This window comes from Cylas formicarius, unplaced genomic scaffold, assembly GCF_029955315.1.
Source record: "Cylas formicarius isolate icCylForm1 unplaced genomic scaffold, icCylForm1.1 PGA_scaffold_12__32_contigs__length_19106922, whole genome shotgun sequence".
Taxonomy (NCBI): Eukaryota; Metazoa; Arthropoda; class Insecta; order Coleoptera; family Brentidae; genus Cylas; species Cylas formicarius.
Genome location: NW_026844225.1, coordinates 120,160 through 192,248, shown reverse-complemented (window position 1 = coordinate 192,248; position 72,089 = coordinate 120,160). Strand labels below are relative to the sequence as shown.

The 72,089-nt window shown below is 33.8% G+C and overlaps 1 protein-coding gene across 2 annotated transcripts; it reads right to left on the bottom strand.

Annotated features, from left to right (window-relative positions):
- Positions 1-25,361: 25,361 nt before the first annotated feature.
- LOC132708830 (pyrethroid hydrolase Ces2e-like) lies at positions 25,362-57,021 on the bottom strand. 2 transcript variants are annotated; one of them, XM_060681444.1, is made up of 10 exons: positions 56,951-57,021; positions 53,363-53,497; positions 44,614-44,766; positions 39,676-40,006; positions 28,192-28,391; positions 27,982-28,147; positions 27,753-27,928; positions 26,807-26,933; positions 25,682-25,814; positions 25,362-25,592 (listed from the first exon to the last, which is right to left on the bottom strand). In XM_060681444.1, exons 1-10 carry the CDS (start codon positions 56,990-56,992, stop codon positions 25,406-25,408), a joined length of 1,650 nt encoding a protein of 549 aa, XP_060537427.1. In that variant the 5' UTR covers positions 56,993-57,021; the 3' UTR covers positions 25,362-25,405. The 2 variants fall into 2 exon arrangements, with proteins under 2 accessions (XP_060537427.1, XP_060537428.1); XM_060681445.1 differs by having other exon boundaries at positions 27,982-28,120.
- Between the last annotated feature and the right edge of the window lie 15,068 nt (positions 57,022-72,089).

Below are 72,089 nucleotides of genomic sequence, written 5' to 3'. Positions count from 1 at the left end.
TCACCAGATTCTTCTCATAGGTATGGGGGGATATAAACAATAATGCTGGAAAAATAGTACATCATGCAATGAGCGTGGTAGGAATGCAACAAGTGTGATAAACGACATTTTAGTCACGAGTTTCGAGGTAAAGAATAATTAAACATTCAAGAAACTCAGTACTTTAAAATTCAATTATTTAAATGTGTTTTATATGTTATGAACTACAATTTGTAATTATTTAGTTTTCATTTTATTATTTTCTTTGTTGTGTTTTTATTTTCTTATATAAACCTATACCTTATTTTATTCGATATAAGCGGAGCGAGTGCTTAATAAACGAGTTAGATAAAGAGTTTACAAAACATGTTCCAAAGTATACTTTTTCTACGACCGTCACAAAACAATCACAATTTAACACATTAAAAATAATAACATTATCGGATTACTAAATTTCGTACCACTCAAATAAAATATTTACTAGTTGCCATTAACCCTATTCGTTTATCATTTCGTACGGTTCTGTTATTGTTGTCTCTTTTTAATTGTGCATGTTAGACAGAGAGATATGTATTATTGGATGTGTCATATAAATAACACAATTTTAAAACGTTATGTTGTTTAACTTTTACAATTGATCATGAACTAGTGTATTTAAAGAAAAAGACTTAATAGTTGGAAGAAAAATCTTCCAAGGATAGAGCTTTTAAGAGGATTAAATTTTTAAGATCGTATAAGCAAGAAAAAGCATATAATATATTAATATAAAAAGTGTAAAAACCGCTAAAGTTCATTCGAAAGGTATGTAAAATTTCTGTGGGAAACTTAAATTATACATGTCACTTTACTTACCGAGTAGTCTGCTAGATTTTAATTGTAGTTAAACATTTTTTTGTGTATTAGTTTTTGCGTAAATTTTTCAAAACATCACTGACATGGCCATCAAAATTGAGAAACAACAAAAATTCAAACCATGCGGTAAAATCCCAGAAATGTCCGTGGTTCGAATCCGTGGGAAACGAAACTGACGTGTAAAGTTGCCCTTTCCGCACGCTAGATCGGTCCGTAATAAGTATTTTAGAAACTGGAGTAGAAAAACTATATTTTCGCCATTTTTACAAGAGTACTTTGTAGGAAATGCCAAAGCTTCTTTGCTCAATAAAACTTAATATTTATATATACGGAAACTATCGTTTTAATAAATAAAATAGAAATTGGAAATACATAATAATTATATTCAATATAATGTTTTTTAAGTGGTTCATCCCTACGGGTTGCATATACAACTGAATCCTTCACAAATTGCGGTTGGTGATTCACAACGAAGCTGACAATCTTGGTTTGTGCAGCGACCTAGAACAAATTGCAAACACTTAATAATTATAATCAATACAAAGATTTGTATGTGGTTCAGCCCTAGTTATGCGACTGTTATTAAGTTGACGCTGCTACTTTGCTCGAGCCATACAGAATTTTGTTGTATATCATTGGTCTCAGTAGGTAACCTGTAGTTTTTTTTCAATGTGCGCCATTATTGGGTCTGTTTGTGTCTATGGAAGGTGGAAATTAATATATTTGGTTTTTGATGAAGTACCTGAGCCAGAACATATTTTCTAACATATCATGAAACATAAGTCTGTCGTTAATATTAATGTTAATATGTGGGAGAAGACATAAAATAGAGATAAATAACTATACAGAAAACAAGTAAACAATTTTTGTAATAAAATAGGACACTTATGTTTAACGAAAATGTCAAGAATTCTACTTTTAATATTTTACTATTACCTTCAGGAGGATTTATTACCATTAGCAACGCAAAATATTTTTGCAAAGCTATGAAAAGTCATCGGCGGCAACAAAATTAAATTTTTTCGATTATCAAAAACAGCAAGCAACAGAAAACCCTAGAGGCAAATAAAGGCATATATAGGCTATATAGAGCTTATAAAGCTTATAACAGAACGCAAGAAATACTGCTGAATATTATTTACTCCTTGTTTAAAAGTAATGTGTTTACAGCTATAAAAAAATAAATACAATACACCATCTGCATGGAAAGAAAATGGGTATGGAGATAGGAGATAATACTTTATTACCATTTGCAGATGACCAAATATTAATTGCACGATTCGTAACCTACAACAGGAATATCAAAAATCGGAAGTTCCCCCGGAAAAAATCAAATATCTGCTTATTGCAGCCCTATGTCAGTTCTCCATTTTGCCGTACTTATTTATTCCAGAAACAGTTTTCTACACTGTTACTAAGCTTCGCAGCATTGAAGTAATCAAATAGGTAAATACTGATTAAGAAATTATTTTTTTAAGGGAAACATACTTAGATTTCAGAAAGTATAATTAGGTGTAAGGTTTTTAATGGTATTAATTAAATTGTGAAATATAAATTGTTAATTTATATGATCGTATTTTTCTTTTAATGTCACAAAATACTAAATATTAAAGGGCACGTGTTTTCTTTTGCCACCAGCGGATCGAGTGCTTAATAAACGAGTGCCTGAAACAAAACAACAAAGGAAAACTAGAAAGGTATGCATGATTTATTTTGTCTTTGTGTCTATTATCTTTTAGATTTATTTAAACTTTTCGAGAAGCTGAATATTCAAAATGGAAAATATAAATCATCATTATCAAAAGAAGCCCCAATCTGCCTGAAATGGTCCTGCTAATTGTCGATGACGCCTCGAGCCATGGAACTAGAGAAGAGCTGACAATTTACTATCTTATTTCTTCCACCAAATTGTACAGCACTTATGCAACCTATATTCCAAAATGCCATCAGACTGACGAAATTCTTTTTTTCTACTATGTCTACTGTCTACTATGCAATGCTTGAGAAAAAGGCTCCCAGAAAGTCTGTGGCTCACGTTGCAAAATCCAAAGCAGATATTGAATATGAATTGGGACGTTATTTGCTTTCTTCTGATGAAGAAATAACAGGTAAAAAATGTTTCTGTTCATTTTGATTTTTTTTTGCTAATTCGTCTAAATTTAACAGATGTTTCAGATATACTGAATGATGAACAACATGAGAGTGACGATGAAGATACAGAATTAAATCATACAATCCAGATTGTTAAGCACAATGCGGCAGTTAAAAATTTTAATGTGAACCAGAAAAAACTGTTTTTAATCATATTACTGTTGCAACAAGTGTTGCCATCTATTATTTGATACCCTTGATACACCTGTGCCACCTTTGGTATTTTTTGGTTTGGGGTTCGTGGCTAGTGCGAATAAAAATGTGTCGGATCAAATAACTTTATACATCTTATAGGCAGAAGAGGACAAAAAAGTTCCAGCTATGGAAGAGCTCAAGACATTCCTCTACATGAAAAAGAACTAGCATGAAAAAATGGAGCTTTAGCCAGTCTCGGGAAGAAGTAATACAAACTGTAGCTGGTTATGTAAAAGAAAACCACACAAATACGCAGTCTGAAGAGGAAGCTGATTTCTTAATTGTAAGCGTAGTCATAAATCTGTACCCCAGAGTGGAAAATATGCTAGAAGGAAATTTAGATTTACTGGAAAAAACTGTAACTGAACTCGGTTTGCAGGAACGTCCATCGCAAATATGGAACCTGGATGAAAGCAGTTTTTTCACGGATCTATCAAAAACAAAATTTGTGGGTCAATGGGGAGCCATATCAACAAGAACCAAGTAACTGCATCAAACACACTGAAGGTTTTAATGTAGTATGAAGGGGAAAATTTATTTAAGACAAAAAATACTCTCTTTTATTCGTTTGTTGTGTCTAAAATGAATTAATATCTGATGAGAAGACTATCCTAATAATGAACTGATATTTTCGTTAAAATTTTCTCTCTTAAATTATTTTTTCTGGTAAAGTCAACCATAAAACTAAGAAGCATGTAACTTTTAATGACGTATTATATGTTGAAACATCTAGTAATGTTTAAAGGGTGTACTTTAACTGCTGATGTTAATTCCTATTCAATATTTTATTTTCTAATTGTGAGTTGACAAATAAAAAATAGCATTTTATTTTTCACTTTTATTATTATTATGGGTTTGTCACTAATTAACATCAAAATGATACCTTTAATTGCAAAACTGTTGTTCGATCTTTGTTTGCGATTCTTAACAAGATTGCTTTCGAAAAATCATCTCTGGGCGTTCGTTGCGCGTAGCGCGAAGCAGCTTTTTATTATAAAAGGAAAGAGCTTCGCGGTTTCGTGTGGACCACTATGGAACTTTCGCAAAATCGAGGTAATATAATTGTGCATGTACCCTGTATAAAATGTCATTCACATCTCGTCGAACTTCAAAGTTACAAACATTGGTAAATATTAAAATTTGCACAGATACGAGCGTTGTCGAACGATATTTTTCAAATATCTTGCGCCCTGTATAATTGATGAAACCTGAAACTCTCTCTCTCGACACAGTTTACGATACTGTTCAAATAAAATTACCCTATCTTTAACGGTTTTTCAATTATCGCCAATAATTTACCAATAAAAATCTTTTAGATTTTTTGGCCATAAACGACACACCCTGTATATGAATCAAACAATGTTCGAAGTAGAGGTTATAGCCCTGGATCTTCCACGTTTCCTGGTCCAAGAATTTTTTGAAAATAGTAAATGGTTTTCGAGAAAATAAGTTTTTTCTGACACCATGCAGTGCGCCGTAATAATCAATGACGTCATCGCGTCTTGACAGCTACCGAAATAACGATTTCAATATGGATTATTTCAAATATCCCGTGCAGCGTATGTGAGATGTTATGCAGATAAAAGAACCATATTAGTATCATATTAATCTTCTCCCGATGTAAGAGTCTTTGTTTCCAACAAAAACTTTCTAACATTCTCTTCAACTGTGTAAAATTCAAATGACACTTCAAAATGTGTTTTACAACTATAGAGTACAGGGGAAAAAAGATGAGGGTCTATTTTTTGCCTAAATGAGACTAATAGTTATTTCTTATAATATATCAGCGATATAATATTATCCGACTATAAGAAATAGCTAGAAAGATGACAGTACAAAGCTAAACAGAATTTAAAATGTTTAGTAGAGGGCAAAAAAGATGATGGTAACAGAGGTTGTGCTCAAGAACGTAAGCAATGCATGTAGTTCAGTCGATTACCGACATATTTTTATTGACGTTGAGGTTTATTGGTGCAATTATTGATTATTCTGTTTTTAAAGTTTTGTGATATATTTCTTGTTGTTGAATAATGGCTGAACAAGGAAAAGAAAATCCTATGGACGAATGCAGGATGTAAATAAAAAGTTACCCTTAAGTAGTCTTCAAACTGGACAAGACAGCAAATGTTCAAAACTTAAATGTTTCCAAAATTTCACTGCAGCCGATCGTGTCTAAGATTAATTAACTATAAAGTTATGATGAAGAATCCCTTAATCTGAGTGGTTTAATAACGTGTAAACTACGTCATCGTCCCAGGAAATCTGAAAATGAAGCTGATTTTCATTTATTTTTGTATACTTATAAGGTGAGATTGTTAAAAAAACAATGAACTTTGTAAAATCCCAGTGTGCTATAAAGCTTTTTCAGTCGGACATGGGATAACTCCAAAAAGGCTACAAACTGTACAAAGCGGATTGGAAATCTAAGGATTCAGCGCCATTAGATATGTGAGGAAAGCACTCTTCCAGATCTAACCGACTTTTTAGAGAAATAACGTATTCTGTCATGGCTTGGCTAAAACAACAAAGCTTCATTTATATGCTGAGCTCAATATTAAGAAAATGTACTCTAGGTACAAAGAAAAATATCCTGATAAATTAGTTTAATATTGCTTTCGCGTACCCACCATGCGATACCTGTAGTACATGCGATGAAAAAAAAATAATCAAAGTGAAGATGATCACAATGCACAGCAGTTACACACAACTGTGAAGCTTGCAAGTTGAAAAAGAAGTACATTTAAAAAGAGCAGATACCTTTTATAAACGTAAAAAAGCTGCTAGATTTGGGGCTCAAAAAGACAAAAGCATGGCAGCTATTGTAATAGATTTTCAAAAAAATCTTCATCTGCCAAATATTACAACTAACGACACATGTTATCGTAGACAACTTTCATTCTACATGTTCAAAATACTGTCATACTGTTAAAAAGCTTACAATATTTTGTGATTCATGCTGTGGACAAAATAAAAATTTCGAGGTGTTTAGAAGGTTACATTATATTGTTCATTTTGTTAAAAGACAACACAATCAAAATGGTTTTTCCTGTTTGTGGACATTCGTATCTAGAATGCAATAGAACTATGGGTTTAGTGAAACAGAAGACGTACGTTGAACTGTTTCAAGAATAAAATGCAGTTTTAAGGGATCCCCGAAGACAACCAAGGCCTTTTAAAGCTATTTCTTGTGAAAATTAGTCCATTTTTAAGAGTTAGAACAAATTTCTAGCGGATGTCTATATGCCCAGGTGTTGTTTTCCTTCAAGACCGGTCATAAAAATTAACTATAACCGAAAATCACCCTCGTATGATGGTACATAGGGAAAGTTATAATGTACTCTTCGATTATTTTGATAATAATAATCCAAGAATTTCGTGCAAAAACTTCTTGTTTATTTCATAAAGGTCGCTCAAAAGTTCTGGGATTCGTTATAAGTTTTTTTGTGTGGATATTTAGATCATTAAGTGTTATCAAAGAGTCCTCGAACTATTTAAATTACTATATTCACAGGGTTCGAGAGAGTTTATTTTCCTGCTCGAATGGATGGATAAATTTTTTTGTTCTTTTGTTTGTTTGTACGAGTCCCAGTCTGCAACACTCTTAGTTTTTTTAAACCTTCTAAAAACCTTATTTTTTAGTGAAACTATTTTTTCTGTCGGGTATTGGGTATTTTAGAGAAGGAAAACAAAACTTCCTTCCTATTATCTGTGATCTGTGGTTGAAAGCTTAATATTAGAACAATTGCATCAACTTATTTATTAGATAAAAGAAACGCAGTATCTACAAAGCAATAGTAATTATCAAATTTAAAAACACAGTATCTGCGCGTTAGCAAAAAACAGTCTTTGAGTAGTTCGATATACTTCGATCTTAGCATGATGATTACTAATAAATGAGAACAATTTTTTCAATTTTGAAATAACTCCATGTTCACCACTATTTTTTTTTTAATACAAAGGGGAAAATTGGCATTTACATTTCTTGCACTCTGAAATAACACGTTTTGATATTTTTATTCCGGTTATCCATGCAAAACGTTGCAAGTAGACATTAACTTCTGCCATTCGGTTTTAAAATGTTTTAACCGCCCAGCAAATTTGCCTTCTTCCTGTAGAGGTGATCTACTTTCCGACTTTGATCTGGCCCCTGTGACCCTTCTGCTTTTCCTCTATCTTTCCTCCTTTCTTCCTGTACTTATAGAACGGGCGCTTGTAGTTTGAATTGTTGATGAAGTTCTGCACCCTCTGGCCAGATCTGACCTTTTCCAAATACGAAATACCAACTGAAATTCGTCTATTGGCAACGCTTGAGCCGCAGCCATGCAGTTTTCGTTTTGAGGAAGGTTGCACCTTTCTCTTTACCGAGACAGCATTGAGGACACTAGACACGAGTTGCCCTGCTTCCACCAAATTTTCCAGCATGTATACAGTTTAAATCATCTCTTCCTCAAGGCTGGCAACCTTCTTTGTTAACACTATACCCAGTGCGGACAAGGTAGATACGAGTTGTTTTTGTAAACCTGATAAAATTGATTGTTTCGTAATAAGTTCTGCGCCAATAGCTTTCTAGTTCAATTTAGCAGTATTTTGAATAGCATCCATATTACGCTCCGCCTCTGACATGCACAAAACATTTTCGGAACAATTACCAATTTATTTTACCCGTCGAACACGAGTGTTCAATTAAAAATTGCAATATTTAAATCCTCTTTGAAACGCGTTCTCATTGGGAGTGACCGGTTGTGACATTAGACTACGCGCCAGCTGGACGATAGCATAATCAAGCCATTAGAGAACGACAACGCTTTCATCTCCGTTGTTTTAATGTTAATTTTAGCTTTGATCCTACCGCTTGCTTTTGTTATTTATGTTACATTGTAGAGACCATAACCTCATCCATAATTTTTTTAAACTATCCCATCGTATCAAAATCAAAATTGTTCATAAATCTGATCTTTCTTTATTTCGAGAAAGAATTTATCACACCCATGAAGAAACAGACCAAATCTTGAAATTATTTCAATCTTGTCTCCATTCGATTTCGATAGCCTTTTAAATACGATTCATGACAAAGATGAAAATATATGTTTATCTTTCACCTAGAATCCCAATCCAAAATTTGAAAAACTAACCTCAACACAGTTTCCAAATCTTCTGGATTCCTATCTCGTCGATTGTACATTATTGGATTTCCTGTATTGCAGTCATTTTGTGGTGATTTTTGTGAAATACCTGCTTTAATTGATTTAGAAAAACTCTCTCTTTATATTTTTATTTTTTGCTCAAAATTTAACTCCAGTTAAATTAATCACAATTTTGGCTTGCTAATCGCATTAACACTACCATTTCTATGGTGTTCCTTTCCATTTGACAAAAATGATTCAATTATGCGATATAAATTATGATGAATGATCCTTAAACCTGATCTTCGTCTGGAAATTAACTCAATATCAATATCAATCAATATGCGGGCTATGCGGATATGTATAACTGATAACTGAAACATAGCCTTGTAATTATGGTCAATTATTATTATAAGAGGACCCCAATTTTTAGTTTTTTGGCGAATACCGGGCACACCCTGTACACTTTTGAAAATTATAAAGAATAATAGTTTGTGAATCCGAATCTTTTGCTTTTCTGGAAATATTGGGACAATCTTCAGCGGACAGTCAGCTGATGCCGATTTTTGAGTTTGGTTTCAACTTCATATTTTTTATAATTTTGTATTACGTATTAAATTATATATAAGTTTGCTATTATATCAAAAATTGACCTCTAGCGTTGAACATGCCACAAGTAACGTGAACAAGTATGTTAAAATTAGTACAATCATTTAGGAGTTGCAGATGGTAATCTAATAAAATCTCGAATCACCCCAAAGGTACGTGAAAAAGTATTAATTCAACATTGGTAGAGTAAAACTTAATCTTAAAAGGGATATATTTTTTGACACCTTTACCACGTGGGTTATATTCAAATTAAATTATTATAAACATTTGCAAAGAATATACTATATATACATTAACAACTATCAAAAATCTACAAAAAATATTGTGAATATATTAATTCATATTTAAAACTTTAAACAAGTCTACATCGTATTCCAGGGAACTCGATGACTAAAATATTCATTGTAGTCCACAAGTTAGGATAAAAGGAAGGGTGCATTTTAAATAAAATAACATAATTGATAGTTTCAAGTTTACTGCCTTATTTTTTTCAATTTTGCTGTTCCCGCCAGTATTAAACAAAAAAACAAAAAAACGAAACTTTTTATTCTAAATTTAAAACATCAATTTTGTCCAATCGTCAAGTTAGTTTTGGTTAATTTATTTTAGCCCATATGGAATAAGTATTTCACGAAAGAATTAGATACATATTAAACAAAAGTTTGTAATAACATTTGTTGCTTATCTACATTTTTACACAATTTAAGCGTTGCAATGATCGATGATCGCTTGAACTCTCTCGGGATGGTTGGGATCGTTCCAGAAACCGTTGAAACGGTTATCCCTCAGAAACTGGGCGACTCCGGCAGGCACATTGTTGAACAATGGGTCAACCATATTTTGAATGGCCTGCTCATACTCCGTGTCGAAGGGTGTACCGCCAAGGCTAATCCACAAATTTCAATATTCAATTAAATTGACGATTAAAATATTTATTCTTAGTTTTCGCATAGCATTATCTCCGGAAAACGAAAAAGTACCTGGAGTAATAAACAAAAGGCAAAGTTAATTACAGAGTCGGTTGTAAAGGCATTATATTTCTGGTCGAAGTATAACCCATTTTTGTGAACTTTTTTTCTTATACTTTATTATATTACCTTACAAATTGATAAAAATATTCCCTTTAAAAAGAAATAAAAACATTTGTTAAATGTATATGGGTAAACACGTGTGCATTTTGAATTTTTTTGAAATAATAATTCTTAAAAAATACATGCTCCAACCCAAATGGGCCGACTCACTGTATAATGCTTGACCAGTGCAAACGAGTACGTACCAACGAACTGTCGATCGTGGAATTCAATGTAAAACTGTTGACGAACCTGGGATGGTCATTATCGGCAATGGTACTGTTCCATGTACCAAACCAGTGCACGTTTCTTAAGGTCAACCTGAAACACACAAATGTTTGCCAACTCCAACACAGAACATTTATTTCCATCTACAGTATCACATTATATACAGGAAAGGTCAAATTTCTTAACACCACTTTAGAAAAAAATCAGTGTTCTTAATTCTCAACGCAATAAGCTGGTATTTTATTTAGTAAAAGTCATTATTACAAAATAAAAGTGTTTCACTAGAGGACCCTTTACCTAGAACACTTTTTTTATTTTCGCTGAATTTTATTTATTTAGACTTATATTGCAAAATAGAACAGATTGATTTAGGCAGAATGACAAATCCTCGAAAATTGTTACTCTTGTTTTGAGTCGATGAGTGTTATCGTTTAGCCACAAATCGACTTCTTTATTCTCGGCCCGAATACCCCGCACTTCTAATTTACAAATCATTTTCAAAATTCCCACCGTTCATTTCTAAATATTTTCTATTTCTAATGATTTCGCAACCTTTTATTAATTTTTGTCGTAAATCAATATCTGTTATAGGTGCTTCATACACTAAATACTTTAAGTGCTCCCAAAAAAAGAAGTCCATCGGATTAGGGTCTGGTGAGCGAGGCGGCCAAGCTAGAGGTCCGCCCCGACCTATCCATCGATGTTCAAATGCCTGATTTAAATACCTTCTTACAGCCAATGTAAAATGGGGTGAACACTGCAAGCGTATCTCTTCCAGCAAAGGTGGTAGATCCTCTTGGAGATATTGCGAATACGTTTCCATTTCATAAGCGATCAGTTAAAGAAATGAGGTCCTATAAGATTATCACCTATAATCCCTACCCATACATTTAAAGAAAACCGGCCATGATATTTTCCTTCAATTTTTGCATGTGGGTTTTCACTTGCAGTGTGGTGACACTTTCACAACACAAAATGACATTTAAGAATTGCGGGTAATTTTGAATTTTTCCTAAAATTTGATTGCATAAAATTATTCCCAATTGCTCATCATCCTCATATAGTAAAATTTTTTCCTGAGAAACAAGTTTCCTCGTACTCGTTGACAGGTCAGCCTCCACAATTTGAAGCATCCTTTCTTCTCTTGCAGCGGTTCTTTTATACTTTGGTCTCCCTTTATTCATATTATCAGGTTTGAATGATCCTCTTTCACCAAATCTTGTGCGTGTGTTCATCAATGTCTTAACCTCGATATAAAGCCGTCGTGCTTGATCTGCATCACAGCAGTAGTTGGATAATAAGCTCTTTTAATAGAAACTAATTTTTAACGGATTGTGACAATGACTTTTTCAAATTTTATTAAATCCTTTGTTACTAAACGATAAGCGTTATCGATTTAGAACAACATTGCTTTTGAAAAATCGTAGCTGGGCGGGTCAAGTTCGTAGCGCGTAGCTCGAAACAATTTTTTATTTTAAAAGTAAAGAGCTTCGCGGTTTCTTGTGGTAAAGGGACGCATTGTTTTTCTATCTTGCTCCTGCGGAGCAATATTAAAATTTGTACAAATAATAGCGTGGTCGGATGATATTTTTTCAAATATCTCGCGTGCCTTGTATAATTGACGAAACCTGTAACTCTCGCTCGGCACAGTTTACAATACCGTCCAAATCAAATTAACGGATTTTTAGCAGTCTTTCATTTATCCCCAATAATTTACCAACAAAAACGGAAATTTTTAGGATGTTTTTGATATTTTTGCCCATAAACGACACACCCTCCTTGTATATGTATCAAACTATGTTCGAAATAGAAGTTATAGCCCTGGATCTCCCACGTTTCCTGGTATATAATTTTTGTCAATGGAGTAAGTGGTTTTCAAGAAAATACTTGTTTTCTGAAACCACGCAGTACGTGGTAATAGTAAATGACGTTGTCGCGTATAGATTGAGGGCGCGAACATTGCGACCAGTGTATGTGATAGACGAAAACCGTAAATACAAAAGTTGTAGCTGTCAATGTGGCCTATAACACTGCTTAAACCAATTGGCCATATTTTTCACAAATTTTGTTTTACAGCTAATAATTTAATAGCCAAAAGAATGATTTTCAGGGTCTTTTAGATTTTTGCCTATAACTTAAAAACCCTGTACATAATCGAAAAAATGCTTGAAATAAAAGTTATAGTACCGAATCTTCCGCGTCTCTTGCTAAAAATATTTTGCCGATCAAACAATTTTGATTTTGTTTTTTCTGGAAGAAATAATAAGAAAGACAAATATTTCAAAATTAAAAAAAAAATACTACGCAAGTCTTGATTGTCCCCAGTTTCTACCGTTTAGATGTGCATGTGGACTTCTACCTCCTTGCTAAATTTGAAGTCGATAGCTACAAATTTGAGACATCTATTACATTTTTGAATGTGGTACAGAATATCCCGAACACCCTGTACAATATGTGAAAACCTAAAATACAAAAGTTTTAAAAGTCTATACGGACTATATGGTCGAGTGATAGAAAATGGCAGCTGAAACACAGTCTCCTAGTGATGGTCAATTATCTATATAAGGGGGACCCAATTTTCAGTTTTTTGCAATTTGCCGGCGCACCATGTACAATTTTAAAAAATCATCAAAAATAAAAAAAATTGATCCGGTTCTCGCGCATCTTTTGGTTCAAGAATTTTTTCTATAGTCTATACCATTTTTAAGAGACTCTACAAATGCGGCTTTTAAATTATTAAAAAACAACAAAAAACATACGAAAACTGCAAAAACAAGGCAGATGCCAATTTCCAATCGCCTCCATTTCCTATGTGCTTATATGCCTCGTGGCAAGTTTAACGGAGAACGGGCAAACCCCAAAAAAAAAAAAAAATTTTTTTCGACTCTGATTCTCTAATTGACCAAACCTGAAACTCGCTCACGACACGGTTTCACACTGTTCAAATAAAATTATCCCATCTTTAACGGTTTTTCATTTATCGTCAATAATTTACCCTCAGAAACGGAAATTTTTAGGATATTTTAGATTTTTGCTCATAAACGACACGCCCTGTGTATGATACGATCATTGTTCGAAAATAAGTTTTTTCTGAAACCATGCAGTGCGCCGTAATAATCAATGACTTCATCGCGTCTTGACAGCCCCCGAAATCGTTATTTCGTTATTTATTCAATATGGATTTTTTCAAATATCCAGAACAGCCTAAGTGATAGACGAAAACCGCAAATACAAAAATTGTAGCTCTTGATGCGGCCTATGATATTGTTTGAATCTATTAGCCATATTTTTTATGATTTTTGATTTGCGGCTAATAATTTACTCTGTAAAAGAACAATTTTTTCTAGACCCAGTATATAATCAAAAAAAATTCCCGAAACAAATGTTTTGCACTGGATCTTCTGCATCTGCCGGTTAAAGAATTTTGCCAATCCGATGAACAATTGTAGATAATAAGAATAAAAGATGGATACCGGGGTCGGATCAGGGTCATTTCTTATAAGCTTATGTGCCTCCTGGAGGGTTAAATAGGAGGCAAATTTCAATTTTGTAGCTCCAACGGTTTGAAAGTTATTCAGGAGAAACCAAAACACGAGAATGGAGAACGGAGGGCGGAGAATGGACAGACAAAAAAAATTTTTTTTCTACGGTGATCATTTCTGTACCAACGCCGATCCCATACGACCTACCGTTACCGAGATATAAAATTTTTAGACGAGCGCAGATACTTTCGAAAAATTCGATTTCATCGACTTTCGAAAGTAACAAGAGTAACAGTTATTGAGAATTTGTGATTCTGCTTAACTGCCTTAAGCAAGCAATATCAGTCTAAATAAATAAAATACAGGGAAAATAAAAAAAGTGTTCTAGGTAAACTGCCTTTTAGTGACTGATGAGTGAGTCATTTCTGAAGCACTTTTATTTTGCAATGATGACTTTTACTAAATAAAATACCTGCTTATTCCGTTGAGAATTAAGAACACTAAAATTTAAAAAAAAAATAAAAAAAAATCTCCAATCTCAATTTCCCAACACTCTGTATAATAATTATAATATTTTGAGTCCAATTTTGAACATTGAAATGCTAAAATTATATTGTGAGTTGTGAAAAAGTGGATCCCGTGTCGGAATTTTCGCAACCGTATTTATTCACCTCAAAGAAGATGTCCCGTTTTCGGCTGTCGTGATGTTGGGTCCTGTTACGGACCAGTCGAAATCGCTAGTGATGAGAAAGCGGTCCCAATGTAATCTCCAATCAAAGTGCGCCCAGAATCCGGTGTCGTTGGAACCGCCTCTGGTCCCCGTCAATTGCTCGATATCAAAAAGCGGCAGATTATTCCAAACTATGTTGTAAAAAGTGTTTTGCGACCTGGTGGCGGCAAATTGATGGCCTTTAAGTACTACGGTGTGCTTTCGAAGTCGAAGTTTACCTACCTCGCCTGACCAAGGGTAAGAGGGACCGACAGGTTGTTCAAACGAAGAGGATTGCGAGAAGGAACACCGATCGCGGGAAGACCGTCAACGAGAGACTTGTTGACGCACCCTATGAACCAGCTCGCCACATCCTCCAAAACTCGACCACTCGGAGGCACGACTAAGAATGATTTTATTTCTATAGCCTACATGCATCAATTTAAATTCTAATCCAACCGTACCGCGAGCTTCCAAGCCGAAACCAACCAAGCCCACCACACCGACGAACAAAACTAGTTTCATGGTTGCAATGTGGCGTTTGTTCACGAACTTTGGTTAGAATGAAATATTTGCCCACCAGCTACACAGATCTGGTTTATATACTTTTTGGGTAAATAACCACTTGACACTTTTTTTTGATAACAATAATAAGTCGAAAGCGCTATACAGGTGAGAAGAAAGTCTCTTGAACGATCTGAACCGCGTCAATAGTTGTGCTATTCGTCCGTTTCCGTTTTTAATTTTTGGTTTTGTTTTAAATGTAAAATGTACCCGTTGCCATATTTTTTTGAATTCGCACGTCTTTAATTTTTCAATTAGTAAATAAAATTCATTGAACCGTATAATTTTATTGCTTAATTTTTTCGTTTCATCTTCGCAATCCCGTTGTCAAAAACCTAACTATTGCAACACCCTGTAGGCAAATTATACTGAAATATCAATGATTAGTAATGTTTATTTCTAAAGTAGCGTCACTCACTGAGAACATTTCTATTTCAGAAAAATAAAAATTATTAAATATCGCTATATATGTAACGGTGCGCTCAGTCAATGATATATGCACAAAAAAATCATTAGAAAAATATTTATACTAGGTGTTTTGGATAAGTAATAATGGCACTAAAAACGAAATCTACGCATGTAAATAATGCTTCGCCTGGGACAGATAAAAGAAGATAAAAAACACTTTTATACAAAATCAAGAAATGCTAAGTCAGATTTTGTTGCAAGAACAATATTGCTATAATCTAGTTTTATGAGTGTCCAAGGTGGGTTTAATATTACTTAAAAGTCGGTATGAAACTATAAGTGAATATTTTGTTTGGCGGCCATTATTATCAATATTCCTGAAATTTTTAGATGTATTTCTTAAAAAATATTCGAATAAAAAAATGAATTTTAACTGTCAAAAAGAAATTCATGAAAGCTTTTACCAAAAAAGGATTTGTTATGTTTTCCACTCCCTTCTCTAAAGTACCCAATTGTTCATGTGAACATTTGCCGAATTTCAAAAAACGGACCCGGCGACAAGGACCCTTGTTGCTTTCGAAACACCCATTGATACAGAATTATTTCAGCGTCGAAAACGTTTTTTTTTTAATTTTGTCCGTCCGTTCTCTGTCGACGATTCATAGAACGCAAATAACTTCCGAATGGCTTAAGCCAGTGTGCTGAGATTTGACTCCTTTTAAACGGCCCACGAGATACATAAGCCCATAAACAATGTCCGAAATTTGCTGCTATCGATTTCAAAATCGGCACAAATGTCGGGTTTATTTCCCTAATGGAACCTATTGAAATTGCAACGAATGGAGGGTCGAGAAGTATTTTTAAAATTTTAAAAACCACATTTGCAGGGCATCAAAAATGATACATACGATTGAAAAAATTCTGCCACCAAATGACGAGCAAGATCTGAACAAAAAATCTTTACTCCTGATGACTTTTTAAAAATGTACAGGGTGCGTCGGTAATTTGCAAAAAAACCTGAAAATTGGATTCCCGTAAAACTTTTGTATTTTAGGTTTTCACATATTGTAAAAGGTATTTGGGATATTCTGTGGTATATTCAAAAATGTAATAGGTGTCTTAGACCAGTCTCATTTTAAAGGCAGCGCAGCACAGCACAGCACTGCCGAGAAATAGATTTAAGTGATGTTGGCGATTATGATTAGAATCGGAAACTTCTCCGGTAGCATTTGGGTTTGGCCTGTTTATCACGAACGATGGGGCGAAATGAATTTCTTGGAATAATTCGTGCTTGAATGGGAAGATCCCTTTCTTTCGAAACCCATCCTGAATATTAGCTTAAGTAAGAGCTAAGGGCAGTTGTTATGATGCTCGGTATGTCATAAATAGTCATGGTTTTACTTGGATGATTTCCCATCCAGGCATCCACGTAATGTTTATTGCTTTTTTGAAAGGTTCAGTAACAGAACTATCCAATAGCTGTAATTTGTGCGAACAGTGGGGTGGAAATGAAAGTAAAACTATTCCTTCTCTTTGAAAAAGTCCAAAGAATGTATATGATGATGAATGATTGTCTAATACAAGTGGGACCTTACGTTTGAGAAACACAATAAACTGCTCATCTTGCATCCACCCAGATGGATTATCTATTACAATACAAATACAAACATCGGTGGAATTGTGTCGCCCAAGGCATTAGCTGCAAATGCTAATGCGACTAAAGTGTCTCGCTCAGCAGAGGTAAGTGCACCCACCTGTATTGAGCCACGTCTTGCTAAAACTCTGTCTGGCTTCTGCACTGTAGTAACTCCAGTTTCGTCAACATTATAAATGTTCTGAGGTTCGAAGTGGTGTCTTTCCATAACGATTTGAAAATTGTCGCAAAAAGCATTGTCATTACTTCGAATGAAACTAGTCGCTCTAGATAGACTTGTAGTTTATGCAGCACGCGCTGATAGTTCTCAGTTTCTTTTCATAAATAATCGGAACCACTCCTCTCCAGCCACTTCATTTTCAATCCATGTGGGCGGAGTCTTCAAATTATATTTGATGGTAAGTTCATATGCAAATTTTCTGATTTATTTTAACGAATCAGGTATTTCGACAATTCACGCTCTTGATCTTTGGTGAAAACTCAATTCTGAGCTACGTAGCTCCTGCTAACCTATTTTACCTGGTTAAGGTCCTCTTCGTTCACAGCTTCTCTCTTTCGTTTGTATCTCAACAGAGAGACCATAGTTTATGCCGTATTTTTCAGCAGCTAGCTTCAAAAAGCTCCTTCTTTGACTTCTTCATAAACGTTTTTGTAGAAGGATATGTCGCTTTTACCTCTTGAAGTCTTTCTGACCCGTTTTTTAGGCATTTGCAAAGCAAAAGTATTATAATAGTAATGTTACAACAACAATATTAATGTTACAAAATAGGGCGGTTACAACCGTACCCAGTCTACCCTACAAATGTTCATATTTACCTAAGTTTGCCGTAACTTTGAAGATGAACCGCATTTAACTCACGGCGAGAAGTGGCAGACACTTTATACAATCTTGTTTACTTGTCCAAATAAGGGCATTCGCGTCTGCTTTTGTGTATCGATATATTTTGTACCATTTAAGTGATAGTTTTTTTCGTTGCAATTTTTCGTGTGATATTCATATGTTTTCGGAGATATCACTCACTACTTAAATTTTGACCTTCGTCAATTCTGACAGTCATGTTGGTCATGTTGGTACGTCGAATGTGAATATATTCTTGTTTTTTTGTAAAAATGTACCCAAAACCAAACAGACACTAACCCAAACTCGTGACTCAAACGCCGTTTACCAAACTTGTTGCAGAATATACTATATACATATTTTTTCATAATAATGTCAAAGAAAAAATACATTGCTGTCAACTTTAGAATAAAAGCAAAATACATTGACAAGGACACGAAATAACATATATTGTAAAGAAATGATGCTATTCTACTTCCTCCACTTCGGACATTTCCGGGATTTGGGAGGAATCGGATGTTTTCTGAGATATTTCCCACGCTTTGAATTTTGACGTTCGTCAATTCTGACAATTATGTCAGTAGATGTATTCTCGTTGGTTTGCGAAAATATACCCAAAAACAAACGGTCGTAGAAAAATTATAGTATGCAACACGTTCGGTAAAAAAAACTCTTGAGTCAAATGGCGTTTGCCGCACTTGTTGCATAATATACTAGAAGGATTTGGTATAAAAACTGTAGATTGATTGCGTAGCGGTAACAATAACCAATTTCTTGCCGTTATAAAACTTATTTATGGTTTAAATAGGTAACGACTACCTACCAAAATTTTATATGTGATTAAAATTTGGTCACCGGTATAATGTATCTCCACGCATCATTATAAACAAAACAAATTGTGAAAAATGTCTATGAATCTTTAATAAGTAAATTATTCATTTAACAAGACACTTTACATACACCTGCGGATAAAGGATATTGTTAACAACGAAGTATTCAATTAAATGAACAACGAAGTGATTCTCAATTTCACCATATGGACAATAATGGAAAAAGATAAATGCATTCCATTTATATGTATTCACTTATCAAAACCATATTGTTCCTACTTTAGATAAACTGGAAAGGAAGCTCTAGAAGAAGATGAAACCAATATAATTATTAATCGTGAGACCCTCCATAGAGTTACTTGTAAAATGGGATTCTAATGCGCCAAAATAGAAAAAAAATTACCTTCAAGAAATTGAAAAGTATAAATGATAAAATTGATGTGCAATTTAGCTAAGTGAAACCTGGTTTGATACACACGGTACTGCATCCGATGGGCCGAACTCTCAGGCAAATAAAGGATTCCAGAGATGGGACCATCATGAAGGTACAACCGCAGAACTTTGCCTTCAAAAAATATTCACAGCTACGTGCTACAAAAGCACCACATCCGGCAAGTACAAAAACTGAAATTCGAGAATATTTGTTAGGAAATGATATTTGTTTTGAATTCAGTTACAAGAGAGGACAACGTGTGGAATCATTAATCCCACTAAAAGACAATACATATGTGATAGTTTAGCTGCATAGATGAGACATACTGCTTTACGTCGTGCTCCATATCGTTGTAGATTCAAGCGAATACAATATTTCTGAACAAAGTCCGAGTATAATAAATTTTATTGAAAATGTAAAATTCCGTACACCACATTTTAAAGATTAAAGATAACAAACTTAAAAAAGTAACAACTTTTGCATACAAAGTAATATATAATGGCGATTCTGAGAATGAATTTAGATTTTAAATAACAGAGTACTTGATTAGGTAATTGCTGATAATTTGTGTTCGTTCATTGTCGTCCAGTTTTCTATTAGTACTGTGATTTTATTGCGTCTAAATGAACATAAAATAATATTTAGTTTTATAATTGTAAAACACTGTTTTGAAAGAAAAAATCCAAAACCTGGTGGTAGTAGAAAAACTGTGTGGAAAACGTCGATAAACTTTTTCAGACTTTCCTTTATCTCGCCAAATCAAATTCGCGATTTTTGCACGTGGAGATAACGAGACATCGAGTATTTACTTATAAATAATGACTTGAAAGAATGCATTTTTGTGTAATTTTCCACTCCTTAAACTTTATAAGGCAATGTTCGAATAACCAAACGATTTCGAAAACGGTCAACAATAAAAGTCACATTTCTGTACTTTCATACCACTTTCAAAATAGCTGATAACGTTTTTATTTACTAAAACTTCTATTCGGATAAAAACTTTATTAGGGCACTTCCACAGGCTACGGTAATACTATTTGCAAATCTTCTGGATTCCTCTTGCGTCTGTTGTTGATGGATACGACTTTCTAATTGCCTCTCATATCTTATGCGTGTGTCCCTTAACCCATTTTGTCCCAGTGGTACGTTAATGCACCATCTATTCTAAATTCTAAATAATTCTAAATATTTTTGCACATCCATTTAAAAGTTTTATTATTATCACTACTAAAGGACATAAAACCGTAGAAATCGCTAATTTATGTGTAAAGGAAAGATCTTATATAAGAATTCAAAAGTTAATAATAGCGGTACATAAATGTGTATCACATGTTCATTGCCATTTTTGTTAAGTTTATAGCATGTACATTAAATCGCAGAAGACATACATTGGAAATACTATATCGATTATGTTTTATTTTTTGAAAATATTTACTGGTGCGTGAATGCACTACTGGTTTCATCTTTGAAACAAAACTTTGTTATTGCAAGTCTAGACAAGTCAGCGCATATAGAATAAACATCCAACAATTAGCGTGTTTTTTAGTACTAGTTTGTGCTTTGTGCAGTGAACGTTACAGTTTGTAAAATATGGCATTTCCGAGATATTTGACTCAAAAGGAATTAGAGGCGGCTATGGAGGAGATCATGATGGATTATGACAATAACAATGAAAGTCGTAAGTATTATTTGCATTTACGTATTCTTATGTATTGTAGCATTAAATTCCTGGTAAATTTATGCTTAAAATAACAATGACTGACGAAGAAGATATGAACGATAACATAAATCTACAAGAGTTTGGGGAACCAACTGATATAGTTGGAACATTCGAGTTACATATACCGAATGATACAGCTGTCCTTCAACAGTCCTGTAATTCATCAACTACTGAATCTGTATAAGACTCATCAGATGATGAAACCCTGGAATTCAAAAGAAGACAAGTCTTCTAAAAACTGATAAAACAATTACTCAAAGAAATCTTGCACGTGCCATAGATGAAGTGCGTTATGATAATCAAGGTCACCTCATGATTGTTCATGCTAATAAAGCCCGAAGGAGATGTAGAATCTGCCACAGCCACACGATTTACGTTTGAAATAAGTGCAATGTTAATAATAACCCTAAAAAAAGGAATCGGAATCGTGGAAATAATAATGTAAAAAGAAAGAGAAACTGGTAAAGGAAATGGATCGGTAGAAGGGCAGGGTGTTTCCACATTCAGTACCTAGCAATATTTTATATACCAATTTTAGTACTAAATTTGACCTGTATAATAAAAAAAATGTGCAATCAGATGACACATCTATTACATGGTAAAGTACCTACGTTTTCTGTTTTTGTAGACACCAGATCGAAAGGACTGGTTGCATATAGCCGAAGAATTTAACGCATTATGGCAGTTTCCTAATTGCATTGGGGCTTTAGATGGACGGCATATAAAATTTAAGGCACTTATTTCGGCACCATCGTATTACTATAACTATAAGGGTGATTGTTCTTTTGCAAAATACAAAATAATTTACTGTAACGCGGGAGTAAATGGAAGGACCAGTGATGGTGGAGTTTTTAGAGAAAGCGGTTTATTTAAAGCTATGTCTTCAGGATATTTACTTTTCCCTCAAAATAGACCACTGACTGGACGAGTGTTGGAAGTTCCATATGTGATTGTAGCGGACGATGCTTTAAAACTTTCCACAAGAATTATGAAACCTTTTCCATGTCAACAAAAAATTTTCAACTACAGACTTTCTACAGCTCGTCGAATTGTAGAACGTACATTTGGAATTTTAGGTAATAGATTCAGAATTCTTTTAAATCCCATTAATTTAAATGCAGAAAAAGTTGAAATAATTACTTCAACATGTATCGTTCTTCATAATTACCTGGCTACAGAAAACTGGAAAAATTACACAGAGATATCTCAAAATGAAATTTTAGCAATTTCATTAGAAAAGATTCCACAGCAAGGAAGTAACAGAAGTGTGGTGCCTGCATAATTGATACAGGAGGAATTTAAAATTTATTGTAATAGTTCAGGGAGTGTGGAATGGCAGAATAATATGATTCGGAAAGATAATATGTAAACGTTTTTATTCAATAAATGTTTTGCTTATATAAATTGCAATTTATGAAATGCAATTTATGCAATAATGTGTTGAGTATCTAAAAAGAGTTCCTCGTCCTCCTCAAGTGCTGTTAATTGCTTGATAACATATTCACCAATTATTTCACTTTCAAGCGGATTTTAGCTTTGTTCTGATGGGTGGCACTTGCACGTGCTGCAATAGATGTACTTATGTCCTTCACAAGACTTTATTGGCGCTTTTAATAGTCTCATCTTCAGTATTGTCACATCTTTTTCTTCTCTGCATATTGTTCGTAACTAAATTTGGTTGATTTTACACGCTGAGAACCAATCAATGGAGGAATATTATCAACTCTATTAATATTAATTAATATTAATTGAATACCTGTTGCCTTAGTCATAAACTGCAATTCCTAAAATGTTTGCACAATATTTAGTTATACATGTCACAATAATGTAAATACAGTAACTCTTCATTTAAGATAGCAGTTACAGAAGTATAGACAATTTGTTAAGATTGAGAGTATAAAAGTAAATCTCTAGAGTTCTCACAAGACTCAGTTATTGCAGGACTTGTAGGAGATGTTAGCGGTATCATAATGCTAATAATAATAATAATGCATAATGCATAATGCTAATACATCTGCTCATAATACCGTATGTTGGGTTTGTAAATCTGTACTTCAATAAATCGTGACTATTCATAGTATATACCTTGTGTATTGTGTATTATTTCTAGCATATTTATTTTTGTATTATGTACTTTTCAATGAATATAAACAAGGATGTTCCTTATACAGCTCTATAAGCATTTTTATCTGCTGCTCAGACCACGACATAATTTCATAACTACACATCAACAAGATATTTGAAAATTAACTATTTAAATTGAACCAAAGTCCGCAAAATCACAGCTAAACAAACATAACCTCATTAATAAAACAATCGGAATTAGGAATTGCGCATGTTCAGTCAATTTCATGCAAGAATTTAGGAAATGTTCTATTTTATTGTTGACTAAAAACGCGCGCGCAACCAATTGTATACAATTTAGGTTAAAATATTGTCCCGTGTCAAACGGTTCTTAACGTGTCGATTGTATTCTGTCACGTTATAACATAACCCCACTTTCTGGAGCTTAGTAAAATTCATATGATGAGTTGGATTTATTTTAATAAAAATAAAAATAAAATAAATAATAATTAAAATAATTTTCAGTTTTTGTTTATTTTCTTAAATAGATTTTCATCAAGTAAAAGCCACCTCAGCTCAATTAACAAAAATATTATTTTCGTTGGTAATAGCTTCATGTAACAGTGACAATGGAAGGGTTTAATATGTATAAGGATTATCGTGGAGGTGCAGAATGTTTTAGATAGAAATTCCAAAACGATAACAGATTTTCTACTGCCGTTTCAAAAATTCATTCTTGTAACAAATTCTTCGTTAAACCTGTGCCATCTAGGTTCAAAAGGGCGAATCATAAATAAGTAAAGTACAAAACAAATAACTATAAAATTAAGTTTGTTGCAAATGAATGTTTTGGAGACACAATTAATAACAGTGTTTGTGATATTGTGAATCAATCGCAGTTTATTTGGGATTACTAATGGAAAAAAAAAGAAAATGCATGGAATGTAGTCCAATCTAGAATGAGTTGGAAGTGTTTATAGCTAATGTAGCTTGTTGAATAATTTGTGTAGAACTTTTTATTGTATCTTTTTTTGAAAATAATGCATTCTTAATTGGTTAGTATTTTTTTTAAAAGCATGAACCTTCTGCGGTGTTAAAAGACAAAGCAGTTGCATGAGCAATCAATAGAGGCTATAAAATAAAAGCAAGAAACGTCAAAACCCAGATAACAGAGCATTCAGAGAGTTGACTATCCAACAATTAAACTTCACTAGAAACTTAGTGATATTAATATTGAAAATAACCCAGCAGAAGCGACCTGAAGCAGCTTGAAGAGATTGATTGATGGAAAAGAAATGTGGAACCCACATCCCAGGGAACAACGGAGGCAATACCAATAAGATCAGAATTTCTGAGCCAATTTTTGTTTAACTGAATCAAAATAATTCAATAAGCCAGAAAATGGGAACGCTACCAAACAGTGGAGACAACCTACAAAAAATTTTACACACTTTTAAAGTCACAGCAAAAATTCCAGGGCACCAAACGAAATCCATGGTGATATCTGGAGAGCCTATTAGATTTAACAAAATCTGGATGGAAATACGATCGAGCAATTGCATTTAATTACTTAGGCTCCACTATAAGGAAATAAAAAACGGAGGCAAACAATATAACAAAACCAATATATGAACCGAGAGAACAAGATAAAAATATGTAAAACAGTAGTCCGAGAAAGGTATTACGATCCATATTGCGAATTATGCTGACAAACAGACAAACTAATGAGGAACAAAGAGGGAAAAATAAAAAAAGAAGCTCTTTGTTCATTCCTTTATGTATTTGCTACTCTGATTTTTCGTCTCTATTCCTTGTCCATTTTATGACATTTCAGACGTCAGATGAACAAAGAGCTTCTTTTTTTTCTTTCCTTCTATGGCCACGACTACCAGGATAATTCGGCCAATGACAGACAGCTGGTTCTCGTCGTCAGCTGAACAAACTTTCCTAGTCAATAGTAGAAGAAAAATACTGGGGCTTGAATTTATGAAATTGGTAATGTTCTTGTTAAAAATTAACCTGGAAGCCTTTGCAGTGGTAGTACACATAATAATAAGTCCACTGAAAGCTGTTTCATAACTTTATAAGCCTATTAAAAATGGCAAAGCTTAATGGATGGCTTATTATTTTATCCACTCTAAAGATCCAGTGGCAAGAACAAGCCTTTTATACCAAATTTACATAGCAATTTTTTTAGGACTTTTATGATGTAATTTCAATAACACCCTGTAGATATGAAATCGTCTAAGTATATAAAAATAAGTCACTTTTTGAATCGCAAAGAAACGATCATACTTACGACACTATACAACAACGGTTTTTTAAAAACAGCCAAAATTTGACAATATTAAAAATAAACTGAAGGTTTTTCATATGAAAATGAGTGTTCCTCGGGGGAATAAATAATAAGACAAGGTATACTAAAATTATGTACAGAGAAAAGATGAACGAATCAATAAAACTCAAAGGAATTTTATTCAACATTTAAAAACTTCATCAAAAACCTATAAAAGGCTGGGTTCCATATTTATAGAAGACGCGGTTCCACATAGCGTACTCTTTAACTTTCCTATTTGGTTTTACTGTCAAACTTGTGTCGATATCGAGATAGCGGATGTCGTTTGGATTCACTTGGGGCCACGTGATGTTCAATATCGGGTCTGATTGATCAGGGGTGGGATTGCTAGAATGAAAACTTGCTTAGACCCTTAAACGTAGAACTACGAAGAGACAGATCGTTGATATTGTCGTCGAGTCAATAAAATAACTTACAGTGTTTTGGCAAAGTTAGCCCAGAGGCGTACCATCCTTTGTCTCGTCAATAAATCGGCGTCGGTAGTTATAGGAAATGTAGATATCTTGAAGAGATAAGCTAATTCGTCTGCGTGGGCTACCTTTCCAGCACCTGAAACGATTTGTTTTAAAACCTGCATTCAATAGTAATAAAGGTGCTGACATATAGCATGTCTCAATCTTCATCGTGCTGGTTTTTGGCGGCAATTTTGGTAATAATATATATTTTTTTGTTTATTTGGGTGAATATAATCGTATTAAATTACACTAAGAAATAACAATGACATTAAATATATACAATAAGTTAATAGCTAGGAATGTCTACACATAATTAAATTTTTGCCTTTTACAAAACTTCTGTACTCTGTACCTGCATATATATTGCTTGAGGGGGGTGGGGCGCTAATTAGGGGCGTAAACACCTTCTCGGATGACTGATTCCCAGATTGGGGCCGGGTAGAGACCTGAGTCGCGATTAAGATTGTTAGGTTGTTTATAGATTTCTATAGACTCTTGGATTTTTCGTTGGTAGAAGAACTGATTCCATGCAAGAATTTTAATTTTATCAAATAAAATTTAATGCCCGGTTTCATAAGTGTGTTCGGCAACAGCTGATGAGTTTATTTGTCTTAATCGTAAGGCTCTTTCGTGTTCTTTGAGCCTAGTTGATATTTTTCGTCCGGTCTCTCCAATGTATTCTTTGCCGCATATGCATGGAATGCTGTAAACTCCTGGCATCTCAAATGGAATTTTGTCTTTCACGGACCGCAGATGTTCAGAGATTTTTGGACAAGTGGTAAATCTGGTTTCGACGTTATACTTCTTTAGAACTTTTGATATATGGTCAGTGATGTTTTGAATGTAAGGAAGGACCACAGTGGCAAGTGTACTTGATTTCTTTCGACCTCATTGCTATTGGAAGGTTGTGGTGAAGTGTATTTTTTGACCATGACCATATATATATATATATATATATATATATATATATATATATATATATATATATATATATATATATATATATATATAATTAGATTAATTATTTTCATGAAAAATACACGCCGTTCCTGAAAGTTGTTCGTAAAATCTACTTTACTAAATTACCTGGTATTATGGTACGATTTTCACTCTTGGTTCCATAGAATGAGAACTGATACATATAAACGGGAGTATAATTCGACTGCAATTCGGCTTGTTTCAGTGTTGGCCTGACGAAACCATCACTGGAAAACTGAAACAGAGCGAGTTATACCGTCACCTTTCGTTATGTACCTAACAAATTAATTGTAGTTAGCAACAAATGACATTTAAAACTATATTAACGATTTCTGGATTTTCTTTTTGCATTTTGATCTTTTTTAAGGTGATTTGATTCCATCTAGACTTTATTAACTCTCGGTGGTGAAACATGTTCTGGTGTTGTCTTTCTGGTTGCAAGAATGCACCAAAAGGACGAATGCCCCAGCAGATTTCAAGCGGCATGCGATTGGTCCGAGTGCATGGAAAACTGAGGGCTGGAATCCTCAGACTTGGGAATCTGAACAGAATACCTCCTCAGACAGGCATAATAATTGACATGACATAACATGCATGGAAAACTGAGGGCTGGAATCCTCAGACTTGGGAATCTGAACAGAATACCTCCTCAGACAGGCATAATAATTGACATGACATAACATGTACATAGTCTCAGACGAATCCAGAAGATTTGTAAATAGTATTACAGTACTGTAAAAGTTTATTTGGAAAAAATTTGTATTGAGCTAATACGTTAAGGTGTTCATGAGTGTAACAGATTAATAAGAGACTTTGATAAAGATTTATCTAATACAAGTACCCACGCCATAAGAGTGTCAAAGAGTAGTTTTACTGGTTCAAGCTCTGCAGTTGTCTTCCTTTCTTTTTTAACATAACTTAGTATATAGGTTTCTTTTTAACATATGTTTATAAATTTAAATGTCAATGAGAGCCCTTGTATTGGTTCGAAACAAGAGATTTTATTTTCGACCTAAAGCCAAGGAAATAAAAATTTTAAAAAAAGCAAGCTTACCTCTACCACCTGGTTGGGATTATCAGCAAATTTCCCACCTTTTCCAACATATGCTTCCTTAATTAAATATCCTATTTCCGTTAGATTGGAACCCGGAAGTGGTACGAGATCGTTTGGTATTAAACTAGTTACATCGGAATCCATATCAACTCCCTTATCTCTCGCAACCTGTAGAGCTGGAACGCCTCAAAATAGCACTGAATCGGAAAAGGCAATCATTAAACCTTACAAGAAAAAGAACCCAGCGATTCTTCGGAAGTAGTGCCGATCATTAAAGGAAGTCGATTAATATTTCCAGATTGAACTAACGGAAAATTGAGCTCTGTAATGTAGGCATCCTTATCCTCCACCTCCATTGTTATGCCAGACTGTAACACGTTTTTAGGACAACGTTGCTAAACTAGCTGCATAAGATAGAGAATTTAGTGATAAAACTTACCCCTATTCCGGAATTTTGGTTGAGAGATGACAAAACTTCTACCGGTTGACTTTGTAGAAATTCTCTTATTTCTCTAGTGGAATTTTTGTCCGAAATAGAATTGTCGATTGCTTTCGCGACCTCGTAAGCTGTGGGATTTGAAAAAGCGGACATACCCATTAAGGAACATCCGCTTTGACAAATCGCAGCCCTGAATAATCCTGCGAAAAATATGGCGGGTTTAAGGAAACATGGGGCCTCGAAAAGTCAGCAATATTCCTTTTTTTAAAGCCAGTAGAACAACCGAATTGTGATTAAATGGCTATAGGTTGTTACAGAAAAAAATCTTTTAATGTTACGCAATAAACTAGTACAAAAAATTGCCTATTTTTTAAGTGAAAAATTAATAAACATTAATGACGTTCTTCATTTTAGTTTTTCAATTTGATCAGTATGCAAAAAATGACGATTATGATTTTTAAAAGGTTTTTTTTTATATTAATCATGATTGAACATGAACAAAAAATGAAATTTTTGTTTTTTTCGTTTTCACCCAATTTTATCTACTTAATGCTTCTTCAGCCACTTCTGTAATAGTGATTATTTGTTCCATTTTTTTACAGCATACTGAAGATTTTTATGTAGATACTGTGGTGTCTTTATTGCTAATGTATTAAAAAAGATGGTTGTGAAATGTAAATGACGGTAATTGTTTTGAAATTGTTTGAAATAACGATTTGAGGGGTCCATATTTGTGTATGTTTCAAAATTAGTTTTAAATTCATGTAAGCTTTTTTTAGACAGCTCTGAATCAGTCAACAACCCTAAATTTTTTATTTACATACTTTACCTTTAATACGTTATTGTAGGTTTACAAAAATTTTATTCTGTTTGTTTTTCTAGCAAAAAATATTCCTGAAGTTTTGTCAGAATTGAGCTTGAGATACATCTGAGTATCATCTGCGTTAAAGTGTTGCAGACATGATAAAAAGACTTTTGACGATTGTGCTATATAATACATAATAACAGAGGTCCCAAAACCACCTCTATGCTCACGGTTGATAATAGTATATTATGCAACAAGTTCGGTAAACGCCATTTGACTTACGAGTTTATTTGACACGAGCGGAGCGAGTGTTTAATAAACGAGTGACTTAAAAAGTTTACCGAACGTGTTGCATACTATACTTTTCGTACGACCGTTTGGGTATATTTTCGCAGAACAAGGCATTCACTGACATGAACTTCAGAATTGACAAACGTCACCATTCAAGGCGTGGGAAATATCTCCGAAAACATCCGATTGCTCCCAAACCCGTGCGGTAAAATCCCGGAAATGTCCGAACTGGCTCGGAATCGCGGGAAACGAAACTGACGTGGTAAAGTGACGCTTTCCGCACGATAGATCCGTGTGTTATTAGCTATTTTTCAGACGGGAGTAGAAAAAATAATTTTTAATAAGCTTTCGTGCTCACACACTCAAACCAGTATAGTTCAAATTCGATAAAGGCTAGTGATTGAATGTGTGAGAATAATCTAACAAAACATAGTCCTAGGACTTAAAAATATCATCAGTCATATTGAGAAGGACCGTGAAACTGTAAATAGGTCTATATCACGTATGATTTTCGGGGATTATACTAAATTTGTTTCAGTAGGTAACGAGCTGTCTTTCATTTATTTTCTTTTGAAAATTTGATCTTTTCTATCTTTGGTTTTAATGTTACTGGGTTTACACGTTGAACTTTAAATAGAGTTAACAAAGTAATTATAAGTAACGTCTACATTACTGAGTTGAGGTGGAATATCATGAAGACCACATTTCTTTAGAGTTATTTAATTTTAATCTGTTATAGTAGCACGTTTTCTTTTGCCTTCTAAATGCAGTGGTAATCATATTTGTAAATCTTTTATAATTTTCAAATCAGCTACAGTTTTGGTATGTTTATATTTAGTGAGCCGTCTATCACTATCCTTCGTTATTGGGCGTAATTTTTTTTTTTTTAACTCAAGTATCACTTAACCCTACCGAGATGGTTTATAGAGGAACCATATATATGTGAAGAAGGTTTAGGACATTGGAATAATGGAACCAGGCGATCCCTACCTTTTGATATGGAGAGAGCAAACAAATTACCATGTTAGTGGATGTAATAACAAAAATTTGAAAAACAATGTTGTTTATCCAAATCTCAAATCTGAAATTTAGAAGAATTTTTTCTGAACATTAATTAGTGATGTTAGTAATATATGGAGTGTTTCTTAGCAACTACAGTTATTTTCACAATTAGAATTTAATTATTTAGTGAGAGACCTAGGTTTATCTAAGGATCTTTCCGAAATTTTAGCATCTAGACTTCGAAATAATATTTACTGGCACAAGACGTTAAGTCTTATATTTCAGGAAGCTCGAGACAGAATTTATAGGCTATTTTGAATTTTACGCTTGTTACACTAAAGTCTTTTTGTTGAATAATATAACAGAAGCCTTGTATATTAAATTAGGTCTGATGAAACAATACGTTAAAGCTTTAAATAAAGATGGATCATGTTTTAAATAATTTTTAATAAATAAAATGGTTAATACAGTCATGGAATGTACAGGAAAATCTACTTTAGACCAAGAGGGAGAGATCTTCCAAAAACAAAACTATTGTTATTTAATTTAGATCTTTTAATTCGGTTTTTGTTCTTTCATTTTAAAAAACCTTATGCGATAGAGGAAAATTCTAATCTGATTTAAATGTAATGGGTGTTTTTTTTCGATGTATAGAACTTTAAGTTGGCATTACTGTTCAAGATGGCGACCGATTTAACAGCTGCCAAGTGATTTATTCTCAATTTGGTTTGGCAATTCATCATGAATAGATTCACGCCTGAACAACGCTTGCAATAGTGCAATTTTATTTCGAAATTAATGGTTCTGTGCGGAATACGTATCGCGCACTACGTCCATTTTATCGTCGACAAAATCGTCCATCAGAGCAGTTAATTCGATTAACCATGGAACTCGCATCTCCAGAGACGCCGTACGGTGCGTACAGAAGAAGTTATTGCTGCTGTAGAGCGTAGCATTGAGGAAAACCCGAATGAGTCCATCCGCCATCGAGCACAGGAATTGGATCTGTGTCCATCCACTTTATGGAAGATTTTACGGAAGGATCTTGGTTTACGTGCTTACAAAATCTAACTCGTGCAAGAATTGAAGCGAAACGATCATCAAGTAAGGCGTAGATCCATCCAATGGACCCAAAACGAGATTACAGTTGTTCGCGATTTTCATAAGCGAATTTTGTTTAGCGATGAAGCGCACTTCTGCTTGAATGGCTACGTGAACAAACAAAACTGCCGCATTTGGAGCGAAGCTAATCCTCAAGTGTATGTCGAAACACCGTTACATCAAGAAAAACTGACTGTTTGGTGCACTTTATGGGCTGGTGGAATCATTGGTCCGTACTTCTTCAAAACGATGATGGCCAGAACGTAACAGTCAACGGTATAGAGCTATGATTATTAACTCTTTCATTCCTGAATTGAATAACCATGATGTCCAGGAGATGTGGTTTCAAGAAGACGGCGCAACATGTCACACCGCTCTTGCCACAATCAATTTATTGAAAGACACGTTTGGTGACCGCCTAATTTCACGTTTTGGACCTGTGAATTGACCTCCAAGATCTTGTTATTTAACACCGCCAGACTACTTTCTGTGAGGCTATGTAAAGTCATTGGTCTATGCGGATAAGCCAAAAACGCTTGACCATTTGGAAGACAATATTCGAAGTGTTATTGCCGATATACGGCCACAAATGTTGGAAAAAGTCATCGAAAATTGGAAGTCCAAATTGGACTACATCTGCGCCACCCGTGGCGGTCATATACCAGAAATCACATTTAAAATGTAATGTCAATCGAATAATCCATCGTTGTTTTATTGCAACTTAAAGTTCTATAGATCGAAAAAAAAACAACCCTTAGAAGGCCTATGTTATTCAGAATCGAAATCTGTCCTTTGACTGGCGTAAATTCTGGCGACAGTTCTGTTGTGTTGTTGAGATAAAATTTGGACCCGAGCGACAAAATTTGTTTGAGACTGGACGGGGCTTTTATTTCTGTGAATCGTCTTATTTCTTGATAACGGAAATTGCCCGAGATTGGAAATGAGGTGAGATGTGTTAATTCCTGCTTAAGATATTCGTGTTGCGAAAGAGATATAGCTCTGAAAAATAAGGAATGTATCACAATTTCGAAATATATGACAAAAGGTTAAGTCTGGTTTTCAATTAATAATGTCTAGAAACGAAGAACTGTTGTGAGTTTTCCAAATGAATCGCTCATTTCAAAAACCCCATAAGTCAATTTCCGCCGAAAATGGGTTTTTGCCATGAACGGGTTTAAAATGTCAATTTACATAATTTGTGTTAAAATCCCAATCAGAAAATATTAATACTGAATTTTGACTCTTCAGTGTGAAAACCACATTGGTCGGTGACTTTTGGCGTTATTGGGCAGAGCGGCGGATTAGGGCAGATTCGATGGCGGGGATGCGTGACGCATGAATTTGTTTATTTTCTCTCGACGATCATGTTAGTCTACTGTTTACACCCTTTTAATACGACAGTGATTTATTCGTTAATATTTTTGAGTGTTTTATCGACAATGTCTGACTCCGGTAGTGACGAAGAAACTCAACAGCCACTAAAAAAGAGACATCCAGAACAGTATAAGCGATTTGTGAACATACGGAAAGAAATTTCCGTCAAGAGCCACTGGACCAGATTGCAGGTAACGTTTTTGTGTGCATTAAATTTAGGTATAGTTTGTTATAGGAAAAATCTTGTTTTCAGATGTAAAATGAAAAAGACGATATGAAATTATGTCTTACTAGGCTAAACGGGTTCCATTCCACAGATGAACAAGATTGCTTTCGAAAAATCTTTACTGGGTGGGGCAAGTTCGTAGCGCGTAGCGCGAAGCAGCTTTTTATTATAAAAGGAAAGAAATTCGCGGTTTCGTGTGGTAAAGGGACGCATTGTTTTTCTATCGCGCTCCTGCGGACCACTATGGAAATTTCGGAAAATCGATGTAATTTAATTGTTCAAGCACCCTGTATAAAATGCCCTTCACATCTCATGTAACTTCAAAGTTACAGCAAACATCGGCAAATGTTAAAATTTGCACAAATAATAGCGATATCGAAATACATTTTTTCAAATATCCTCGTATAATTGATGAAACCTGATACTCTTTCACGACAGGCTTTACGATACTGTTCAAATGAAATTATCTCATCTTTAACGGTTTTTCATTTATCGCCAATAATTCACCCACAAAAACGGAAATTTTTAGGATATTTTAGATTTTTTGCCCATAAACGACCCTGTATATGATGCAATCATTGTTCGAAGTAGAGATTATAGCCCTGGATTTTCCACGCGTCCTGGTTCAAGAATTTTTTGAAAATATAGTGCAGTGCGCCGTAATAATCAATGACGTCATCGCGTCTTGACAATCCCCGAAATAACGATTTCAATATGTATTTTTTCAAATATCCCGAGCGGCGTATCTGATAGGCGAAAACCACAAATTCAAAAATTGTATCTCTTGATACGACCTATGACACGGTTTGAATCAATTGGTCATATTTTTTATGATTTTTGATTTGCGGCTAGTAATTTACTCTGTAAATTATAAAATAATAATAAATAATTTCAAAACCCTGTATATAATCGAAAAAATGCCCGAAATAAATGTTATTGCACTGAATCTTCTACGTCTGCCGGTTAAAGAATTTTGCCGATGGGGTGAACAATTATGGAAGAAAACATATTTTTGTGGAAGTTAAAATTCCCAAAAAAAAATTTCAATTTTTTTTTTAAAAATGCTTGGCAAAATTTATTGAGCCCAATTTCTACCGTTTAAATGTGGACACGGACTTTTACTTTGCTGCTCTATCATCATTTGATATCTGCAAATTGAGGACACTTAACACATTTCTCATTAAGCACGGAATATCGGGAACATCCTGTACAATAGGTGAAAACCTTAAATACAAAAGTTTTTGCTGTCTATGCGGGCTATATTGCAATACAAAAAAAAAGTTATAACCAATTTTCAATAATAGGGGGACGCATTTTTCAGTTTCTTTGAATTTCTGGCGCACCCTGTATATTTTTGAAAAATTGTCAGGAATAAAGGTTTATACAGCCGTATCTGCTGCTTCTTCTAGTTTGAGAACTTTTTTGGTCACGTAAACAGTTTTTGGAAAATGATGTTTTTTGCAGACCCTTGCACTCTCGAGTTTTTATTTTTTTAGAATACCTCCCGACCCCCCAGCCACCCGATTTTCAATAGGTTGCGTCACGGGACAAAGCTGCATATATGTGTTCAATATGAAGTCGATTGCTTCAAATTTCGGCCACTTATCGTGTTTCATAGCAAGGTCCAAAAAACAGTCGAAAATCGCGAAAAAAAAGATGGATACCGACGTCGTATCAGTGCCATTTCTTATAAGCTTATGTGTCTCGTGGAGGGTTAAAAAGGATGCAAATTTCAATTTTGTAGCTTCAGCGGTTCGAAAGATGTTTAGGAAAAACCAAAAGACGTGAACGGAGAACGGACAGACAAAACAAAAATTTCAAAAAATACGATTTTCGAAAGTAACAACATATTTTCTTGCAACAACTAATTGAGAAAGGCGCAGTAAAAACTCATAGACCTCGTAAAGGAGGATCTATACAAATGGAAATTTCTTTTAAATGCTACATCGTTACTTCTGGTGGAAGAAAACTGGTATGCAAAAAAGCGTTCGTTTCTATCTGGGGCGTCACTGCAGATCGCGTTCGTCGCTTGTGCATCTTGCATCAACAGTCGTAGACTCCAAAAGTTAGAAGGAGTAAGCATCCAAAAGCCAGCACAACTCGTTCCGAAATTTTGAAAGCAATTCATGAAAATATTCTTTCATTTCCCAGAAAGAAAACTCATTATTCAGGTAAAGATATTGAATATCTAGTTGCCGCTTTGAATGTGAAAAGTATGCATTCATTATTCATGAAAAAGCATCCGGAATATAAGGTTACTTATGCATTTTATGTAAACTATTTCAAGAATACGTTTTTGGCTAAGGTTCGGCAGACCTCAGGTCGATACGTGCGTAACTTGTGAAGAGTTAACCCTTAAAATGAAAAACTCTACGCTAGGATTTTATGCCAAAAATGCTGTCGAAACATAGAAGACTAGTCACAAAAGAAGAGCACAAAAGTTTCATAATAAAATTCGTGACATAAAAGAACTTTGTAGATCTCGTGAAGATGTGGCCACCTTAACTTTTTACTTCATGCAGAACGTGCCGGTGCCGAATATTCCGGTACAAGAAATGTTTTACCCAAGACAACTGTGAGTGAATTGTTTTGGCATAAAAAATCTTAAGACCAATGAAACTGTGTTTTATCTCTACGATGAAGGATTAGGAAATAAAGGAGAAAATGAAGTGTGCTCAATGCTCCTTCATTATCTGGAGAACTTCTTGAATGACGTGGACGAACTATACCTTTTCTCAGACAACTGTCCAGGACAGAAGAAGAACCATACATTGATCAGATTTCTTTTGGCTTTGACAGACACCAGCATATATTCAAAAATAACACATTTTTTTCCAATAAGGGGACACTTCTTCTTGCCCAATGACCAAGATTTTGGTGTTGTAAAAAGAAAAATTGAAAAGGTTGACCGGGTATACCTGCCTGATCAGTATTATTCTATGATGAGCGAAGCCAGCGAAAAATTTTCTGCATTAATTTTGGAATTCTCAAAGTGATGGAAAAAGAGTTCCATAAGAACTGAAAGAACATTTTCCTTCAGAGAAAATCGATATGCCTCCAATAACTGTGTGTTGCTAACGCTGTTGATTTAATTAGTACCGGATATTGATTTTGAGTCGCCCTTGGAATGTTTTTTGGAATTTATTGATGCCATCATTCTTCGCGACTTCAATATTCCCAGTTTTATTTCAGATGCATCTAATGACCTCCGGTTCACTTCGACCAGTTATTTTTTAGGAGCAACATGATTCGAACATGTGTGTAATAACATGAATCGTTTGCTGTATCTTGTATTTTCAAGCATTCCTTGCTTTGTTGAAAGAGACGAGTGCCCTATTGTTACGTCTGTACCACTTCAATTAGCATCGAATCAGTCTACAGACTTTGGCCTGTGTTGTGACTCCATGAAAGAATTTAACTTTAGAGAGGCAAATTATTCTCACATGGATGAGTCCTTGAATTGTTTTTATAATACTCTTAATAAGTTATTTCAATAATCCGTTCCACTTAAAGTCAAAAGACCCCGACGTTTCCCAGTCTGATATACTGGAGGGATTATACAAATCTTTGAGAAAGAAGCTTTTGTTGCTATCTATATTTCAAGCACTTAGGCGTCAAATCAAAACTGAAACAGTGAAAGCACATAGTGAGTACTTAAGCAATATCGAATTGAATATACGAGATGATCCTTCAAAATTGTGCTCAATCGAAGAGAAATAGTCCCAGAATCCCAGGCTTGATGTCTTACGGCGGTGAATCTTTTAAGGAAATTCAAGCCATAGTAGATGCGTTTGGTAGATTTCAGTTCGGTCTGTATTATCGCTGATAAGAATTGTAGAGGTGTGATGTCTCTTTCAGCCACAGTTTGTCACTGTATTTATTCCAGTCTTAAGAATAATTATAGTGTTGAGCAATGCGGTTTTGTTTCAAATAAGTAATGCACAAGCAATCTGGCAACGTTGACTAAATATTTATGTAAATTAACTGATGATTTAGCTCAGACGGATGTAATATATATGGATCTTTTTATCGAAACTTCACAGTTGCTAAAAAGCTTCAATACGTATTTTATCCCACATCGGTAGTACCACAAGGGTCAAATTTAGGAACTCTTCATTTTGTCATTTTTATTGATGGTCTAATTGATAAATTGGTTAAATATACTAATAAATTAGTATATGCTGATAATTTAAAAATCTATTGCATGATTAATTGAACATTGCTTGTTGCTTCAGGATCGATTAGGTTTAAATGTTTCCAAATGTAACGTGCTCGCTTATTCTAGAAATCCGAACATAAATTTATTTAATTACGTGATTAATGGAACTGTATTGGTTCGATTAAGTGAAGTTCAAGACTTGGGGATTATCTTATTTTCCAGGCTCTTTTGTATCTCATATTGAGCATTTATTATTATTTTCAAGAGCGTTAGGTTTCGTAATAAGAAGGTGCCGACATTTCAACAATACCTCAGCCATTAGAACTCTGTACCATTCTTAAATGAGATCTAAATTAGAAAATGGGTCATTGGCGTGGCGTCCAATATCTCAATGTCCCATTGATATCCTGGAGTTAATTCAGAGAAGGTTGCTTATATCTGCATAGAGGATTTGAGCATCAGGTACTATTACGCCGGTTCTGGGAATCGTCTCTGGAGGTTAGGGGGGGCATTCGTTCTTTAAAATTTCGGCGTGGGCTTTTGCGTACGGTGAATCCTTTAAGCAACGTAAAATTTTGCGTCCCCAGAATTAAAGCCAGGCCTACATTTCATCTCCCTACACATCAGTCGCCAATTTTGTTTTTGTATGGTAACTTCATTATTGTTTCAGACATATGTGATATTAATGCGAATATACTTCGTGAGATTGTTGACTGTGTTTCGGTTTATGTGCAGAGCTTATATGATTATATTATATTATTTTTCTCTTATTTATATATTTCCTGAAATCGGGTGTATAACTGTTGAAAATAAATTTGCTTGTAACTTTCAAAAATCGATTAAATCGAATTTTCGAAAGTATCTGCGCTCGTATAAATTTTTTTTATCTCGATAACGGTAGGTCCTAAGGCATCGCCGTTAATACAGAAATGATCATCGTGGAAAAAAATTTTTTTTGATCTACTTGTCCGTTCTCCGTTTTCGTCTTTTGGTTTTTCCTGAATAACTTTCGAACCGTTGGAGCTACAACATTGAAATTTGCCTTCTTTTTAACCCTCCACGAGGCACATAAGCTTGTAAGAAATGGCCCCGATCAGACGCCGGTATCCATCTTTTTTCGCGATTGTCGACTGCTTGCCATGAAACACGATACGTATCCGAAATTTGAAGCAATCGACTTCATATTTGGCACATATATGCAGCTTTGCCCCTTGACGGAACCTATTGAAAATGGGGGGGCCTCTGTTTTAGACATATAGACAGCTTAAACTTTTGTATTTACGGTTTTTAAGTATTGTACAGGGTGTTCGCGATATTCCGTTGAATATTAAAAAACATAATAAGTACTCCAAATTTGCAGCTACCGACTTCAGACTTGGGAGAGTAGTAGAAATCTAGGCTCGCAATTAGACTCTTTGAATTGGGACCAATAAAATAACGTGAAGTATGTTTTTTTATTTTTGAATTTTTTGTGTGGTTATTTTGGCATCCAGAATAACATCTTTTCCTCCAAAGCCATTCATCAGATCGGAAAAATTTTACATCCGTAATATGTGGGAGACCCGGTGCTATAACTATTGTTTCACGCATTTTTTTGATTATATACAAGCTGTTTTAGTTATGGACAAAAATTTAAAAGACCCTGAAAATTGTTCCTTCAGAGAGTTAATTATTAACCGTAAATCAAAATTCATACAAACAATAGCTAATCCGTTCAAACAGTGTTATAGGCCGTATCAAGGGCTACAATTTCTGTATTTATGGTTTTCATCTATCGTACTGCATGGTTTCAGAAAACAAGTAGTTTTTTGAAAACCATTTACTCCATTGGAAAAATTCTGATACCAGAAAACTAAGGAGATCCAGAGCTATATCCTCTGTTTCGAACATTGTTGGAATTATATACAGGGTACGTCGTTTGTCGGCAAAAAATTCTAATAGATCCTAGAAATTTCCGCCTCTGTGGGTGGATTATTGGAGATACATGAGAAACTTTTAAAGATGTGATAATTTGATATGAACGTTATCGTAAACCGTGTTGAGAGAGAGTTTAACGTTTCGTCAATAATACAGCGGACGCAAGATATTTGAAAAAATATAATTTTAAATTGCAATTACCAGTACAAATTTTGATATTTACAGTAGTATACCTTAAATTTGAAGTTCGACGAGATGTGAAGGACACCTTATACATGGCGTATTCACAATCAAATTACATCGAGTTTGCGAAAGTTCCATACTAGTTCGCAGGAGCACGATAGAAACATATTGCGTCTCTACAGGAATCCGCGAAGCGCCTTCTTTATAAAATAAAAAGCTGATTCGCGCTATTCGCGACGAACTTGCACCGCTCACCGACGATTTTTCGAAAGCACTCTTGTTATAATTACTATTATTATTATTATTGTATTCACTTCTTTTAAACTTTTAAAATGGTCGATTTTGTGGGGCAATCTAATGTTTACGTAAATTTTACAATTATTAATTTACCTAATGGAACACACAATAGAGTTCAGCAAACAGTACCTGCGGATTTTTTATTCGTAAGGTGAAAACCGACAGATCCTCCACCTGCGCTTTGCCCAAATATGGTAATTTTGTCTGGGTCTCCACCAAAGGATCCGATATTTCCTTTGGTCCAATTCAAGGCAAACAGCTGATCTTTCAAACCGGCGTTTCCCAAAATTTCCGTATCGCCAGTCGACATAAATCCGAAAATACCCAAGCGATAGTTAAAAGTGACGACGATGACGTCTTCCTGGATTAAGTAATCCGGAGCGTAAAAGCTGTAGTCCGAAAAACCACCCACGAAGCCTCCGCCGTATATCCAAAAGAGTACCGGCAACTTTTCTGCGATCTGGAACATCGAAAATATACGTTTGAAAGACTCAAACAACGTCGTTCGAGCAAATCTGAAGTTAAAGTTTTTATATCTGGCTTGCAAAGTCTCTCTATAATTATATAACTTCTGGAAATTTGATAGTTTTTGATAGATAGTTTTCGAAGTATCCGAATAAAATAGTCCAATTTTACAGCCGTCCATATTTCTCTCACGTGGTCCATGTTATTCAAGGTACTCAGGTCAATGACGTCATGCTCCTTTTGAATTATGTGGAATCCCAACTATTGTCGCTATATGCATAGTACGTCATAAAGCTACATCCATTCGTTTGTAATACGACCAAAAACATAGTGCATTTATTGCTGTGACGTTTAAAGTATTTTACAGTACTTTAACCGCAGACCCTCCCAGGACCGTTATAAAACCCATCCCAACAGAAGTAGGTCTTGCCTGAGATGAACCGTAACGAATATTTATAGAAACTTGAAATTTTTATTTGAAATATAAATGGACCGTTTTAAGTTTAATTAGGCGTTGATGCTGTGGGGTATTTTCAAATAAGTAGAAGCATTTATTTTAACATCAGGTATCGTTCTTAAGAGTTTAATCTAAATTGCAATATGTTCGTATATATTACGGAAGTATTTGACTGTGATCCATCCAGTAAGTACATATATCACTTGATTATTCAAAGGGTAAGAGTGAATACCTGTACTCTTTTTATCTATTTATTTTACAGGTAAGTTTGAAAATAATCATTTTTGTCTTATGTGCCTGTCGATTAACGTAATTCTTCTTGGTTTTTTGTGTCTTCTACATAGTTCTTCGTTTTATAAGCAACAACAGTCCTTTTTATGACGGTAGATTATATTCGCGGTAGATAAAGGTGCGTCATAAGAATACAGAAGAGGACGAAGTGGAAATGGTAGTCGAACCTAATGACAATTTAGAAAACGAACTACCTCAGCAACTAAAAAAACGGATCCATTTGTCTTCGGATGCTAAACAAATTGTTTTCAATGTTTACAATTTCATAAGAAACTCAGATCGAGGAGCAGCAATAAAAACAAGTGATCAAAGTTCCGAAGTCAACTATAAGAAAAATTGTTACAAATGGGATAGTCAAGAAGAAAGTAAGAGAGTTTTTAAAGAGTAACAAGCAGATCTAATTAGGCGTATACTCTGCGACGCCTAAATCCAATTTTTAACATTCCCTTTACAGAAAGAATATTGAATATTTATAAAAATCAAATAATTGTAACCGAAGGAGATATTAATCGAATCCAATGCCAATTTTCAAATATTTTCAATAACATTAGAATTTTAGTAGTATTTCCAAAACTTGAGCCTATCCCACATTTAATTAAATTCTTAAAGGAATTTATAGACCCCAAAAATCTTTACGCACTTTATTTTAGAACCGAAAAACTAGCTAAAACCTTTACTGTAACACTACAAAAAATATTTCTAAATTATTCCTACAGGTTTGTTCAATGTTCAAAATTCTTAGAGGATATTGAATCCCAGGACGAACAACAGGAAAAATTAAAAATTTACCACAATACAAAAACTTGCCATAGGGGCAGCTCTGAAATGAAAATAGCATTGACCACTAGATTCTATTGGTCTAAAGTGACCGACGATATCGAGCGGTTTGTAAATATTTGTGATACTTGCCAGAAAAACAAATACGACAGAAATCCCCCTGTCATTAAATTTAGTCTAACACCTATGACATCTAAACCATTCGAACAAATTCATATTGACTCTTTTAAAATCAACAACCAAATATTTTTAACCATTCTTGGCGCCTTTTCTAGATACGGTCAAGCGTATTCTCTTAAAAGTCTGACAGGAACAGCTGTCATTGATTCCTTCCTAACTTTTGTATCACACCATGGTTTACCTTTAAAAATCACGTCAGACCGTGAAACGGAGTCTAAAAATAAAAACATAGAGGACTTTTGTAAATTGTATAAAATTGAGTTGCATTATACCAATTCAAAGAATAGTAACTCTAACTCCCCCGTGGAACTTTTTCATTCTTCTATAATTGAAGCATATCGATGTCTTAAAGAGGAACATAAACCATACAACCCGGAACAAATCGTAAAACGCGCTTTATTAGGATATAATCCAAACACAGTGTCACGAAATTTACGTCTTTTGAAATAATCAAAGGTCATATAAATGACACAAATCCTTTTGACATTAGTGACCACGTAATAATTTCGGACCATGTACAAAAACATAAAGAGAGTTCGAAAAAGGTTTACCAATTAATTTCGGAAAATAATCAAAAAACAAAAGAAAAAATAATTGATAAAAGAAACAAAGAACGCGAGGACCCCCTGAATTTCGATATTGACGAACCGGTCTACATTCGTACTACACGATCAATATTCTTCAGTTACATATAACCTTTCAAAGTGTTTTATCCCAAATTATACTTGACTGTCAAAACCTGATAAATTTTCTGGATAATTTAGAGAACGCAATTGTGTTTGCACACACTAATGCTTTACACAATTCAATAGTTTCTGTTTTGGAAATTCAGAAAATGATCGATTATTTAAAATCAATTTATGGTATAAACAAATTACCAAAATTTATTAACACGTTATCTTATTACCAATTTTTAGGGACTCAAGTAACATTTACAGATAGTAAAACAATTTTTGCTATTCACTTCCCTATTTTAAGGCTTCAATATTTTTCTTTCCATCACCTGTTTCCTGTTATCCAAAATAACACGATAATTATTCCAAAATACCCTTATGTCGCACGAGAAAAAGAAGATATTCATTTCAAAGAGTCCTGCTATCATGAAATCGAGCATACTTTCTACTGCCATGAAAACTACAACTCGAAGGATGAATGCACGATTCAATTGCTTAAAAATCAGCCTATAAGGAACTGTCGCAAACACCATATCGAATTATTACAACCTCTTGCAGAGCAAGTAACGCAAGAAAAAGTGCTTGTCTTACCTGTTAAAAATACATTGGTATTTGCTAAGTGTAAAATTGATCGATACCTTAAGATCGATATTCCAACACTTATAGAAATTCCAGCTGCTTGCCAAATAACCTTGGGCAAGAAAAATTATTACAATAATGTCAAAATTATGAAAGGAAAGGCTTTTTTTACCTGAAGTCTATATAGAAGAATTGAAACCAATTATGTCACACAGATTAGCGAACATCCGTCAAATTAACTTGCAAGACCTATATCAATTAAAACGGATAACAAATGAACTACAACCGATTGAAGAAATTGACCAGCCTATGTCTACAAGTTTAATAACTAATATTATTGTTATTATATTTTTTCTAGCGGTCATTGCAGCCCTAATGATCGTTTTTAGAAAGAAACTTCTACCGAAATGTCAACATAATCAATCCGAACCCAATAAATCCAATCAGCCGGAGCAAACTCATTCCATTATGTTTGCTTCTTGAGGAGAGACGAGTTATGTACAATGATTTCTACGTAATAAGGATAGGACACCGTGAGATCTACGATGTCAGTATTTGGCCACGATGGTACTATGAAGAGACCGTGAGATTCACATTGTCAGCTTTTCGGATACGAACCTATAAAGTCTTAGTTTTAAGTAATATGATTATTCTTGTTGTAACTGCTGCTGCAGAAACTCTTAATTTTCGATTGTATTTTGAAAATAAAGTTTTTAAAAAGTCATCTCGTCTTCGCTTGAACATAATTTTCCGCTCTTGTCAAATAAACTCGTAAATGCCGTTTACCGCACTTGTTGCATAATATACTATTTTACGATTGCATATCCTTAATCTACTTGCAACTAATGAATTAACTAAAATCGGAACTATTGGAAAAACTATTAGGTTTCCGTCTTATTTAAAAGATTGAAAAATTTTAAAAGGAATTCGAAACAAAATTTAAAAATAGGATATTTCAAACATGAGTCAAACTATCCATAGAATCACAGAGAAACTCTGAAAGTGATATGAAAATCGATTTTAAAGATTTATTCGCTATTGAGTTAAAAATATAGCCAAAAATTCCAAAAGTTTGCCGGGCACAGAGAGCTAGCTGATGGACCTGTAATCCTCAACTAAATCCTTTCTGCTCTTTTTAACGGTACTATTACTGCGTTTTTGCACAAAACTGAAAACAGTGTAACTAAAGATTGATTGAAAATTATCGATAATGGAAAACACAGTGATTCAGCAAATTTTTATAAAATTATTTAACTTGTCTTGTATTTCTTTGTATGGAGATCTCCATGTTTGTGAGGGTTGATCTTATAAAAGCTGTGTGTGATGTTTTTTTTTATTTTAATTGTATGTTTGTTTTTTTAAAGTATATTTGTCTGTTACTTCAGTTTGTATTGTACGTTACAATGTAGTATCTATTTTATTATTTAACTGCATTACATTAAAAAGCTTCAAAACTTAAAATTTTACGTAATAAAATATATAAATTCGTTGTTGTACCCGTAATTTTTCAGTTGGAGTGAGCTTTTTCTTTATATTTATCAAATATTTTGAAAAATTTAGAGGCACAAACCATTTAGCTTTTTCGCATTCCTTAATAAAATTACCTGAGAAAATGTATTAAAAATGAATAGCTAAAAAACTCACCTTGTGGGCTGGGGTGTACACGTTGATGTACAAACAGTCTTCGTTCTCCTCTCTAGGCTCAGGGTCTCCAGGAAAATGCGCAGTCGCGATGCAAGCCGCTCCTGTTTGGTTCGCCTCTCGAATACCCTCCCAAGGGTTTGGCGGCGTTGGAGTCTAAACATCGTTAAATTACTTTTAACAAACGTTTGAGCTTCATATAGTTATATTTTACTTCAGAACAGTGTAGAGCATATAGGTATAAGATAATATAGTGACCCTACTACGGTAAAAGTTAATGATTCGCAGGTGGCTATGATATTTTCGTATTGAAAGTTTTGGGCATGCCGCACACCCAACGTACAGATTGCGACATTGCCGTACATTTTGCTATGTAATTTTTCTGCGTTTTTGTGGAAAACTTGTTGTGTCTGTGGTCAAAACTCTAAGGAGTAAATGTACCTACACACGAGTAAGTGTTGTCTTAAGTACAAGTTAATTTAAAGAATTTAAAAAAGGTTTACATAGGGCTCACAAACTTGTATAATTTGTGCTTTCAATACTTGGCTGCTTCACCAAATTAAAGCAAATGTAGCAAATATGACCTAAAGAAACCCTATATATTTTTCAATTAACAAACTGGAAAATGGACTTGCATATAAATGTTTACATGTGAATTTACTAAAGAGAATTCCCTACTTTTTTAGGTACACTTCAACAATTACAGGAAGGATATTTGGGTAATGTGTTTTAGTGTATAAGAATTACAGGAAATATAAGAAAGAAAATAAGCTGCAAGAATTTTTGCTAGAACAAGCATAAACAACTACAAATCTTTGTAAAAATCAATATGGGAAAGTTTTCGTTTGTCATCACGCTTAACGTAAACGAAATTGCCTTTCTAGTACAAGTACAAGTTTTTAGGAAATTACCACTGCCTTTTTTTAGATTAGCATACCTAGTATATGTCATTTTTATATTTTACTTTTTAGTTTACCAAAAGATGAAATTCTAAGAAAACAATGGAAAACATACCTTGCCCAAAATGAAGCTGAAGCTGAAGTTGATAACTTTAGAAGAGGTGGTAAACGTGTCTGTTAGGTGATGTTATCAATTGTACAAAATACTATTTTGATACTAATATGTTACCAACTTTTTTTCAGTCTAAAATATTGATATTTTTTTCGACAATGTTCTTAGTCCTAAAAATTAGCATCTTTCCATCTTGAACATAAGAGAAATTTTTGTTAATAAGAGGGCGTTTTTTGGCTTTATTTATTATTTAGACATAACAATTTTTTTTCTAGGTAAAACTAAAGTAGACACCAGCAGATCTTTAATTTTTAGTGGTAGTCAAAACAACATGACAAATTCCAGAGAGGCCTGGCACAAAACAACCATCGGTCATCAGTATTTAAAAAGGATTTGAGGCCAGTACCATATTGTCAACAAGCACAATGCAGCTGACTTAAATTTTGTCATTTACAATGAATAGAATTTGTGCTTTAGTTACTAATGATTAACAATGGTTTGAGAAATTATAAATAAAAAAATTTTTATTGCTTCCATCACTCCTTTTTGCAATTCTTGATGGTGGTAATCCTCTCAAGTTTTATTGCGTTTATAAACAACAATGTATTTTATTTTTTACAAAACTTCGGGATTCCTCCTGCGTCAGTTTTTGCTGAGTCGAAATTGCTGACGTTATGCCAATCATCCTGTTGGCTTCTCCAGAGCTTGACTGAAACTGGCTCGTATTTTACTCTGTACCTGCTTATATATTGTTTGAGGGGCATAAACACAGTCTCGGACGACTGATTCCCAAATTGGTGACAAGTAGAGACCTGAGTCGCGGTTGAGATTGTTAGGTTGCTTATAGAATTCTATAGACACTAGGATTTTTCGTTGCTAGAAGAACTGATTACATGCAAGAATTTTAGTTTTACCGAATAAAATTTTATGTCCGGTTTCCTGAGTGTGTTCGGCAACAGCTGATGAGTTAATTTGTCTTAGTCGTAAGGCTCTTTCATGTTCTTTGAGCCTAGTTGATATTTTTCGTCCGGGCTCTCCAATGCATTCCTTGCCGCATATGGATGGGCTGTAAACTCCTGGCATCGCAGGGGTGCAACGTTAGCTCGCCTCCTCGTGGTGCACCCTGAGTAACGCTAAAGAGCTAACACAGCTGGCGGTCAGACAATTTGTATCTATATCCTGTCCCTTAAATACATGTTTCTACTGTTTCTACATTTCTACTGTTCTACTAGTGAGGATGACCTCGCAAGCTATTCCAAATCAGATTCGAAACAGCTCTTCTCAGAGCCCCAAGACTAGAATTATCGGACCGTCAGTCCGTATTTGCCAGCTAAATATAGAGGGTATAAGCAGAGCCAAATGTGAATACCTATCTAAACTGCTGACCGAAAATGACATCGATGTTGTGACCCTACAGGAAACCCACACAAACAGCGATGAAGAATTTCAAAAAAGAGGTCGTATCCCTGGTTATACCGCACTTGCATCTCTTTTCCATCATGCGCATGGCTAAGCCACATACGTCAGGAGCACTATAAAAAATGCATCCTTAGTATCATCCAACTGCACGAACAGTGTCTACATAATAACCGTCAAGATCGGCCTTCTCTCGATAATCAATGTGTACAAGCCGCCTGGTATGACCTGGCCGGAAGCAGCTTTACCAATGGAAACTCGCCCCGCGGTCTATATTGGTGACGTCAACAGCCACAGCACTGCCTGGGGCTACCTTAATGAAGACGTTACCGAATTAACCAGCTGGGCGGAGATCAGTAATCTCTACCTAGTTCACGATGCCAAGCAGCCAGGGACATTTAGATCCGCCGCCTGGAACAGAGACTCTAACCCCGATCTTTGCTTTGTCACCAGAAAACTAGACAACACCCTCCTAGCAACAGAAAGGAAAGTGCTGTCATGCTTTCCCCATAGCCAACATAGGCCTGTTCTGGTGACAGTAGGAGTCCAAATCCCACTTATAAATTCAACACCAAAGCCAAGATGGAATTTCAATAAAGCGGACTGGGGGAAATTCCAACACATCCTGGATAGAACTCTGCACTGGATCCCGGCTAAGCCCAAAAATTATGACAGATTCTGTGGAGCGGTGATCGCCGCCGCAAAAAAGTCCATCCCTCGACGATATAGAAAAGAGTACATTCCCGGCTGGCATGAGGACAGTCAATCCTTATATGAGGAATATCTCAACAGCGGAGACTCTGATCTCGCTGACGAAATACTGCAGAGCCTTGACAACGCTAGACGTGATAAATGGTCCCAAACCGTCGCCAATGTGGACTTCAAACACTCGAGCCGAAAAGCCTGGAGTCTCATAAGAAAACTCGGATCAGGTTCTCCACCTGTGAGAAACGACCCCGCGGTATCCGCAGATCAGATAGCGGACCATATTGTTTCAACTTCCAGAGCGCCCAACGACAAAAGTCACACAACCAAAATCAGAAAAGAGCTATCCCAGCTAAAAAAGAACATCACAAGAGAATCCGATTTCGCTAAACCCTTCTCAATAGAGGAGATTGAAAACGCTATAAAGGAAATGAAAACAGGTAAAGCGCCCGGCTATGATGGGTTGCATGTAGAGTTCTTGTCCTATAGTGGATCTGTAACAAAGGCTTGGCTGGCTAAGTTCTACTCTGAGATTCTCCACAATGGCTATATACCACCAAAACTAAAAAACTCAAAAATAATCTCATTGCTCAAGCCTGGTAAAGATAAAGACAGACCCGAGAGCTATAGACCCATCGCATTACTCAGCTCCTGCTATAAATTACTGGAAAAACTTATATACAACCGCATATCCGACATAATCATGCTGCATATCCCAATAGAGCAGGCGGGATTCAGAAAAAACCGAAGCTGCTGCGATCAAGTCCTCAGCCTTACAACCTTCATAGAAGCTGGTTTCCAAAATCAGGAGAAATCGGCACTCGTTTTCATAGATTTAACCGTGGCTTATGATACGGTCTGGCGCCAGGGTCTTATATACAAACTTCTGAACATCACCAGATGCAAAGCAACTACAAGCCTTATCGACAACATGCTTAGCAATCGCTCATTCCAAGTGCATTTGAATGATCAATCAAGTAAAAAGAGAGTACTAAATAATGATTTACCGCAGGGGTCCGTCCTTGCCCCTCTGCTATTTAACCTTTATGTGTCAGACCTACCTGAAACTCGCTCTAAAAAATTTAACTATGCCGACGACATGGCTCTTGGCTTCAGACATAAAAACCTCCACGTTGCAGAAGATGTATTGTGCGAAGATCTGATGGCCATGAATGATTTCTTTGCGAAATGGAGATTGAAACCGAGTGTGACCAAAACTGAGACTTCTTGCTTCCACCTTAACAACAAGTTGGCGAACACAGAACTGAACGTCGAATTTAACTGAACCCGACTAAAACATAACAAGCACCCGAAATACCTGGGCGTCACCTTAGACCGTACACTCTCCTTTAAAAAACATTTAAGCAACGTAGCCGCCAAACTTAAGACAAGAAACAACATAATATCCAAACTGTGTGGCACCAGCTGGGGTGCCTCAGCCGAAACGCTCCGATGTTCCGTTCTTGGCCTTGTTTACTCCTCGGCCGAATACTGCGCTCCTGTCTGGACGAATAGCCCCCACTCAAAACTAGTGGATGTCCAAATCCACAACTCACTTAGAATTATCAGTGGAACCATCAAATCCACACCCACGTATTGGCTCCCCGCGCTCTGCAACATTCCACCAGCCCATCTCCGGCGATCGGAAGCTCTCTGCAGAGAATTTAGAAAAATACAAAACAATCCCTAACTCCAAATCCATGAAGATATCGCTCAACTAGGGCACAGGCTCCGCTCCAGAAAAATTCCAATTCAAACAGCGGCAGCGCTTATATCCAATAACTTCCACCTACAAGACGAATTGGCTCAGATGTGGCAAAATAGCGTTCCTCCAGATATTTGCAGCGTTTTCCACGTTAACCAAACTGTTCCAGGTTCTACACTACCGAGAGGAACCTGGTGCTCCCTAAATCGGATCCGTACAGAATGCGGTGTTTGTGCGGACTCTCTGCACAAATGGGGCAAATCAGAAACCAACTGCTGCGACTGTGGAAGGCGACAAACCATCCGCCACCTAGCATACGAGTGCGAAAAAAGACAGAGCCAGTGTACGACAACAGACTTCTTGAGGGCCACTCCATCGGCTGTTGGATTGAAAACCTAGATATTAAGATTTAACCTTTGTAAACATTAACATTTAAAACTAGACTGTGTTATTGCCATACGATAATAATAATAATCCTGGCATCGCAAATGGAATTTTGTCTTTGACGTACCGAAGATATTGAGACATTTTTGGACAAGTGGTAAATCTGGTTTTGACGTTATACTTCTTTGGAACTTTTGATATGTGGTCAGTGATGTTTTGAATGTAAGGAAAGACCACAGTGGCAAGTGTAGGATTGCTTTCGGTCTCATTGCTATTGGAAGGTTGTGGTGAAGTGTATTTTTTGATGGAACGCGTAATATCTTTAATGTGGAAATTATTAGAGAGAAGAGCAGAGGTAAGGTATTTTAATTTTGTTTTTAGTGACTCGGGCTGAGATAGTTTTACGGCTCTGTAAACAAGAGAGTTCATAACCGATGATTTTTGGGCCGGATGGTGATGTGACCATGCATTAAGGTATCGGTCTGTGTGCGTACGTTTTCTGTAAACACAATGACCCAATGTCAGGTCTGATTTTCTATTGATAAGAGTATCTAAGAATGGAAGGTTATTATTAGCTTCCAACTCAATGGTAAAAAGTATGTTAGGGTGTATAGATTTTAAATGTCTAAGAAAATCTACTAGGGTTTCTTGATCATGAGGCCAAATAACAAAAGTATCATCGACGTAGCGTTTCCATAATTTTGGGTTTAGATGAAAGGTGTATAGAGCTTTCTTCTCAAAGGCTTCCATAAGTATATCCGCGATGACTGGTGATAATGGAGAACCCATAGCTGTTCCCGACATTTGTTCAAAAAAATAATATCATCAAACTGGAATTACAGTTCTATAATAAATAAAATAATATTATAATTAATTAAGTCGTATTTGTGTATCTTGAAGAAAACAGTAATAGGATCCTTTTATAATATTCCATGTGCAAAGATTAGTTATTCCTGTCATCTACATTTGAATGGAGATTACAATAAAGTACGATTAAATTATTCTGTGAATTGATTCTAGCATCTAAATTCCGGTAAATATGCATGTATTTTTAACTGGATTTTTTTTTAAAGCAGACAGGATGCACTTTGTGAACAAAATGCGCTTGCTTATTTTGATGTAATTTTATTTTTGAATGTGGTATTTTAAATTTTGTTACAAACCAATACTTTTTAGAAGTATTTTTAAATGACTAAACTTTCTGCACGCTTATGTTTTGTGGGTGCATAGGAAAAGTCCCAATACTCAAAACGAGAGAAATGTTGTTTCTTTAAGATGCTGAATAAAATATACCAATTATATTAATTTATTAATTCTCTAAAAGTATTTATGGGCAATTCTCTTACTTTTATTTAGGTTAAATTTTAAACAAATTGTTTGTGTGACTTGTTATGTTTTCCAATACCAATAATTTTTTAAACAAATTGTCCATTGGCACTTTTCAAAATGATATATTTGGGAGGCCAAATTTTCATCTGTAAATACTCGACGTGCGGTGGAGGAATGAGCGGAAGTGCTTTTTGAACATTTTTTCAACTTATATGTTTCTTGTCCGATATCTAGCATCTCAAAGTAATATTTAGATATTTAAGAGCCACCTATAACCTTTATGGAAACTAACGCCGATTTACAAGCAAAATTGCGTACGTGAAAAAATAAATGTAGAAATTGCATCGTATCGACAGAGCTTGAAGAACAAAAACGCTAAATTGCTTACAGAATTATACTGCACTTCTGTTCCACACCTTAACTCAAGAGAAAAAAGAATACTTCAAAATATGGGGGCTGACTCGTCAACGAATACGAGAAAAGTTGCTGCTCAGAAAAGAATTACTTGTTGTTTAGAAAGTTTTGCATGAAAATGATCTGACGAGCAATTGAGAGTAACTTTATACAATCATATTTTAGAAAAAATTCAAAATTTTCGAAATATGCAGCAAATATGCATCACTGAAAACTCACATGCAAGAATGGCTCAAGGAACATCGATTAGCCATAACAAATAAACAAACGGCATGAGAAAAATGAAATCGAGACTGTTTTATCAAAATTTCATCATTGTCCGGTTCCATTTGCGAAGCAGAAATTTTTAAAACTGATGAAAGGTGCGCATCTGTAATTCTGCTTCTTAAAGAAGTTTTCCTAAGCTTCATTGTTGAAAAGATTTGTTCGCATATATAAGACGAGCTGAACATTGCCATTATCTTCATTGCATGGGTAATTAGATTTGGGAAATTATCTGGGCTTAAATTTTTATAAAATTCTAGTAATGGTACTCAATGAAAAGTTTGTTTCAGGAAAGTATTACATTACAGTATTAAACTTTGCATCAACTTCTTCGTAATACACATTGAATGAGGTCGCAAAAATACTAAACTCTGCTTCCATTTTTCTAAAGTCCTGAAATCTCCTTTCAAATTCTGAATATAGTTTTCTCAAATTAATTTCGTATTTTTTAATCTTATTGTTTGATATAGGGAATTTTAAAGATTGTATTCTTGGAAAATGAGAAAAATCAGATTTAGAGATCTGATTAGCAAATAATAATAACTGCGATTTGAAACTCTTCAGGTATTGCCAAATATCGTGAAGAAACTGATTTTTCCGTTGCTATTTGAGATTAAGTTTATTCATGTGTACGAGGAGGTCTGTGAAAAAAGCGAAATCAGAAAGCCACGTTTTGATTGATTATAAATTGATTATAAATGTCTTTATCAAGAAGAAAATTCCCAATATCGCCTTTTAAATCCCAAATTGTTTCAAATACTTTTCCAGCACTAAACCAATGAACTTTTGAATAATACGGGATATCGGAATGCTCAGCATGTACGGACTCCAAAAACTGGTGAAATGTAATAAACCTCTGGAACAATATTAATTATGTGATCAATGTCTAAAGCCGATTTACAGAGATCATCCTGATGTATAAGGCAATGGAAAAAAACAACATCATTTTCCGGATACTTAGAATTAAATTTCCCAACAAATCCTTGATTGATTCCAACAATATTAGGAGCACCATCTGTAATTTTATTACATAACTTATCCATTGGTAAACTAAGTTTATCGGAGAATAACACACAGAAACTAAATTGACGAAAGCTTACTACTAACTAATGCTCTTGGGCGGGTGTTTGTTGAAGCAGTGGGAGTTTCGTTGATTACACAAACAATTACTCGAGTCACAGCGTTGCAGATGACTGAGTAAGTAGCTGACCTTCGGGCGGCCTGGCTTGTATTTATACTTATCTGCAAGGATTGTTCGGGAATTGGATTTTTCCGGTTCTTTCGGAAAAACAGAACAATGAATCGAAAATGCGAGAGTGTCTGGAAGTTTCCAGCGAAGAAGAGTCAGCTGTTTGGGTCTGATGGATTTGTCCAGAATGCTATTGTGTTTTAAATATCGCCGCAGGTAGTTTTTATGCGGGTTGTCACATTACACATTCTCACGACGGCACTCTTAAACCTTTCCGCGGGCCGTAGTTTCCTCATCACTTTTCAATACCAAAATAGCAATTGAGTGTTACTTACCTGAAATCTTAGGTTTCCCAGTGGCGGAGATGCGTATGGTATCCCAAGGAAGGCGACTAACCTGTTGTTTTCGTTCGTTGTTATTTCGTAGCCTCTGACCTTTCCATCTGGAAGGTCTACGATTGTATCTGCGAACTAAATACAGGGTGTTTCAACTTTCAATACAAAAAATTTAAGGACATATTGATCGGTCAAAGGAGTTTAGTTTTTCCATGTAGACATGTGTTTTTGTGCATTATCGTCTGATCTTTTGTTGTTGATCGAATTCTGTTCAAAATTGATCAAAAATACGATAAATATATATACGATGATGGACTATCTATGAGTGTTTGCTTGGAGGTGAGATTTTTAGAAATTTATGCAATAAATTAATGCAACGCAATGTTTTATTTGTCAGGATGTCTAACGCGAACTTCGTATACCATGTGTCCTAAAAAAGAGGTATGTATGTAATTGGCCATATACAGTATAGTTTTTGAAAGGGCAACCGAGAGCAACCTTTTATAGAACGGAAATCTGTCTGCTTCTCTACTTGTATACTAAGTGCGATTTTGAAAAAGTTGCATGGGTTACATTTGCTGATGTTAAAAATGTTTTCTTGGAAATAACACTTATCCAAATTACAAAGACATTGTAGAAAATATGTTAGTATGCACATGACTATGAGTATGAAACTACACTTTTTACACTTTCATTTGGAGTACTTTAACTAAAATCATGGTGCCGTGAGTGAGGAGCAAGAGAAAAGATTCCAGCAAGATATAAAAAAAATGGAAAGCAGATCTCAAGGTCGATAATAACGGCAGATTAATGCTGGTCACTAAAAAGGGACCATCGGGACATGTAATGTACAAGAAATCCAGTAGACGAAATTTTTGAGACTTTGAGACTTTGTTATTTAATTTAGATTTTTTTGAATTATATTTTTGTTCTTGTACAAATAAAAATAATTCTTTCAATGTTGATAAAAACGTATACGTGATAGAAGAAAATGCTTATCAGATTTAAATTTAGGAGGGTTAAATTATGCAGACTCAACGGCAAGACCGAATCAACTTTCAAAAAACTGTGTCCTTTTCACTAAAAGATGAACAATAAACCACATTAAAAGCTTTATCAATCGAAACATTATTTAAACCATCAAGCAGGGCGCTTTGAATATCTTTATTAAAGCCATACTGAAATTGATCATCTATGTGCTAACTAATGAAAGACGTTATATTCTACTTAATCACAGTCGCAACAATTTTTGTACACTAATAATTCCAATGCGGCGACAAATATCTATACATTTTCCACAACCAAGCTTAAATATAATACTTATTCTATTAATTTATAATTCACATGGAAAAACATTACTGACCAACACGTCGTTGACTATCTAATAAATTGTTACCTGGCCATGATCGGGGGCCAACGTTTTTATAAATTCTAATAATATATTAATGAATTGGATAATAATAAATTTCATTAGATTAAAGGTCATTACGGCCAGCTTGTATTAGATTATTTATTTGATTGTATATTTCTCGTACTATGTTTTTACCTACGTTAGAGAAGTTGACTTTAAATTTATTAGCTATATTAATAGAATCATCACTTTTCCTATTGTTCACAATTATAGGGACTATGATATTTAGATTTTTTTTCATTAAGCTATTAATTAATTCATTACCAAAGTCACGCAATGTTTTCTAAAGTATGGATTTCTTAAAGTTTTAACGTAATTTGTTACTTTGTTTTTTAGAGTCTTGTGTTCCTCATCAAGTACGCAACTTTTTTTTAAATTTTTCCAATAGCTCCTGCATTTAACTTTTACATACTCCGCCTTAACTTTTTTTTTTACTTGTTTTCTCCTTTCTGACGGAATAATGCTTTAAATTTATTGTGGTCTACACTTTGAACTTCATACTGTTTTTGGTTAATATGACTTTATCTTTTCTGTGATGTTAACTACTAGTTTGTTAGGATCAGACAAAATATTGTCTTCAACCACCATCTGGAAACAACATTTGAAGCTTGCTTGGTCGACTATTACATTGTCTATAACAGTTCTGGATTTGGGGGGTACTCGAGTAGCATTATCAGAGTCAATATTATTTTTAGTTAAATAATTACTTAGCATCAATGTATTTTTTAAGCTTCGTATCACATAACTTTGACTATCTAATAAGGTGGATTTTTGGAAACTCGGTACTCATATTTTCGGCACATATCCAGCTTATTGTAGTCTCAGATTTTGATTTAATAAGTTTTTTAAAGTGTATACCTGTATATACCTATATATACCTTCTCGCACTAACCATTTTTCAATTAGGATAAAAATATCATAATTATTATTTGATTAAATGTTGGTTTTAGTGCTTTCTTTTTTTCCAAGAAACCTATTTTTACTTTTATACCACAAATATTTATATCCCTTTTATTTTTTCAAAAACTCTTCAGCAGCATGCAGCAGTATTGTTAAATCGTGGTTAACGTGCATTTTATCTTGATCTGCTTTTTTTCAAAAACAACCCTATTGTGACAATTTTTCATTCTGTCTTTACCAGTTCCATAAGAATTCCAACAGAATTTTCCAACTTTATGTCATTTGGTTCCTTTTTCTTTAGTTGCTTTTGTATCTTTTGCAGTTATGACTGAAGTTTTTCAATTATCATAGTCGCTTATTGAAGTTGTAACCAATGAGTTGTATATTTGTTCCACTTCGTCGCCATAATATCATCTAAGGCGTTATTTACACAATCTTGACTTAATCCGAGTTTGTCTAGATTTACTATTCCTGTGGTAAGTCTTTTGTGGCATTTCTACACATTGTCTATGCTTCTAAATATCTTGATTATCCAGAATTTTTGTTGTAAATATTGCATATCTCACTTTCGATCCCAGTTGGCAACGCTGAATAGGATTTCGATCATGTTCCGCAAACAATACACACAGCACTTGCCTTTATTTGTAGATGTTATCTGATATTACTTGCACAAAACTATACTGATATTTAATAGCATTTATTATCAAAAAGTAGTTTTGTATAGAAGTGATTTTATTGAGTTATTGTTTATTTTGAATCTGGTACATTTTCTTTTCATTTCTCAACAAGCAGAATTTTCCAGGATTCTTTTGAAGTTGATAATTAAAAATTTTCTCTTAATAAATAAAGCCTAAAAGACTTCTATGGGCGGGCCGGGTTGAAATACTACAAGAAAGGACCTCAGGACTCTCAACTCTAGGAAATTGGATTGATCTTGCGAGATATCGAGAGAGAGAGAGAGAGAGACAGAGAGAGAGAGAGAGAGAGAGAGAGAGAGAGAGAGAGAGAAATCAGCAACAGTTCTAAAATTTATTTACTAGCGATGAAAATGACTTGAGTTGGTTGCTCTAATTCACTCTCTATTAGTTGTAAAGTCGGTACTTCTTCCATAAAGATTATATTTTTGTTAAATAAATTTTGCAATTATATTAAAGAAAATTATTAGAATTGTTTCCCCCTTAGTGGCCTATGATGGCCGATGATGACGCTGATGACAAATCAGTGCAAACAAAAAATTTTGAAGATTTATCAGAGTAAATAAATAAAATTTCACTTACTGCAGAGTTAATTAAAAACGCACCGAAATATACGCAGAACATTTTAACTCATACTGGCTTGCAATGCAATTTTATATAGGAACTCAATAACACTTGAACTATTAGAAAAAATACATTAACAGGTTGATAAAGGCGGAAAATATTTTGATTATATTGAGAAACACTTGTGTAGATAATGAAATATCGTTTCTGGAGGGAAAAGAATGCTCCAAAACCAAACCAAAACTATTTTGCAAAGAAACTTCAATAATACTGTAATACTGCATTTCCAAATTACTGTTCCCTTCTCTTTTTACCTCTCTACCTCTTCATCAGTCGATGGACAGCCCGCGATGGTCTAATTTTTTCATGGCAACGATGTCACATTGTCACGTGTTAAACAACTGACACATCAAGGACCATTAAAGATGAACCCATTAGAAAATGTTGATTATAATAATACTAATGATAATAACAACATGCTTATTCGATTGACAATGCAAAATTTAATTAGAAATAATACATCACATTTTGTACACAAAATAAAAAAATGAAAATAATCCCTTAAACACACACACACACACACAAATATATATATATATATATATATATATATATATATATATATATATATATATATATATATATATATATATATATATATATATATATATATATATATATATATATATATATATATATATTGATAAACGTACTCTACAACTTCCAAAATACATACTCAATTAACGATGTGACTTCATCTACAACGTGGAGACTTCCGATTTCGGAAGTCACAACGTTTCCTATGTAAAACTTTGCCAGTATGACCTTGAGGGCCTTAGCAACGTTCCTGCAAAATTTTCTAATGAAGTCCCAAGGTCGACCATTTATCCGTACATTATCAATTTTAGTTCAGGCGTAGATCGTTGGCGCTCGCATCGCAATTCGCAATGTAATCTTGGTATGTCTGTCGCATGTATTGACTTCCCTTTGACTCTCCGCGGTAAACCATACGTTAGGACTTCACAGTATGTTTAGTTGCATTACTTTATGGCTTCCTACGAGGTAGTAAAATGGCAACGTAGCATTTTTTGCGTATTTCAAGGCCGTTGTTTTAGGCGCACAATATACTGAAAAGGATTCATTTCGACCGTATTTGCGGCGTATTTGCGGGTAACGAACGAAATTTTGTGACTTCCCTTAAAAATGAATGGAGTACTAAATTAATGCCTTCTCTGGTTTTGGATAAGAACAAGAAAATGTTCAAAAAGATATGATGAAGATATGATAAACACAATTTGAATATTGGCAGTTTAATTATTTTTCTGTCTTTAATAATAATAAAGGACTTTTATTATACAAAATAAACAAATATAATTTTGAAAAATTTTCTTCCGCTTGTTCGCCTTGATAAGTTTATTTATACACAAAAGCTGCTTAGGCACATTAACTTTAATAAAATAAATGAATAAAAAGGAAAACATAAAATAAAATGTAAGAAGCCTGAAATATCGTAGATTGGTCGTATAAAAATCGTGCGGTGCAGGGGGTGGTGGGGGTGAATTTTCTAAAAATTGTCAAGAAATTATTATTTTTTTGTTATCTACACCATACTGCTCTTAAATTGACAAAACCGCTTTTCAATATTTTTATTAGAAATAATTTATTTTTTCATTTTAAAAACACCACATAATGTTTTTATATGGGAGTATCTTATGAATAAAAGCTTGCTCTGAAATCTCATTTTTATGTTATCGTCTACCTCGCTGTAACTTGAAAACTATTTGGTTTATCAAAAAAGTGTTTCCTATAAACGATATGCATTGAAGGTTCACGAATCCGTTATTTTTTTAAAAACCCCAATCTGATGGATAGTTTTTGTTTTTAATTAGCAAAATGTGAAACCATGTTGCGAATATCGCGGAAGCCAGCGAAGCAGCGAGGAAGGGTCAGATTTGCGAGGACGGTCAGGCAATAGACTTTGCGGTTCCGACGTGCGCTTGTACAACCACTTTCGCAGCGAGGATGATTTTATTTATTTTTTATGTCTACGTTTTAAGTGTCAAAATAGTTTTCTTTGAGGGAGTGAAGTAGTTTTTAATGTGACTAAAATATATTTATTTTTGTGTGGGAATGATAAATAATAACCCATTAGTTATAATTTTCATCCAAATGGATATTAAAATCAGTACATGTTCTAATTGCGAACTTGAATCAATAATCAAATTAAAGCATTTAACGAAAAAAGCTGCTAACACTAAAGCAAAAGTTTTTAACTTCCAATTATGTGTACCTAGTCTATAAGGCGGAAAGCTCATAACGTCAAAACAAATATCCACACAAAAATTAATTGAATGTGCAAAAATCCGCATGAACATCTGTTAAGACAACGATCCTGATGCTTTACATATTTTTTTGAATTTTAATGACATAAGGGAACAAGTTTACAATGACATAAAAACTGTTACAAAACCTATACGAGTTTTAAATTGCGTATTTTGCCAGAAACGTTTAAAAAATCAAAAGCTCTGACAAGTTATGACTAATATGGAAAAACAAAATTAAAACTCGAAGAAATACGAAATTAAATGCTTCATGCTATCAGAATCACGTAAAACAATAAATAAGCTCGCACATTGGGATTTTTGGTTAAAAAAGTTAAAGGCATCTTTGTGGATCGAAATAGTGAATTCTCCAAGAAGAAATCTATACCTAGAAGAACCTAGAAATTTTGTGAAACGGTTTTCTAAGAAGCAAGTCATTGAAGCTGTAGTGCATCACACTAAGACGGAAACGTCCAACTATTAATCCTTTGCTTCGTCAGCAATGACGAAGATTTGCCAAAATATTAAAACGGAAATAAATGGCATAATTTAAATTTAAAAATTTGAAAATTAAGGATTACAAAACGCATATTCCAAATAATTTATATTTTTTAACAAGTCTTCTTGGCTCCAGCGAAACATGTAATGCCAGGAAAGAAACGGAAATACTTAATATTTGTCAAGATGATGAGTTTAAATGAAAAAAGAATATACCCCTAAACTTATTGGTTTGGGACTCTTAAATTATTAGGAGACCAAGTGAAAAAAACTGGTTGAAACCAGCCACGCTTGTCACACAGTACCTTACACACAAATTTCAATAAATGAAACTATACCTGGAAACTTTAAACTTTTGCCACATAATGTAAAATTCAATGAAAAATTTCACATGTACTTATAACCGAAGCAATATTACAAGAGTATACATCAGTTCTAAACACCTGTCAATATAAAAAAAGGTATAGAGACATTCAATTTTCTGTGAAATAAGATTTTTTAATTTAGACATTTAGATAAGCGAGACAAAAATGATCCTTGACCAACACGAAGGGTTTTTTTTTAGATTAGCTTTTTACTGCTACTTAATTTTAGTTGTTATTATGGATATAATTTTAATTTTTATTCTAGCTTCTATGTACACTTATGTACTATTGGTTTAATATACAATGTTGCACTGTCAAAAATAACAAAAGAGTATCATCCCTATCAAAAAATTCGACTATGAGGGCAAATACGTATCACATTCGCTACGAAAGAGGGTATACAAATAAAAACGATCTTAAGCGGCCGCCGCAACCGCAAGTCTGTTATTAACTAACCGTCTTTGCAAATTTGACCCTTTCTCCCTGCTTCGCTGGCGGCCGTAATGTTCACGACAGGGCTTCATATTTTGCTAATTAAAAATCCATCCGATTATAGTTTTTGAAAAAGTAGCTGATTCGTTGATCTTGAATGCATATGATTTATAAAAAGCATTTTTTTGATAAACCAAATAGTTTTCAAGTTACAGCGAGGTAAACTATAACATAAAAATGAGTTTTCAGGGCAAGCGTGTATTCGTTAAAGATATAAAAGCATTATGCGGTGTGTTTTTAAAATGAAAAAAAAAAAGATTTATAATAAAAATATTGAAAAGCGGTTTTGTCAGTTTAATGGCTGTATGTTGTAGATAACAACAACATAATAATATTTTTTTGTCATTTTTATTATAAAATTCACTCCCACCAGCCCCTGCATCATACAATTTTTGTACGACCAGTTGGTTTTGTATTCTTAGGGACACTAAAATTGCTACACATTTATGTTTTTAAAATAGGAAAATAATCACTCAGACCAGCCTGTAGAACCCCAGAGTTTTTGATTAAAGTTACATCAAAAACACAAATGTAATCTAGCCATTTTAATGAAGTTTTTCTAGTTCTCGTAATTTTTGTAAGGTATTTAATAATATACAGAGGGTTCAAATGAATTTTTTAGGGTTGGAACTATTATAAAATAATTTTTTAAAAATGTGTCTGGATTGTTAGGCCTTTAAAATTTCTTAAACAGCAAATACCCCTTAGCCTACGAATTAATTATAAGAGGCAAAAATATATATAAAAACAATTTCAGTTTGAAATGTTTGTTTGCGTTTTGTTTACGTTGACGCAATCAAATGAATATCAATATTTTTGACCGCATTATTTAAAAGGAAGTTTGAATTAAGCTTCTAAAATTTGTAAAATGTCTTTATAAAATTTTTATCTTGACATCAATTTATAGAAGTTTATGCCTCTTTAAAAAAAAAGTATTTTGAAGATACCCAAACTTTTTATTTAGCTTACTAGCGGCTGCTATTTAATATAAGTAAGTTCTTTTTAGTTATGAAAAATTAAATATATCCTAAACAATACCATATGTTATAAAAGATTTGTTACTTTTTGGCTACAACACATTCAGTGTACTTCAGTGCAGTAATAATTATTACTGTTATGTAGTTTTTTCATGAAGCAAAAGTTTACATCTTTTTAAAAAATATGCAGATCATCAAAAAGTGAGCCCCTTGCAAGTGACGATGCTTCTACAAGAAAATTACGTTTAAACGCACCCGAAGCCATTCATGACATGCAACGGATTTAATTTTTTTTGAACATGTTTCATATATTCAGCGAAATTTATATATACCAGAAGCTCTTTGGTCCTCGTGACTTGCCGAATATATAATCTCACTATAAGGCACACCTTGTCACTTAATTATTTTTCTGTCTTTAATAATAATGAAGGACTTTTATTATAGAAAATAAACAAATATAATTTTCCAAATTTTCTTCCGCTTATTCGCCTTGACAAGTTTATTTATACACAAAAGGTGCTTAGGCACATTAACGTCAAGGAAATAAATGAATTAATAGGAAAACATAAAATAAAGTGTAAGAAGCCTGAAATATCGTAGAATTCGCTAGATCAATTAAATAGGTAAATGCTGTTAAAGGTTATTTTCAGGCATTGTTTATTTGTATTGGTTCATTTTCAGTTCTTAATTTATACTAGAGTTTAATTAAATATATTACTGCTCTTTTATTAAAGAATGAAATAATTTTGTTTAAAGGTAAATTAATGTTTTCATTGTAGTATTTTAGCCGGAAATTTATGAACTATGTTTACTATTATATAAGAGGAGGATCTTTTGAATAGTTCAGAATAGTGTTATAATATAGCCCGAAAACGACAGTTTGACGTATATACATCTATGCTAAAATGAAGTCTTTGCTGCAAATACTTTGGAATATGGTTTTTATAATTATGAAAAATAAGGTCGCAGAGTGCAAATATCGTGTAAGATGTTCGGATACCTTATGTTAGTCTTAGGCAATAGTTCTGTAATCGCTCAACTCTGTTAAAGTTAGTTTGCTTTAAACACTCACAGCAATTTACTTGTCACAGGACGACTGAAAGCCCACAAGACTTTTTTCTACATGTGACTGAATTTGATGCTTTATGAAGTTTTTCAAGATTGTGGACAGAGTTTGCAAAATGTTTAGTGGAGTTGATTAAAAGAGTCTGAGTTGTTTGCTTTATTTAATAAACCCTGCAACTTAACATAAAGGAGCAAGCCATTGAAGCAGTAGTGCATCACACTAAAACGGAAACTTCCAACTATTTATCCTTTGGTCCGCCAGGAATGACGAAGATTTTCCAAAATATTAAAATGGAAATAATTGGCATACAGAATGCAGAATTTAAAAATTAAGGATTACAAAAAGCAAATAATTTATATTTTTTAACTAGTGTTCTTGTCTCCAGCGAAACATGTAATGCCAGCAAAGAAACGGAAATACTTAATATTTGTCAAGCGATCATCTTTGCGAGTTCAAATGGAAAAAAATATTTATATATATAAAAAACTTGTTGAAACCATGCACGTTTGTGGTCACTCAATATCTTACACGGATAAGCCTCGCTCAAGAAGAAATTAAAATTTATTTAGAAAGCGATTACGTAACTGTCTCTAAGCAATTGACGATGAGTTGGAAAATTTCACATGTACTGATAACCGGACACTGAAACAAACTCAGACTGAATGAAGAGTAAAAAACGTAATGACAATTTTCTTTATAAATCAAAAACCTATTATTTTTGCCGAAGATATACGTTAATATTGGATTGGAATGGGAAGAAGGATTTTTTTTAAGATTAACTTTTTACTTCTACTTAATTTTAGGTGTTATCATAGATATAATTTTAGTTTTTATTCTAGCTTCTATGTACACTTATGTATTATTAGTTGAATATGAAGTGTTGCCAATAAAATATAATACAAATAATTACTAATGTCAAATATAATAAAACGGTACCATCCCTATTAACAAGTAATTAATCAAAAAATTCAACTATGAGAAAAATACGTGTATCATATTCGCTACGAAAGAGCGTCTACAAGCAAAAACGATCCTAAGCGCTCTCCGGAACCGCTAAGTTGTTAATTGCCTGACCGTCCTCGCAAATCTGACCCTTTCTAGCTGCTTCGCTGGTGGCCTTGATATTGACGACATAGCTTACATTCTGATAATTTAAAAAAAAAACGGTCCACCCGATTGGGGTTTTTGAAAAAGTAACAGACTCCAAATAGTTTTCGTGTTACACCGAGGTAAACGATAAAATAAAAATGAGTTTTCAGGGCAAGCGTTTATTCGTGTGTGTAACTAATACCTCGACCAATAAAAAAGAGAGTTTTTAATTATACTCATCCTTTTTATTTAGTTTTAGATAATAAAAATTTAAATAAACCAAAATAATACTCAAAAAATATTAAAAAAGTTTGTGACTATTTCATTTCTAAAATTCATTGTAAACTCAGTCAGAATTATTACTGTTTTGTCGTATTCTCATAAAATCTTAGCAAAAGTTGACATCTTTTTAAAAAATATGTAGCTCCTCCAAAACTAAATCCGCGGCACGTCACAAAGCGACCGCCAGCAAATTAAATTTAAACGCACCCGGAGCCATTCGTGACGTGCAGACGTGCAACGGATTCAGTTTTTGTTTGAACCACGTTTGCAATATCGAGCGAATTCTATATACAGCTGAACCTCTTAACTCATTGTGACTTCCTTAATATACAGTCTAACAGCAAAACATACCTTGTCACTTCTTGTATATATGAGAAACTTGGCATCATCGCGGAGTCGTATATGGCAGAAGTGAGAAAGAGTGTCTGATGTCCAATAATTTTGAAAAGAAAAATAATTACCCCTCTTATGCGAAACCATAAATTTAAGCCCCCCTCATCATATATACATAATATACGTCCCGAAAATAGTGGATGTTAGGCCGCCCGCTTCACGTAGCGGAAGTCCCAACTTAACAGGTATCAATATATATATATAAATATATATATATATATATATATATATATATATATATATATATATATATATATATATATATAATATATATATATATATATATATATATATATATATATATATATATATATATATATATATATATATATATATATATATATATATATATATATATATATATATATATATATATATATATATATATATATATATATATATATATATATATATATATATATATATATATATATATATATATATATATATTCTCACGTATTGATTCACGGATGGAAAAATGTGATGACACTATATTCCGGGATATCATCCGTTCGCTTGTTGAACTCCGATATATATATATATATATATATATATATATATATATATATATATATATATATATATATATATATATATATATATATATATATATATACATCCTCAATTAACGATGTGACTTCATCTACAACGTGGAGACTTGCGATTTCGGAAATCACAACGTTTCCTATGTAAAACTTTGCCAGTATGACCTTGAGGGCCTTAGCAACGTTCCTGCAATTTTTTCTAATGAAGTCCCAAGGTCGACCCTTTATCCGTACATTATCAATTTTAGTTCAGGCGTAGATCGTTGGCGCTCGCATCGCAATTCGCAATGTAATCTTGGTATGTCTGTCGCATGTATTGACTTCCCTTTGAATCTCCGCGTTAGGACTTCACAGTATGTTTAGTTGTAGTACTTTATGCCTTCCTACGAGGTAGTAAAATGGCAACGTAGCATTTTTTGCGTATTTCAAGGCCGTTATTTTAGGCGCACAATATACTGAAAAGGATTCATTTCGACCGTATTTGCGGCGTATTTGCGGGTAACGAACAAAATTTTGGATAAAAACAAGAAAATGTTCAAAAATAATGGCAGTTTAATTATTTTTCTGTCTTCAATAATAATAAAGAACTTTTATTATACAAAATAAATAAATATAATTTCGAAAAATTTTCTTCCGCTTGTTCGCCTTGACAAGTTTATTTATACACAAAAGCTGCTTAGGCACATTAACTTCAATAAAATAAATGAATTAAAAGGAAAACATAAAATAAAAAGTAAGAAGCCTGAAATATCGTAGATTTCGCGAGATCAATTAAATAGGTAAATGCTGATAAGGGTTATTTTCAGACATTGTTTATTTGTATTGGTTCATTTTCAGTTCTTAATTTATACTAAAGTTTAAATATATTACTGCTCTTTTTATTTAATTAAATAATTTTTTTAAAAATAAATTCATTTTTTGATTGTAGTAGTTTAGCCGGAAATTTATGAACTATTTTTGAATAGTTCAAAATAGTGTTATACTATAGCCCGAAAACGACGGTTTGACGTATATACATCTATGCTAAATTGCAGTCTTTGCTGCAAATACTTTGGAATATGGTTTTTTATAATTACGAAAAATAAGGTCGCAGACTGTAAATATCGTGTAAGATGTTGGGATACCTTGTGTTAGTCTTAGTCAATAGTTCTGCAGTTCTGGATTTTCGTTTGCACTTTCTTGCTAAAATGTAATAATCACTTTTTAACATTTCTTGTACATTAAGAATGCATCATCAATTGGTATAAAAATCGTGCGGTTCAGGGGGTGTTGGGGGTGAATTTTCTAAAAATTGTCAAGAAATTATTATTTTTTTGTTATCTACACCATACTGCTATTAAATTGACAAAACCGCTTTTCAATATTTTTATTAGAAATACTTTTTCATTTTAAAAACACCGCGTAATGCTTTTATATGGGAGAATCTAATGAATAAAAGCTTGCTCTGAAATCTCATTTTTGTGTTATCGTTTACCTCGCTGTAACTTGAAAACTATTTGGTTTATCAAGAAAGTGTTTCCTATAAACGATATGCATTAAGGTCAACGAATCCGTTATTTTTTGAAAAACCCAAAATCTGATGGATAGTTTTTGTTTTTAATTAGCAAAATGTGAAACCATGTTTTGAATATCACGGAAGCCAGCGAATCAGCGAGGAAGGGTCAGATTTGCGAGGACGGTCAGGCAATAGACTTTGCGGTTCCGACGTGAGCTTATACAACCACTTTCGCAGCGAGGATGATTTTATTTATTTTTTATGTCTACGTTTTAAGTGTCAAAATAGTTTTCTTTGAGGGAGTGAAGTAGTTTTTAATGTTTTTAAAACAAAAACAAAATTAAAACTCGAAGAAATACTAAATCAAATGCTTCATGCTATTTGACAGAATCACGTAAAACAATAAATAAGCTCGCACATTGGGATTTTTGGTTAAAAAAGTTAAAGGCAACTTTGTGGATCGAATTAGTGAATTCGCCAAGAAGAAATCTATACCTAGAAGAACCTAGAAATTTTTTGAAACAGTTTTCTAAGGAGCAAGTCATTGAAGCAGTAGTGCATCACACTAAGACGAAAACGTTCAACTCTTTATCCTTTGCTTCGTCAGCAATGACGAAAATTTGCCAAAATATTAAAAAAAAAGAAATAAAAATAAAAAATCTTCTTGGCTCCAGCGAAACATGTAATGCCAGGAAAGAAACGGAAATGTTTAATATTTGTCAAGATGATGAGTTTAAATGAAAAAAGAATATACCCCTAAACTTATTGATTTCGTACTCTTAAGCTATTAGGAGACCAAGTCATAAAAAATGGTTGAAACCAGCCACGCTTGTTGTCACACAGTATTTTACTCAAAAATTTCAATAAATGAAACTATACCTGGAAACTTTAAACTTTTGCCATATAATGCAAAATTCAATGAAAAATTTCACATGTACTGATAACCGAAGCAATATTACAAGAGTATACATCAGTTCTAAACACCTGTCAATATAAAAAAAGGTATAGAGACATTCAATTTTCTGTGAAATAAGATTTTTTAATTTAGACACAACATTTTAGGGGTAACGGTCCATTGTGTTCCTGTAAAAGAAAATTTATGAAATGTATTGGTTCCTGTAAATGTGTAAAATCAATATGTAGCAATAAGCGAGACAAAAATGATTCCTGACCAACACGAAGGGTTTTTATATATATTTATATATATTACTGCTCTTTTATTAAAGAATGAAATAATTTTGTTTAAAGGTAAATTAATTTTTTCATTGTAGTATTTTAGCCGGAAATTTATGAACTATGTTTACAATTACATAAGAGGAGGATCTTTTGAATAGTTCAAAATAGTGATATGATATAGCCCGAAAACGACGGTTTGACGTATATACATCTATGCTATAATGCAGTCTTTGCTGCAAATACTTTGGAATATGGTTTTTTATAATTACATATATATAATTATATATATATATATATATATATATATATATATATATATATATATATATATATATATATATATATATATATATATATATATATGATGACACTATACTCCGGGATATCATCCGTTCGCTCGTTGAACTCCGACTGGAATCCTGCATCCGACTGGAATCCTGCAAATCCTGCATCCGACTGGAATCCTGCAGACGTTTCGCCAAAATCTCACTTGGCATCTTCAATGCTCGCGCTCCGAAAACACTTCGAACACTCAGTTCAGTGTTCGAAGTGTTTTCGGAGCGCGAGCATTGAAGATGCCAAGTGAGATTTTGGCGAAACGTCTGCAGGATTCCAGTCGGATGCAGGATTTGCAGGATTCCAGTCGGATGCAGGATTCCAGTCGGAGTTCAACGAGCGAACGGATGATATCCCGGAGTATAGTGTCATCACATTTTTCCATCCGTGAATCAATACGTGAGAATATATATATATATATATATATATATATAATTATATATATGTAATTATATATATATATATATATATATATATATATATATATATATATATATATATATATATATATATATATATATATATATATATATATATATATATATATATATATATATATATATATATTGATACTTGTTAAGTTGGGACTACCGCTACGTGAAGCTGGCGGCCTAACATCCACTATTTTCGGGACGTATATTATAAAACTTTCGATGTATATATGATGAGGGGGGCTTAAATATATGGTTTCGCATAAGAGGGGTAATTATTTTTCTTTTCAAAATTATTGGACATCACACACTCTTTCTCACTTCTGCCATATACGACTCCGCGATGATGCCAAGTTTCTCATATATACAAGCAGTGACAAGGTATGTTTTACTGTTAGACTGTATATTAAGTAAGTCAAAATGAGTAAAGAGTTTCGGCTGTATATAGAATTCGCTCGATATTGCAAACGTGGTTCACCCAAAACTAAATCCGTTGCACGTTTGCACGTCACGAATGGCTCCGAGTAAGTTTAAATTTGATTTGCTGGCGGTCGCTTTGTGACGTGCCGCGGATTTAGTTTTGGAGGAGCTACATATTTTTTAAAAAGATGTCAACTTTTGCTAAGATTTTATGAGAATACGACAGAACAGTAATAATTCTGACTGAGTTTGCAATGAATTTTAGAAATCAAATAGTCACAAACCTTTTTTAATATTTTTTGAGTATTATTTTGGTTTATTTAAATTTTTATTACCTAAAACTAAATAAAAAGGACAAGTATAATTAAAAACTCTCTTTTTTGTTGGTCGAGGTATTAGTTACACACACGAATAAACGCTTGCCCTGAAAACTCATTTTTATTTTATCGTTTACCTCGGCGTAACATGAAAACTATTTGGAATCTGTTACTTTTTCAAAATCCCCAATCGGATGGACCGTTTTTTTTTTTAATTATCAGAATGTAAAGCTATGTCGTCAATATCAAAGCCACCAGCGAAGCAGCTAGAAAGGGTCAGATTTGCGAGGACGGTCAGGCAATAAACGACTTAGCGGTTCCGGAGAGCGCATAGGATCGTTTTTGCTTGTAGACCCTCTTTCGTAGCGAATATGATACACATATTTTTCTCATAGTTGAATTTTTTGATTAATTACTTGTTACATAGTGATGGTACCGTTTTATTATATTTGACATTATTAATTATTTGTATTATATTTTATTGGCAACACTTCATATTAAACTAATAATACATAAGTGTACATAGAAGCTAGAATAAAAACTAAAATTATATCTATGATAACACCTAAAATTAAGTAGAAGTAAAAAGTTAATCTTAAAAAAAATCCTTCTTCCCATTCCAATCCAATATTAGCGTATATCTTCGGCAAAAATAATAGGTTTTTGATTTATAAAGAAAATTATCATTACGTGTTTTACCCTACATTCAGTCTGAATTTGTTTCAGTGTCCGATAAATTAGAGATATTTAGTATTAGTGAGGGATCATTTTTGTCTCGCTTATTGCTACATATGGATTTCACATATTTACAGGAACCAATACATTTCATAAATTTTCTTTTACAGGAACATAATGGTTTGTTACGCCTGAAATGTTTTGCCTAATTTAAAAAATCTTATTTAACAGAAAATTTAATGTCTCTGCCATTTTTTACATCGACAGGTGTTTAGAACTGAGGTATCCTCTTGTAATATTGCTTCGGTTATAAGTACATGTGAAATTTTCCAACTCATTAAGGATCGTCAATTGTCTAGAGACAGTTACGTAATCGCTTTCTAAATAAATTTGAATTTCTTCTTGAGCGACGCTTATCCGTGTAAGATATTGAGTGACCACAAACGTGCATGGTTTCAACAAGTTTTTTATATATATAAATATTTTTCTCCATTTGAACTCGCAAAGATGATCGCTTGACAAATATTAAGTATTTCCCTTTCTTTGCTGGCATTACATATTTCGCTGGAGGCAAGAAGACTAGTTAAAAAATATAAATTATTTGCTTTTTGTAATCCTTAATTTTTAATTTCTGCATTCTGTATGCCAATTATTTCCATTTTAATATTTTGGCAAATCTTCGTCATTCCTGGCGGACCAAAGGATAAATAGTTGGACGTTTCCGTTTTAGTGTGATGCACTACTGCTTCAATGGCTTGCTCCTTTATGTTAAATTCCAGGGTTTCTTAAATAAAGCAAACAACCCAGACTCTTTTAATCAACTCCACTAAACATTTTGCAAACTCTGTCCACAATCTTGAAAAACTTCATAAAGCATCAAATTCAGTCACATGTAGAAAAAAGTCTTGTGGGCTTTCAGTCGTCCTGTGACAAGTAAATTGTTGTGAGAGTTTAAAGCAAACTAGCAAGACTAACATAAGGTATCCGAACATCTTACATGATATTTGCACTCTGCGAGCTTATTTTTCATAAATATAAAAAACCATATTCCAAAGTATTTGCAGCAAAGACTGCATTATAGCATAGATGTATATACGTCAAACCGTCGTTTTCGGGCTATATCATATCACTATTTTGAACTATTCAAAAGATCCTCCTCTTATGTAATTGTAAACATAGTTCATAAATTTCCGGCTAAAATACTACAATGAAAAAATTAATTTACCTTTAAACAAAATTATTTCATTCTTTAATAAAAGAGCAGTAATATATATAAATATATATAAAAACCCTTCGTGTTGGTCAGGAATCATTTTTGTCTCGCTTATTGCTACATATTGATTTTACACATTTACAGGAACCAATACATTTCATAAATTTTCTTTTACAGGAACACAATGGCCCGTTACCCCTAAAATGTTGTGTCCTAATTAAAAAATCTTATTTCACAGAAAATTGAATGTCTCTATACCTTTTTTTATATTGACAGGTGTTTAGAACTGATGTATACTCTTGTAATATTGCTTCGGTTATCAGTACATGTGAAATTTTTCATTGAATTTTACATTATATGGCAAAAGCGTGGCTGGTTTCAACCATTTTTTATGACTTGGTCTCCTAATAGCTTAAGAGTACGAAACCAATAAGTTTAGGGGTATATTCTTTTTTCATTTAAACTCATCATCTTGACAAATATTAAACATTTCCGTTTCTTTCCTGGCATTACATGTTTCGCTGGAGCCAAGAAGATTTTTTATTTTTATTTCTTTTTTTTTAATATTTTGGCAAATTTTCGTCATTGCTGACGAAGCAAAGGATAAAGAGTTGAACGTTTTCGTCTTAGTGTGATGCACTACTGCTTCAATGACTTGCTCCTTAGAAAACTGTTTCAAAAAATTTCTAGGTTCTTCTAGGTATAGATTTCTTCTTGGCGAATTCACTAATTCGATCCACAAAGTTGCCTTTAACTTTTTTAACCAAAAATCCCAATGTGCGAGCTTATTTATTGTTTTACGTGATTCTGTCAAATAGCATGAAGCATTTAATTTAATATTTCTTCGAGTTTTAATTTTGTTTTTCCATATTAGTCATGACTTGTCAGAGCTTTTGATTTTTTAAACGTTTCTGGCAAAATACGCAATTTAAAACTCGTGTAGGTTTTGTAACAGTTTTTATGTCATTGTAAACTTGTTCCCTTATGTCATTAAAATTCAAATAAATATGTAGAGCATTAGGATCCTTGCCTTAACAGATGTTCATGCGGATTTTTGCACATTCAA

Excerpts from the sequence above, each read along its gene's own strand:
- LOC132708830 (XM_060681444.1), bottom strand. The coding sequence starts at position 56,992 with ATGTTCTGCGTATATTTCGGTGCGTTTTTAATTAACTCTGCA. Across the intron at positions 28,392-39,675 it reads TACGAATAAAAAATCCGCAG|GATTATTCAGGGCTGCGATT; the intron begins GTACTGTTTGCT and ends TATTTTTCGCAG. Across the intron at positions 27,929-27,981 it reads ATCGCTGGGTTCTTTTTCTT|CTCTACAGGTTGCGAGAGAT; the intron begins GTAAGGTTTAAT and ends GAGGCGTTCCAG.